The 72089-nt window shown below is 36.1% G+C and overlaps 1 protein-coding gene across 1 annotated transcript; it reads left to right on the top strand.

Moving 5' to 3' along the window:
• Positions 1–20436: 20436 nt before the first annotated feature.
• LOC113078156 (NACHT, LRR and PYD domains-containing protein 12-like) lies at positions 20437–50292 on the top strand. Its single transcript, XM_026250472.1, has 13 exons — positions 20437–20467; positions 21646–21840; positions 21946–23782; positions 23917–24087; positions 35598–35771; positions 35902–36075; positions 44356–44529; positions 45265–45435; positions 45573–45637; positions 45999–46107; positions 47361–47534; positions 48443–48616; positions 50124–50292. Exons 1-13 carry the CDS (start codon positions 20437–20439, stop codon positions 50290–50292), a joined length of 3618 nt encoding a protein of 1205 aa, XP_026106257.1.
• The last annotated feature ends 21797 nt before the right edge of the window (positions 50293–72089 follow it).

Raw genomic sequence — 72089 nt, 5'->3', positions numbered from 1 at the left:
TATTTTCAGACCATTGTGTCAACCACACCACAAGTTCTGTTGGCTGTCTAGAATGTGTATATAAGGCATGAAGCCATACATGCACACATTCACTCATGCACTTATGCTTTTTAGAACATCCATTTTAACATTCAGATAGCAAGTTCTTAATAAGATGTATATCTACTATGAAAGTATTTCAGACACCTCAGTGACAGACAAGGGTGTGTTGAGTGCTGAACCTGAATGTAGTCATTATTTTTTGCTGGTCATGCTACTGTTGTGTTAATTACAGAATGTACATTTGGTAAAGATACAAATATGATTCCCAAATGAAAAACTTGAATGCTTGAACACCTGCACAAGGCTGATTTTAAAATACAAACTATTCATATAATTTTTGTAATAATATATTTGATGGCTACATATTTTCTTCCATCAGAAATTCACATTGGCTGCATGTGTGCAGTGACTATTATATGTTGTACATATTTGGGCTGCACAATGGTTGGTGGTGCTATTAGAATGTTTTTAATTACTGAGCAGTCAGCGATGTACAGAAAACGATGGAGGTGCGGCTATATTCGTAAAACTGTATCACTTATGATAATATAAGGTTTTATATTTAAAACGCCCTGCGAACAAATCATTTTGTAAATTACAGACAAGAAATGTAATTTTCTCTGAAGAAATATTACATAAGCAATGAAGAATCCGTCGATATTCGTCCTAAATTATAACTTTTTGGACTTAAAAAGTCAACCTAATTTGGTTTTCCGGATAATTATCATGAATTGTACGCTGATGTTTGCATGATTTGATGTATCTGTCATCGTCAAGAGAAAAAAGAAACTATTCAGGATTCAAGGGTCCGATGTTACGTTTATTGTAGATCATCTCGATATTAATCAAATTAATGTTGTCTCAACGATTTTACGATCATAAATCTTAATTCTGGGGCCTTTTGGCGTTCGAATGATGTGTCGTTTGTCAATACTGATTTAAGATTGATGGTAAAAGCATGCGGTTAATGTGAAAAAACAAATTTCGGAACCATCGATGGTCTCGAGCAAGTTAATGGATTAAACAGCGCTGACTCCAGATGGAGTAACATTAATCTGAATTATGAGACCGGAGATCTTATCATCAGAAACATCCGAAGAGATCAGTCTGGCAGTTATGAAGTGGAGATTAAAAACCGTGACAACAGTTTGATCCTACACAGGAAATTCCACATTACCCTTAGCGGTGAGTAGATCAGAAGTTTTAGAATGTTCTAGAATGTGCAAATTAACATGTAAATCGTTTACAATAGATTGAACAGATTATCTTAACAGATATCTTACATTTAAAAATAGGTAGCCTACAATGTACATCAGTCTTGTGTGATGTGACTGCCTTACAGTGGTTTGAAAAGCTACAGTATGCTATGTATAGTGTTTTCCAAATTAACAGTTTCGGCCCTCTACATTAGTCATGGCAGGAAGCTATTTTGTTGTCATACTTTTATTTTGTTTTGGTCAAATGATGTAACTCTATAAAAACGTACAGATATTTATGATTCCAAAATTATCCAAAAATGATGTTTCTAAAAAAAATATTATATATGTTTTAACTGCACAATCATGTTTTTTTAAGATGCAAAGGAGCTATGTGCAAAAATTCAAACTTATCTGCAAAAATGGCAGGAGGATTGATAAAAAATTAACACCTTTTAATTTATTTTCCACGAGGTATGGAGAAATTATGATGTGACAATGTCACATGATCATCTATACAAAGATCAATGATGATCAATGACACTCATTTATTACATTTGATACAAAAAAAAAAAAAAAAAGAACAAACAAGATGAAATAGTAGAAGTAAAATAAAAATGAAATAGTAAAAAAATTAGCCACAGTCACTAGATTTAAATTTCACTGGAGTGTAGCAATGTCTGTAATATGACATCACGCTCAGTGGCACAATTCAATAAATAATACATCCAAAATATAAAAACGGGAAATCCACTAAATTTTGTTGCAATGCTTAATGGGTATTGGGGTGGAAGAGAGCACTGCTCATTCACTCCCTCCCTCCTACAACTCCTGCCAGCATGAGACTCAAACCTGCCAAAAATAGGTAGTTTGGTAGTTAAAGCTTAGCTAACCAGCAGATTACACTAGGAGAGTTGAAATTTTGACATTGTCAAATAGCCTCTTTTTGATTGAAATTCTTAAAGTATATCTTAAAAATACAATTTGTTAGAAAAATAGACTACTTGGTAATAACTGAAAACAAATAGATCAAATATTCAAATAATAATAATAATAATAATAATAATTATTATTATTATTATTTGCTTGAATAATAATCAATGGTGTGCACTTGACTCAGAATGTGGCTTATCAAAATGCAGTTTAACTGCTTCGTTGGTTGTCCTGTTCAGACAGATGTGATGACACAAACATTGGCTTTTAGTGTGGTAAATCTACTGTACATTGAGTTCAGATCACAATTACCATTAAATGTCTGCACAATAACTATCTCTTTATCATTACAGTATCAGATCTTGACTCAGGTTATTTAGTACTGATGTGTCTAGTGTTTGTTATAGATTAGACACACATTCACACTAATGACTGTCTCTCTTTATCATTACAGAAAAGGATCTGACTAACCAAAAAATACTGATTGGTTGTATTGTTGTAATGGTGCTGCCGCTGGTGGGAGCTATTGCAGGATGTGCGATTTACAGGAAGAAGTATATACAACTAAGGCAAAATAGTAAGTATTAAATATAGATGACACAACAAGAAACGTGTGATCTTTATTGTACAAAATATGTCATACATGGACGAAGTAAAATCACAAGTGTGTGTTTGTTTGTGTATGATGTGTATTATGTGCTTTTTACAAAGAAAAAAACATTAGAAATATGAAATGATTTTTTACTGCTTTACTTAAGACTGAAAAACAGTGCGCCATTGTTAACATACACAGAGATGGAGAACTCATGCAGTGGCTAACTTAAAAAATAAACTTAGATGTGTAGATAATCATTACTATTAGTAAATTGTGAAAAATGCAGCATTAAACATCTGCAGGACCATATATCATAAACATCTGCACACTGTGCAGTTTAAGATTACAAGGAAAATGATTTGATAATGTGACTGGCTGGTCTAGTAATATTACACCTAATCCATTTAGTAAACTCTGTTCTGATTGGCTGGCTTCTGAAAGACAGGTGTTTTTATCACTTTGCCCGTCACAAGGAACCAGGATGAGACAGTTATTGCTTTGGAGTTTGACATAATGGCTGGGTAAAGCTCTTGGCATCAAATCTATTTTTTCTTTGTGACACATAGTAGCAACTAGATCAACAAGAAGAACTGTATATTCTGCTTTATGTCTGAGATATAGTACGTATTTCATTAAGTTATTGCATTTAATTTTATGTATAAAGTTTCATTTTTAAGAGAGGATTTTTGTGTTGTTTGAAAAAATATGGTGGACTGTGTAATACAAAAAACTAACTTATTTATTTTTTTAATGAAAGTGATCAGTTTTTAAATTATTAAGTGCCACTAACCATCTGTAAAACATAATTGATGGATTCAGGGTAAATTAGAGGGTAATTTAAGCAATTAATTAAACACAACCTTAATGTTCAAAGAAAGATAAATTGTTACAGCAGGACCCTGACTCTGTGTTCATAATATTCAGCATTTAATGTTTCTGTCACTGTTGCTTTATTAGTTGATGAATAAAACACTATTAATACAGTAATTTGAAAGCAAGTCTGCATCAATGTTTTATTAAACTTTTTTCACTTTCAACTTCTGTGATTCTGTATTTTCTCACAGGTGCTACTGCTGCTGAACAGAATGAATTGAAATCGGGTGAAGCAGGAGTCTTATAACAGTTTATATTTAGCTCAATAATACAAACAAGAAGAGTGTTTGAAATCCACTCATGTGTGCTTCTGAAATGTGAAACTAGTAAGTAAAGGCTTTTATTTGATTGGTCAGAAATAGACAAATGTGCTTTTATTCATTTTGAAGTTGATGTAAGAGTTCACACCATTTACACTGATGTTGATAATATTGTGTTCTTGTATTAAGAGACCGTTTGACTGATGTTCTCCAGTAAATAATCTTAATGTATATATGCCTTTTTTTTTTCTTTTCTTTTTTGATACTCATGGTCTCACTGTTACGGTACACTTTCTTTTCTTTTCTTTTTTTCTTTTGGCTCTGGGTAGGATATGAATGTGATAGCTTCAATATGGTTTGGGTTTAGAGTGACTGTTTCCATGAGGATTGTCATGCTACATTTAGCTCAATTTAAACTTTGTGTCACTCTGATGCTGATGCTGTTACTGAATATTACATTCATTCAGCTGTCGCAAATTTTATTTTTATTTTTTATTTTGCATGTGGATGAGTGGATGAGTATTGAGAAAATAAACTTGTTTTGCCATTAATTGTGGTCTGATTGTTAATAGATTTTCCAGCCAACAAAAATATGTTCTAAGATCACAAAGTGCATGAATATTTCTGTATGATCTCTAAACATGTTTCCTTTTTACTGAGAGAAGGTCACATGATTCACATTCAGCACTGAACACAGCAATGAATATTCCAACAACTTAAAGGTAAAATCAATCTACAATCTGAACAAATCTGCACATGACCCACATAGCAACATTGTTTCGGCCCAGATCCGGCCCACATATGGCACCTGTGGAAAGATGATCTGGCCCACATGCAGCGTGGACTGATGGCACTTGGGTGGACCGCTCCTGTTTCCCAGATTTGAGCCACAAGCAGGCCATAGCAATGCCACATGTCAGCCAAGAGTAAAGAAATTAACCAGAAATTGACCTTATCTGAGCCACAAAATCTGTGAATATTAAACATGAAGTAATTTCAGCCTTAATAAGCCTGTTAACAAGCAGAAACATTGAAGGAAAAAAGAGAACAGAAAAAGAGAAGAGCAGAAACACAAGAACTACAACTGACTTCAGCAGAGGTGGAGAGTCCAGGGGTCAGAAAGTAAAAGTCCTGCCACATTTTTGCTCCACCCATGAACTCAGCAGCTGATTTCACCAGAGGAGGAAACAAGTCATTCCTTCCAAGTCACAAACTAGTCTCAACTCAAATCCCAAGTCCTCAAAGAGTTAAAGTCAATGAGATAATTAAGAGACTAATTAAATGATGATTGTGCATTGGTGATGAACACCTGCTGTTATTGTGCGTTACAGAGGATCAGATGCTGATGTTTTATTGGTTAAAATTATGCCACCATCATGGAGATCAGTGTTTGCTTCAGTTGGGCTCTTGACCTTTGGTTTCTTATGTTAGATATTTCTCTGTAAAAGTACATATGCTGTTATAAAACAGTGCGATCAGTGCTGTGCAGAAAACCGTTACTAGCTGGTTTTACATGATGAAGTAATTATTAGGCATCAGCCTGTTTATTTCCAAAACAATTTTATGTATTTATTATTAACAAATGTTCAGTTTTTAAATAACCTACCTTGTGGAACCGTTGGTTTAATCACTATAATGAATACATTTCCTAATGTATGTAATAAATATACATTTTTCGAAATCTTTTCCTAATAAGACGCACAGACATCATGACCCAGCATATGTATCTCAACAATGGTGACAATCAACAAAACGCTTCAAGCTGAAGTGCATGCTGGGTAACACCATAGTAAAAACTCTGATTATGCACTGTAGCATGAATAATTATTGTAACCACTGTTGAGGATCATATGATAAGTGCTCATGTCTAAAATCCCGAGCCTGTACAATTTTTTCCCCCAATATTTAAGCATTACAATAATATTTGTTTAATAGGACTTTTTTTGTAGTTCAGTAATTGCTGAACATAATTTAACAAACCAAAGAGAGACACCTTCATGAAGTTAATTAAAATGTTTTAGATGAAAAAAGGGCAATTAAATTTTCTACTTCAAGCTTTTAATTCAGCAATGTGTTAATGTTTACTACGTAACACAACCGCAAGTGTTTAAAAGCAAATTACTTTGAATTATTAAAAGGGTCAAGAGCCCAACTAAAGCAAACACTGATCTCCATGATGGTGGCATAATTTTAACCAATAAAACATCAGCATCTGATCCTCTGTAACGCACAATAACAGCAGGTGTTCATCACCAATGCACAATCATCATTTAATTAGTCTCTTAATTATCTCATTGACTTTAACTCTTTGAGGACTTGGGATTTGAGTTGAGACTAGTTTGTGACTTGGAAGGAATGACTTGTTTCCTCCTCTGGTGAAATCAGCTGCTGAGTTCATGGGTGGAGCAAAAATGTGGCAGGACTTTTACTTTCTGACCCCTGGACTCTCCACCTCTGGACTTCAGCCACAACCTTAGATGAAATCAATTGAAGATAAAAGAAGACACTAAATCACTCAAGATCTCACCAGAGGAGAATTAAACAACTCAACAAACAGCTTTACCAGCTTCACTTAATACTAACCAGACTGACTTTATTTCTGTTAGACATCCACAAAAGATTTTATTGAGAATAAACAGAGGTTTAACTCTAATGTGTTTCACCATAACAGTGATTAGTGTTTTCATTAGCTGGGCACTTAACTCTTATTATATATTTTGTCTTTTTTTGGCTGCTGTGACAGTGTGTTTGTTAAACACATTTGCAGTTTCAAAGAAAGCTAGAGTGACATGATATCAAGTGATGGCTGTTATCTGTTGATGGTTTTATAATCATCATGAAGTACACTGGTTCACTGATGTTTTTTTTCTTTTAATCTAACAGTTATGTTTTTCCAATGATACATTCATATTACAAACCTTGTGTTTCTGCCGTATGAGATCCAGCAGTATTATAACAATCCATTAAAATCTTTTAACAAACATGAGCTTAAAAAAAAATCAAACTTCGCTGCCACACACATATATAAACAATCAGCACATGAATCTCGATAATGGTGACAATCAGAAATATTTAGAGATAAATATTTAGAGAAACTGATAAATTCAGAACTGAAAAGCTACTAAGTCACAACTAAACAACAGCAAATAATATAAGAAAATATTAAGAATTAAATGAAATAATAGGACAATTCAGCTGTATAATTTATTCATGTTGCAATGCATGCTGGGAGTTTTGTACTATGCTAGTACCCAGCATACATTGCAGCAAGGCACATTTGATTGTCACCATTGTTGAGATTCATGTTCTTACTGTTGATGTATGTGTGTGTCATCATAAATTGAGTTTTTCATGTTCGTTAAAACCTTCTAACTGATTGTTGTAAAATTGCTGGTTCTCATGCTGCAGAAACACATGATTTGTGATGTGAATATATTAACGAAACAACTGTTAGATTAAAAAAAGCAAATCAGCCTGTTTCATGATGATAATAAAAACATCAACAGATAACCACCATCACTTGACCTAAATAAGTTTTAGCTTTCTTTGATGCCGCAAATGTGTTTAACAAACACACCATCACAGCAGCCAAAAAAGACAAACGAAAGAATAAGAGTTAAGAGTGCAACTAATGGAAACACTAATCACTGTTATGGTGACACATATTAGAGTTAAACCTCTGTTAATTCTCAATAAAAACTTTTGTAGATGTATAACAGAAATAAAGTTAGTCTGGTTAGTAATAAGTGAAGTTGTTAAAGCTGTTTGTTGAGTTGTTTAATCCTCCTCTGGTGAGATATCCAGATATTTAATGTATTCTTTTATCTTCAATTGATTTCATCTAAGGTTGTGGCTGAAGTCAGTTGTAATTATTGTGTTTCTGCTCATCTCTTTTTCTGTTTTCTTCTTTCCTTCAGTAATTCTGCTTGTTAACAGGCTTATTAAGGCTGAAATGACTTCATATTTAATATATACACAGATTTTGTGGCTCAGATAAGGTCCAGTTCTGGTTAATTTCTTTACTCTTGGCTGACATGTGGCATTGCTATGGCCTGCTTGTGGCTCAAATCTGGCAAACAGGAGCGGTCCACCCAAGTGCCATCAGTCCACGCTGCATGTGGGCCAGATCCTTTTTCCATGGGTGCCAGATGTGGGCCGGATCTGGGCCGAAACAATGTTGCTATGTGGGGAGGCTTATAGAGAAATTCTTCAGTCAGTGAAAACAAAGCTACAGCTGTGCAACATTCATTTGTGAGTGAACTGTTTTACATGAATCACATCCCTTACCAAAAAGTAGTATACTTCAAGTTTATTTTATTAAGTATACTTAAGTAAAGTTCAAGTATATTTTTAAGTATACTTTATGTAGCAAGTAAACAAATATCAGTGTTCTAGTAGTATACTTGTAAGAGTACCATTTCAATACTCCTTGGGACTAAATTGGCCCACTTTATAGTATATAAAAGTATACTTTTAAGTATACTTTAAGCATAACAGTAGCAAACTTTGAGTACACAGCTAGTTTTCCTATATGTTTGTAGTTTGTACTGCAATTATACTAAAAGTGAACTTTGAAGTAGGGGAGAGCAGGGGCGAAAGTAAAATTTTTCAGAAAAACTTCATTTTAAAAGATAATGTTGTATACAGAGATATATTTCTGCTGTGGTCAGTAACTCAGAAGTGTGGTCTAACAATACCAGGTGGTATTTTGTAGAAATGTAGAAAGGCTTGAATATAATTTCACTTTGAACATAAGTTGAACATTGTTACTTTCGACCCCATCGGTTGGGACGAAATAAAACACAGGTGGGTCAAAAGTAACACAACAATATAAGCTAGATTTTTTTCTGTTAGTCTTATTTTTCTTAAGTATACCTGATTGTGACCTTGTTAATAAATAACTGCAAACATATTTTGTCCTTTATCTTTGCAAAAAAATTATTAAATTACATTTTCATATTTTCATTTTAAATTTAAGTTTAAGTTCATCAGATGTCTTAAAACCTGACTGTATTTTTTTATTGTAAATTTAAATTTATTTTTATATAATAATAAAAAAATTCTACAGAATGCACAATATAAAATTTTTATCACATTAGCATAATAAAAAAAAAAAACTCTAAACATAATGTAACAGTAGGCCTATTTATGTTTCCATCCAGTTGTTTTTATGCATGAATTGAAAATGTGCATTAAAACATCTGGAAACACTGCAAATTCACAGGTGGAGGTGTAAAGGCTAAGATACGGCTAAAACCTAAATATAAATGTGACGTAGCAGCTGCCCAGAGAGAGATGTTCCTCTATGTCCAGAAACACCCTCTCAAACACATCTGGATAAAAACAGACCTCTGTCTGTCTTTCTGACCCTCACTAAGACATATTCTTTTGGTATAATATGACATTAACATTTGTAAGAAATGATGCAAGACACAGAAATTCACAATATAGCTTGCACTGGAACAAAATAAATACTTTTTGTGACTGTAGCGGGACAAAAGTAACAACTGTTACTTTCGTCCCGACAGGAACTCCTGACATTTAAACTCGATTTAATTTTATATAAAAAAACTTTGATAATGCAAACTTTAGGATGTGTTAAAGCACTAAATAACCTGTAGATTGATCATCACTGTGACACATGAAACAAGGAAAACAACACGACTAATAAAAAAAATACCGCTTCAACAATTTACTTTTTGTACTCGAAAACAGTTTTACGGACCTAACTTCCGGAAACGATGAGGAAATCACATGATATTTCTCAGCTCCATCAAGGATTGCATGCTGAACATGCTGTCATAGCTGGGAATGAAAATGCAGAAAGAGGCTTGGAGAAAATCGCTTTGTTACTTTCGTCCTGTGTTACTTTCGCTCCGGTTCTCCCCTATACTCTCAGTAAACTACTAGTTTAGTAGTTTTATACTGCAAGTATAGTCAGAAGTTTTCTTTAAGTGAACTTTACATCATACTTTAAGTATACTATGTCCCTATTTAGGTTTTAATGTGAATATATTTTGTTGTATGAATATCTGAACAAAGAAAACATCCAAAGAAAGAACACATATCTGCTTGTAAACAAAAAACATTTTATTCTAGCTTCATGCATTTTTTTTTTTTAAACACTTTAATGTGGGTAATGGATCAACACCCCAAAGCTTGACTGTAATTAATATCTCTTCATCGGTCCGTTTATTCCATAAGGTTACAGTTTTGATGCTGTTTCATGTCAGGTGATCACATTACACGTGCTAGTATCTAGCGTTTCTTTTTTTCATCTTCACTTGTGTTTTTTTGGAAATTCTGTACAGAAGATATGTACTAGCGCCCTCTACCTTATAATAATGAAAACACAGATTCTAGGAGTATAGCTCAAATATATTTAGACTTTTTGTAAGTATAAGTAAAGTATATTTAAATGTAATTTTAAGTGTATCTCTAAGGAGAACATAAGCCCATTTCTGAGAAGTACATAAAGCCTAAACTAAAAGCACATTTTCCTATTTTAGTTTAATAGCACACTTGAATAAACTTAATTTCTGTAAGGGATGATACGGTCTATGAAAAGCAACATTTGTGAGATCATAAATCCTTTTTCATGTAAGCATAATTTCCACTGATATAGGTACTACAGTTATTATAAAAAAATAAATCTATTAAAACTAATGTGATCTTAATACTTTTTTCGATTTTCTCCCCCAGTAATAGCTATGCAAACGTCTAAAAGTTGTAGACCTACCGGTTTTATTTTACATCAGATTGTGTGGCGCTATGCCATTTGATGTGTCATTTTACAATGAATAAACATTTGTCACTTAAGTAGGCTAATGTGCCTTAACATCCTGCAAAAACTCATTTTATCATTACTCTGACATAAATAAATACAGCAGTGGCACCATGGTACCATTCTATTGACATGGCACTTAAATGTTCACTTGAATCTTGCACTTGATTGACATGGTAAAAAACACAGTAGAATAATAGAACTTTGTTTTACTATTTGTAAATGTTATTCATTATGATTAAGATTATTCATTGAATGATAAAGACCAGCAAACTGTCTCAGGCTGGAATAAACTGTTTTGTCGGCTGGATAGTGAAAATCTCAACAGCATCCACTTCCACCAAAAAAAATCTAAAATCTTTTAAAGTAGGTTTCAGTTGAATTGTGCCTTCTATCACAAAGCTAAATCTACTCTGAACACAACAGGATCCGATTGTCTAGTTTTTTTTTTTTTTTTTACCTCGGTCAGACCTCAGATTGTATCCTGGTCTTTTAAAGCAGATAACACACCTGAATTGATTGTTTTCATTGTTTTTCTTAACAGTTTGGGGCAATTAATTCATATCAAACTGCTTTATTGTATAGAGATGTGTTATCAGTTTTGGTTTTTATGAACTTTAACCTTCTCACAGCCCATGGACATCAGAAGACATTAATGAGGAGAAACTGTGTCGATCTTTGATGCTTGCTGAAAAGTTAGACATTTATTGCTAAAAACACAATCCTGAATCAGCCACTTTCCACAAAGTACAGTTATTACAAATTTGCTACAGTTACAAATTACACAATAAAGTCTGAGATTCAGACGTTGATATAAGGACATTTAAATGCTATTATTAAAATCATAAGAGTAATACATGTAATGCAATTACTTTGATCAGTCACGGAGAGTTTGATCATTGTTCTGTAGTGAAACATGTAAATCACCTCCATCACTTCAGATTCCTGTAAAGCAACACAAACACAAAAGGTCAAAGGAGAAATACAATCCTGATGTTACAGATGCAAAACCTACAGAAGCTCTAAAATAACCAATGACTGATACCTGAAGTTATTTGAGAATGCATATTATAATATTTGTAACTGACATATGGAAAATGAATAAATTAAAAAAACATGTCTAAAATCACTAGTCACATGTAGCACATTTATGGGAAGGTGCAATGTCATCATGTAACTTTTTGTTTTTGTAGTGAAATGAGATACAAATGATTTAGAATTTGAAAGGCAATTTTTGTGTTTCTACAATCTCTGTTCCTTTTCTCACATTTAAATTGGCAAGTGTCTTCAGCTTTTAGTCTCACAGGAAACCCAAGTGTTCAGCAGGAAGTTTAATAGTTTATTTTCACAGAAACGCTGTAAAAATGTAAACATTTTTAAAAGATGTAAAAATCAGTTTGAACCAGACGAGATCAGAATGTCTCGTTTTTAGACTACAGAGCTTCTAAAACAGATGATGATATACAGTATACTATTTATACACTAGCATGCAATGTTATTTTACACAAATCAATAAATATTAGTGTACTGTAATATTAGTGTTTTTGTAAGCTTAATTAAGGTATTACTGAACTGTTGCAATAACCTATTCTGACATTAGGTCCCTATTCGTTGACTCCCTGACGAAGGCTTGTATGCCGAAACGCATCAGAGTTTTTAAAGGTTTATGATGACCAAGCTATAAAATAAAGTTTTTTTTTAATTTTTCTTAAAGAGAGTGCCTTGGAGTTTCCTATTTGTTCTATAACCTATTCTGACAGTTACCTGAATGTTTAATCTCTCAGTTTTAAGAACGGGCCTTGGAGTCTATCCAAGAAGAAGAGTTATTATATATTACATAGTTTGATGATGATTGACTGAGAACTGAAATAAGCAGAATGCCTCCATTTCCCTGAAGATGCAGTTCTGGAGAATAATTGTGCTGTTGATCTGAATATCAGTGTCATTACCTGTGTCACTTTCAGATGATGAAGGATTTTCTGAAGTGACGGCAGAAGCGGGAGGATGAGCTGAAAATGTATTAGATATAGAATATTAGATATAATATATAGAACCACAGTAAGATGGCTGCAGTTTCTCAAGTCAATTCCTGTAACCTTCACCCAAAATATCTCACTAAATGATATCACTCGTTAACTTTTCTCTGAAGGAAGAGAGGGCAAGAATAAGGTTACCCTGTGAGTTGTTTAAAGCATTTAAAATCACCTGAAAACATTAAACAATTTCTGCCACAAGTTGTTCCTGTAGTTTTACTGTTAAATCCATGGGGAATGGTGGTGATTTGTGTTTACTGAACAATGTTTTTGCTGGTTTTCACATCAACCTTTCTTTGACTGAATGTGCATTGCAATGACATCACGTGACGTAAAAAAAAAAGGTAAAAAAAGGTAAAAAAAAAAAAAAGGTAAAAAAAAAAATACATCACGAGACGTGTTCGAACCCAAAATCTGCAGCAATTCCGAAAATTTGCAAGCTTTTGCGAAAATTGTGGCGTTTGCATGATTTTGCGATAAATTCAGTGATCGCAGAATCGCAAAATCCCTGAGGGACTGTATTATAACAATGTATTTGTAGGCAATTAAGACTAGCAAACTGAATTGAGATGTTCTGTCAAATAATTTTCATCAATATTTATTCAATAACTTACTACGCCCTTAAATCATCTTTTAGGGTGGATGAAGCCAATATGCAAAAAGAGCTCATTTATTTTACTAAGTTTTATTTGCTTTACACAAATCATCTGAGGCTTGTTAAAGCGCATCATCATCGCCTCCTCGTGTTCTGACATCAGAATGTCTGATTCTTCAGTAAAGGACTGATGTTGACCTCGCAACACTGTAGCCACGCCCACCAGAGTACAGACGACCAATCAGAACACCGTTCCTGTGGTCTGAGGGAAAAACGCTCTAATAATTTAACAGAACTGTTCAAACTCTTTCAGAAGTTTTCAAAAGTTGGGCCTGTGTTTTACAAACTAAAACTCTAGTTTTAACAGAACAGGATCAGAGTCTTGTTCAAGTCTTTTAAAGCAGATGAGGATCCTGGAGCGCCTCCTCGTGACTAAACATGATACTTCTCACATCTACACTGTTACTGTGATGCCATTTTGAAATATGTAGCCTTTATGCCAAGCACGCTGGTTTAACTAAAACATATTGTATAATTATTAGTCTCAATAAGTAGAAGAACTGAACTCTCATGCTCTCTACTTGACTACTACATGGGCGGCAGTGGCTCAGTGGTTCATGTAGGTTGTCTACAAACCGGAAGGTTGGTGGTTCAATCCCTGGCTCCACCTGACAAAGTGTCGAGGTGTCCTTGAGCAAGACACCTAACCCCAGCTGCTCCCGACGAGCTGGATGGCGCCTTGAATGGCTGACACCGCAGTCGGTGTGTGAATGGGTGATTGTGAGGCAAATTGTAAAGCGCTTTGGATGGCCATGTGGTCTGTTGAAAGTGCTATATAAATGCAGTCCATTTACCATTTGACTCTTTCTTAAATTTTGATGGTCAAATTTATTGCAAGTAAAATCATTTTAAAAAGCAGAATACCCGTAGTTCCTTGCACTTGAATAATTGCATTATGCGTGTTTGGCCAAAGCATGGAAAATTAGGAAGATGTGTAGTTGTGATTAGGAATGAACTGAGCTCTAATAAAGGTTTTAATATGTTCTGTGTAAAGCAGTTAGTGTTCACGTTACTGCCATCTGATGATCATAAAGATGAATTGCTCCCATTAAAGCTATTTCATTTATGTATATTATCCATTAAAGTAAGAGTAAGAGTCTCTGGTAATGACAGGAATGGGCAGAGGAGCTGGAAACATGAGAATAAAAGAAAAATAAGTTAATTAACAACAGAGCCATGTCAGTGATGCGTTGAGTGTGTCTGTCTCATTTCATAATCAGAGAAGAAAATGCTGTATGTTAAATGCTGATCATTGTGTTACTAATTATCTTTTTCATACATTTATTTATTAGCTAGGTATTTTTATCTTTCGCTAAGATTTTCACTATCATTTTAATACTTATTTTATATTTTTATTATATTATAACACTATTAATATTATGTCAAGTATTAAAGCATGAATATGACTCAGTAAAGGCCTACAAGTTATATTTTTAATTCTCTACTCACCGTAGACAGTGAGACTGAATTTGTTGAGCGGCGTCTCTGATCTGCTGCTGTGTACTTTATAAAGTCCAGAGTCTGTGCTTCTGGTGTTTGTGATGATCAGAGATCCAGTCTGATCCAGCTTCAGTCTGTCTCTGAATCTCCCATCAGCACTAGCTTCATAAAACCTGCTTTTATTGTTCTGTTTGTTGATTTGAGCTAGGAGAAATTGTCCAAATCTCCACGTTATCTCATCATCTCTTTGCGTTTCAGTATCATCAGTGTTTAAAGTGACAGAATCTCCCTCCATCACTGACACTGACTTCACTCCATCAACACCAATCACACCTGAAGAACATAGAGGAACAGAGAAATAAAGTGATAGAAATACTACGTAATCATATGTTCAGAAAAACTGATTCATAAAGGTATTTATAACCTACTTTCAATGCTCAAATAGAAAGGTAATATATTTAGTATTAAAGAAATATATCATATATGTTGGGCTAATGTTTTTATTGTACAGCACGAAAACACACACATGATGGAAATTCACTGTCTCAGTCTCTCTCAATTCACCCCATGCTTTATTTAATTCTGTATTATTAATTAGGCTATTATTATTTTTATTTCTTTGTAGGCAGTTAAGACTAGCAAACTGAATTGAGATGATTTGTCAAATATATTTAATCATTAAGTGCTCAATAAATGACTGTACTCTTAAATAATATTTTAGGGTGGATGAAGCCAATATACAAAAATAGCAAATTAATTGAGCATATATATATATTTGTTTTATTACAGATCTTTATTTTTTATTTTTACATATTATCATCTGAGGCTTGTTAAAGCGCATCATCATCTCCTTCTAGTGTTCTGACGTCAGAATGTCTGATTCTTCAGTAAAGGACTGATGTTGACCTCACAACACTGTAGCCACGCCCACCAGAGTACAGACAACCAATCAGAACACCGTTCCTGTGGTCTAAAGGGAAAACGCCCTAATAATTTAACACAACTGTTTCTTTTTCAAAAGGTTTCAATAGTTATACCTGGATTTAACAGACTAAATAATTCTAATTTGAACAAAACAGGATCAGGGTCTTGTTTTTTTTAATTTAGAGCTCTGGTTCTAGTCTGGTCTTTTGAAGCAGATGAGGATCCTGGAGAGCCTCCTCATGACTAAACATGAAACTTCTCACATCTGCGATGTTATTGTGCGATGTTATTAGTGTGTGTGGGTGTTTGTGAGATTTCATTCACAGAGGGGCTGTCTTATTGTGGGCGGTTTGATGCTCAGTGCTCGGCCTGCCCACTTTCTGGGAAACCTTGACTCAGTAGATTTTTTAATTTTTATTTAACCTAATTAGCCTTTCGCCGGCCCCTCCCCCAGAACGGCCATTGTCCAATCACACATCATAGCAACTGTTACTATGTGAGCAGCTCCAACAAACATTGACTCCAAGCAAGATGGTGAAGCGGTGCGCCCATGGCGTTTGTAAATCGGACACAAGATACCCCGAGAGATTGTCTCGAGGAGTTGTGTTCTTTCCATTCCCAAAGCCGAAAACACAACGTGAGTGGTGCCTACAATGGATAAAACAGAGTGGACGGCCCCACTCCCAGTTAAATGCGTCGAACATTACAGATAATAAACTAACAAAAAAAATGGATATCTGAATGCCTTATATTTTATTTTATGTATTTCATTTGATTATTTTATCTGTTATGCACCTTTTAAGCGAAAGCAATTCTCTATTTGTGAACAAGCACAGTATCCCTCGACGCCTGATACCAGCTGATTATACCTTGATTTTGTAACTTTACTATTGTACTTTGATATAACTTTTGTTAACTTTAATAAAACTTGTATTTTATTAATGACAAGTTATGGTCTGCAAGAGTAGTAATTTAAGAGCCGTAAGCAAGAACTGACCACAGGGAAGTCTACTGAGCAAGTTGTAAGTATTTTTGAAATGCTTATAGTTTTGTCCAGGGTCGACTTTCCTTACCTACCTGAGAATAATAAAGAAATAGGTAAAAAGTGTATAGACAAAGGAGACACCATAAAACAATATGTATCCATGCCTCATGTTTCAGGTGATTTTGATGGAGTGAACGAGCTTCGTAACTTTTTGTTGATTGGTATTTCCCCAGGTGTTCAGCCAGGGGTGGTTTAGTCGCTACTAGTGACAATTTAATCTAAGCCTATATATTGTTATGCCACATGTATATTATTCATTAAAAGTACATAACATACTGTATACCTAACAAACCATGTAGATCATGTGAAAAAAAAATGTGACAGAGTTAACCAGTGTACCTGAACATGGCTGACAGACTTCACTGATGTTGAGATGTGTGGTCTGGTTGCTGATGGGATTGTTGATCACACAGCTGTAGCTGTTTTTATCCTGATATTCCACCTCCAGAGGAAGAGAGAGTCTGATGCTGAGATCAGACACACTGATGCTGGACAATAAACTGTTTCCTTTGTTCACTTTATAACTGTTCACTTTATTTTGATTGTCCCTTTAACACATTCTGTTGACTGTAAGTAGCATTTTTCTTATCTACTAACTCTCATTAGACTATTAGAGTATTAGTAGACTTTAAGGATTAGGGTTAGAATAAGTTGACATGTAGGCTACTTGCAAAGTTACTTTAGTCAGTAAAATATCTATTTGGAGACCATCACAATAAAGAGTTAGCAGATATTAATCAAACAGTCTACTAATACTCTAAAGAGAGTTAGTTGACATGTACAGTAACTGCAATGTTACTTATTGTCAAACGAATGCTCAAAAGGGAAAATCAAAATAAAGTGTTTCCAAAGACCCTAGAATTATATGGCTGAAGGGAAAGCAAGTATCAGTAAGTGACATTAAAACAAAGTTATATGAGCTGTTTATCGTAATGTACTGTAAAAGCCACAAAGTAGCGGGTCTTGAAGGGATAGTTCACCCAAAAATGAAAATTTGATGTTTATCTGCTCCCCCAGGACATTCAAGATGTAGGTGACTTTGTTTCTTAAGTAGAACACAAATTATAATTTTTTACTTCAGTTGTTACAGTATCTCAGTTGTGCAATGGATGGAAATGGTAACAGAATCTAAAAGTAAAAGAGTAAAAGATAAAAAATAAAAAAGACATGCACAATCAAATCCAAATTAAACCCTGCATCTTGTGATGATACATTGATGTGTAAAGACACAAAACAATCAGTCTGTGCAAAAAAACAGAAAAGGATTATATAGATAGATAGATAGATAGATAGATAGATAGATATATCTTACCTCTGATCAACACAATGTTCAACCTGTTAGAACTCTTGTGAATGAGCTTCACAGCAGCAAGCATGTGAGGCATTTTTTTCTTCTTCTTGCTTTATTGTGGCTCGCAGACTTATAAGTGCATTACCGCCACCTATCTCTCAAGTAGACCATTGGATACTCTATCTACAATCCGGTTTGTCACAAGTTTCGGAAAGTTTTTTTCGAGTATGGGTCTGTGTGACGTTAGATGGAGCGGAATTTCCTTATATGGGTCCTAAGGGCACTTCTGCCGGAAGAGCGCGCGCTCCCGTAGAGCAGAGCAGACACATTCACTGATCAGAGCGAGAGCGTCGCAAAATGTCACAAAAGAAGTGTGTTTTGGTTGCCAGGGCAAGACAACCCTACACAGATTACCAAAAACAAAAAAAAAACATTAAGGGACCAGTGGATGGAGTTTATTTTTACAGAGCATCGACGGAGTTGTGCAAGTGTTTTTGTTTGTTCCCTGCATTTCGAAGATGCTTGTTTTACAAACAAGGCCCAGTTTGACGCCGGATTTGCATATTGTTTATTTCTTAAGGATAATGCAGTCCCAACGAAAAAGGGTCACGATCATGTGTTGGAACCGCAGGCGGTGAGTAAAACTGCTTCAAATATCTCTGTGTTGTTAACTTAGCTATCGGCGCGTAAGCACATCAAGTAAACCTTGTACACCTTTAAAGAAAAAAAAAGACGACATAAAGTGGAACTTAGTCATTTTCCAAAACCGATAAGCAAATATATACAGTTTAATTACATACCACATAGAGACGCTGTTGTAGTCGTTGCTGCTGCTGCTCTCGTTCAGTTTCAGCCTCTGGATGTGATTCTGGATCATAAATAAACGGCTGAATCTGACTGTTAGCCATGGTTTGTTTTGGATGATGGTTTTTTCCTCACGGTAATGTCATGTTATTTTCCTCACGGTAATGTCATGTTATTTTTCTCACGGTAATGTCACAACTTCCAAACGCTCTCAACGCAAAAGCCTACTCGCGCTCGTGATTCTTTAGCTCCGCCCACACGTCACGCCTCCAGACGCTCGTGTTTTTCCGAAAAAAAAAAAAACGGCACAGACTATTTTTCTCTTATAAATATAATAAAACTAAAGACTTTTTGGAGATATGAAGGATGCAGTACTACTCTATAGGTACTCAAGATTAACAGGAGATTGAGTGAAAATGAGCATTTCACCCCCCCTTTAATAATATTATTCAACATTATTAAACAAGCCAAGCCATATCTCAACCCCAACCCCATAATCAAATTGAGTGATACAACAATGAAGGTAAATTAGATTATTTGTTCATACAGTGACTTGAATATTGAACTGTTACGTGAGTGCTTGACTAGCTGGAAGAATCTCCAGTAATAGTGTTTTTCTTTCTGTTCTTTTTGTCATTAGTGTAAGATCAGGCTCACATGTGCTCAGCTCTGTGTCTATGAAGAGTGACCGTTCAAAGGGTAATGCACCGAACTTCAGTGGAAAAACACCATGTAACAAGAGGTATTTCATCTCTTCCTCCAACCATCTTACTGTGATCCATTGTTTATTTATTACTAAATAAAGCCAAATCTGTCACCATGCATGACACAGAGAATTAAATCGAGATGTATGATTTAATTCTACAAGATTTACTGAAATAATTGTCATTGTACTCCAATATCATCAAAACAACTAACAAGAGGTATTTCATCTTTTGCATTATTGTGATGTTATTTTCTCACTGTTTTGTATGTAATAGAACTTGATTACATACAAAAATGAATCACAGAACATAATGTATTGCAAACTGTTTCATCTTTAATGAACATATTCATTTAGTTACACAGGTAGCCTAGGGCTCATACATTCAAAATGGAAATACAGAACAGCTAGTTTGCAACACAAGACCTCTTTAAGTATGACTGAAGTAACTAGTGTGTGTTTTTTCTCATTAGTGAAAGATCTGACTCACATGTATCCAGCTTTGTGTCTATGAAGAGTGAACATTCAAAGCGAGATAGATCAAACTTCAGTGAGAAAACACCATCACCTTCCAAAAGGTGTTTCATGTTTTCTGTTTTTTTTTTTTTTAATCATAAAACTGTATTTCCCATCAACCACTTTTCTGCGCTTATAAAGTACCGTAGGTAGCAGTGAGCAGCTGGTTTAGCAATGGTTTGATCATATGATATTGACAGCTGTGAACCTGTTATTTGTTATGTGATTTTTTATTTTATTTTATTTTTTAGTTTAGTAACAAAGGACATACATCCACAGTAAATATTGGTTTAGAAATTGCATGGTGGAAAGCTCTGAAAGCAAAGAAGCGACTAAAGAGTGATGTGCAACTGGCAACTTTTCTTCTCAACAGGTAAAAACACAATATACCACAGTTTATTTTTTTCAAATGTATTACAATAAATTACAAAATAAATGGATCTACTTTGCCAAAATTTGTAATTTGTAAAAATAATAAGTAAAAGTAGTGTTCCTGTAGATCAACTGGTAGAGCACTGCGCTAGCAAGCAAGCAAGGTTGGGGGTTCGATTCCCCGGGAACACATGATATGTAAAAATTGATAGCCTGAATGCACTGTAAATCGCTTTGGATAAAAGCGTCTGCTAAATGCATAAATTTAATTTTAATTTAATTTAAAAAAAAAAAAAAAAAAAAAAGTAACATAGTTTTGATATGTTATGTGCTTTTTCAAGCAAATTGATTATGTGCAGTGATCCGTATAACAATGAAAATATGAAAAACAATAAAAAATTTAAGTTAAATTCAGCACCATTAAAAAAGATTTAATGGAGTCATTTGAGTCATCAGGTTCATGAGGAATACATATGCAACTGTATTAAAGTCTGTTATTACAGCCAAGAGGATAGTGCCTCCACATAACTCTGCTCTTTCTAGTAACTGAGCCAATAGTATGGATTTAAAAAAAAAAAAAAAGTCCACCTTTATTTTGCTACCAGGGTTCAGTTTGAGAAATCGGACACAAACTACAAGAATTACCGCAACCGCAAGAATTTCAGAGAAAATCTCTTCTGGATCTTCAAGGCAAGTAGAAGTTCATAAATGCTAAAATTAATTAATTAATTAACATACGAATAGGTTATTGTACAAATTCCATTTATTTTTTTATTTAAATACTTTTTAAAACTTTACTTAATATAAACAGATTTTTTTCTCTTGTTAACTGATGTTCTAACAATCCCTCATATTTTAAATCAACACAAGACCTCAACTCAAAAATAAAATAGTAGACATGTTTCAGCTGTGTGACAAATTAATTTCAGTGAATACAAAAGCACATTAACCAAGATACCAAAAATCATGTTAGTTATTGGATTTGATTCATACAAGATTATTTGGTTTGTTTGTTTGCATTCACCAGCACTTTACCTTGCTGATAGTTTATTCTGTCAGTGCTGGGAAACTTCATGAGTGCATTGCTTGCCTGTAATTTGTACTACACATACATTGTTTATATTTTAATATGTTTTTAATGTATAGGTAGGACTTATTTTTTCTTAATTTGTTTTCAGGATCTTGAGAAAAAAATAATTGTATTTCTGAAGAATGAGCTGGAAAAGTTTAAGAAAATATTAAATAGAGAGAACACACAGTACTTTGTGCAGGACTTTACAGAGAAAATGTGTGATATCAAAGAAGCAGCTCTTGATATCACACTTTACTTCCTGAGAGATATGAATCAATGTGAGGCTGCAGATACTCTACAAGGTAAGAGGTTCATAGACATAACAATTTGTCATTCTCACTTATAAAATATAAAATGGTGCATATCTTGATGCATACCTTAGTTTTTTGTTCTTGTTTGTGTGTTAGATGAGCTGGTCCTCATTCATCAGCGACCACTAAAATCAAACCTGAAGAAGAAATATCAATCTGTATCTGATGGAATTGCAAAGCATGGTGACTCCAAGCTTCTGAATAACATCTACACAGATCTCTGTATGACTCTGAGTGTTAGTAAACAAGTCAGTAGTCAAAATGAAGTAGGACAAGTTCAGGCTGCTGATAGACGACATGAATCACAAGAGATTCCAGTTGAATGCAAAAATTTGTTTGAAGCACCTGAACAAGACAAGGAGATCAGAACTGTACTGACAAAAGGAGTTGCTGGCATCGGAAAATCCATCTCTGTGCAAAAGTTTATTGTGGATTGGGCTGACGGTAAAGAAAATCAGGACATTACTTTCATATTTCCTCTTGCATTTCGAGAAATTAACTTAATGGAGAAAGAAACACAAAGCTTGGCAAGACTTATAAGTCAGTTTTTCCCAGAGATAAAAGGACTAAACCTTGCGAAAAATGATAAATTAAAATTGCTGATCATCCTTGATGGTTTGGACGAATGTCGTCTTCCTCTGAACTTTGAGGGTAATGAAACATGTCGTGATGTAACATCACAAGTCTCTCTGGATGTTCTCCTCACAAACCTGATCAAGGGAAATCTGCTTCCTTCTGCTCTCATCTGGATCACCACCAGACCAGCAGCTGCCATAAAAATTCCTCCCGAATGTGTTGACCGCGTGACAGAAGTACAAGGATTCAATGATGCACAAAAGGAGGAGTACTTCAGAAAAAGATTCAAAGATGGGGATCTGGCCAGTGAAATTATTGATAATGTTAAACAATCAAAGAGTCTTTTTATCATGTGCTACATCCCAGTCTTCTGCTGGATTACAGCCACTGTTCTCCAGAACATTTTAGAGGAGAAAATAAATAATGTTGTGAGAAATCAGGCTGATGGAGTCTTCAAAACACTGCAGGAATCAAATACTGAAGACACTCCCAAGACTCTGACACAAATGTACACACACTTTCTCCGCTTTCAGATCCTGCAGAGCAGACGAAAGTATGATGGAGAATACACACCAGATGTTTCCTGGGATACAGATGCCATGCTTTCACTGGGGAAACTGGCATTTCATCAGTTGCAAAGAAATAATCTGCTCTTTTATGACACAGATCTGGAAGAATGTGGTATTGATGCATCTAAAGCATCAGTGTATTCAAGCATGTGTACCCAGATCTTTAAGGAGGAAAGAGGAATCATTCTTGGTACCGCTTTCTGCTTTGTTCACATGAGCATTCAAGAGTTTATTGCAGCACTTTATGCACATCTGTTTGTAGACTTCAACAAGAAAAGTGTGTTTAATCAACATGAATCTACAGAGCAAGAAAACAAAAATGAAACCATGACTGATTTGCTCAAGACTGCAGTGGACAAGGCACTCGAGAGTGAAACTGGACACCTGGATCTTTTCCTTCGCTTTCTTCTTGGTCTGTCACTTCAGGCCAATCGTCCACTCTTACGAGGTCTGTTGACACAGCAAGACGGCAATGATCATAACTACAACAAAATAGTTGAGTACATCAAGGAGAAATTAGAAGCGAATCTTTCTCCAGAGAGATCCATCAATCTGTTCTACTGTCTGAATGAACTGAACGACCAAACTCTGGTGAAAGAGATTCAGACTCAACTTAGAGAAGGAAGTCTTTCATCTGCTGATCTTTCACCTGCCCAGTGGTCTGCTGTGGCCTTCGTTTTGTTGACATCAGAGGAAGCGATGGAGGAGTTTGAGCTTCAGAAGTTCATGAAATCAGACGAGTGTCTCTTTAGGCTACTGGAAGTTGTGAAAATCTCCAAAAGAGCTCTGTAAGTAATATAAGTCATGTTTTTCCATCTGAAAAAAAAATCTCTATAGTTCTTAATCATTCATTTAAATTGGGTGTTACAATATTTTTAAACAGTACTCAGAATACATTGTATTTTTTTCTTCTTTCTTCTAGGCTAAATGATTGTAACTTAACAGATGAGAGCTGTTCAAATTTGGCTAAAGCTTTCGGATCAGATAACAATCTGATAGAGCTGAATATGAGCAATAATAATCTACAGGATTCAGGAGTAAAGCAGCTCTGCATTGGACTTGGGAATATTACGTGTAAACTGGAGATACTGAAGTAAGTTGTGACAACAGACAAATGCCATTATTGTTCTAGATTAGGGCTGTCATGATATAAGATTTTCCATATCACGTTTATTGTGGCCATAAGAATTCACGATATCGATATATTGTGATATCTATAGAAACCTTGGGGGTAAAAGATATCAGTCAAAACATTTTTATTTTGTTAGAGTTCTTCTTTTTCACCCAATGAACATAAGGATACTGAAAAATGCAGGACACAAGACTCTGGCTTATTCTGTCTTCTTTGAAGCTCCTATGAATTAACGAGAGAGAAAATACTGTCAAGTTCAACAGTATGATGAATAAATATAAATGGTAATATTTTACAATAAGATGTCATTTGTTAACATTAATGTATTATCTTACATGAATGAACAATGTACAATGCATTTATTACAAAGTTTAATAATCTATGTTCATGTTAATAATAATAGTCTTTCACTGTTTATGTTAGTTCACAGTGCATTAATGTTTACAAAAACAACTTTTGATTTTAATTATGCATAAGTAAATGCTGAAATTAAAATGAAGTATGATTAATAAATGCTGTGGAATTATTGTTCATTATTATTTATCATTTATATGTTAACTAGTGTATTTAACTAATGGTAACTAATGAACCTTGTTGAAGAATGAGCGCAGATGAAGCATTAAGTGCATGGCACTGTGACCAACTTAACATTTTACAGAGTTTAATGTAGAAATGTGGTCGCTCAGTTTTTCAAGATCAGTCTTAATCGTGTAACTTTTAATAGAGTTGAACATAAAACTCTAAATAAAGTGTTAATACGCACAGGCCGTATTGATTGCACATACAAAAACAAGACGAGTAAAGAAAACATGGTACTTATTAAAATAATCACCCTTTACTTAAATATATGACCACAGATAACCTCTGTTAACAGGTTAATATAACGTTTCCCATTCTATGACTAGCAAAATAATGGCAACGACAAATAATAGCATGACTCTCCTCAGAGTAGCTGCAAGAGCTGCGTCATCTTCTTCTGTGACAGGTGTCAGCGGTAAGACAAAATACTGCCACCTGGCAGCTCAACCAGGTACTGGCCATGGAGTATTTACATGTGGTATTATCCTAAAAGAACTGTTCATTTTAAATATTGTGGTTAATGCTAATACCGGTTTATTGTCACACACTAAATTAACACAATATTGATAATTGTTGCTTTGAATATCACGGTTTTCACCAGTAATGGTATATCGCAACACCCCTAATATATATTATTGTTATTACTATTATAGATTTTTTTTTTTACCTGTATGTTTAAACCTTACAGTATGTAGCTGGGAACAGCAGACCTAAAAACATTTCCCCCGTTGAGTGAAAGGTGACTTGATATGAAACAAATCAAATAAAAATAAAATATTGCTTTATAACTTCAATGCTGTTCAAGAGAATTTCAAGTGTGACTTTCAGATGACAAATTACAGTCAGGCGAACAATCTAAATACTCCAAAATCTTAATTGATCTTCATAGATCTGATTCATTGTCTTTTCTCTTTCTGTCTTCAGTCTGTGTGGAGGCAATATAACAGAAACAGAATATTTTGTAAGGAGCCTGAGTATTTTGTGATCTGGTGAAGTCAAGGTGACTCTCTTTCTATGTCTTTACAGAATGTTTCATTTTCTGCTTTTCTCTTTTCCCCAATATAGGTTAATATGCTGTAATATGACAGATGAAGGTTGTTCTGCTCTGACTTCAGCTCTCAAACCCATCACACCTGAGAGAAATGGACCTGAGTTTGAATAAACTAGGAGATTCTGGAGTGAAAAACCTCAGTGATCTACTGAAGAACCCACAATGCAAACTGGAAATACTAGCGTTAGTATCATATTACTGTTACATAAACAGTTACAGTACAGTGTGATTAAAGTTTACTGTTTAGTTAAACAGGCCCAGTTTTCAGTATTTAAACTGTAGCACTGCATCTGTACTGCAACTGTATTTCTCTATTCACTAGTTCACGCTTACATATAATTAGCTGAGGTATGGTATGCGTATTTGGCGTGCTGTCCGGGGAAGGGCTCCGAGCTCGGGAATGGCCCGAACCTAGAGTACCACCCCCCTTCCCCGTCTATTTATAAAGTGAACTTGAAGTGAGGAGATGGGGTGGAGGAGGGATGCTGATAAACTGTCAATGGATAGAGGTAAGTCAGTGATATTTATACTATGGGATTGATTACTTGATTATGGTCCACCTGTGTTGATTAGGCTAAGTATCTAACGCGCTCCTCCCGAATCTTATTAATGAATTACATTTCACTAGTTCACGCTTACATATAATTAGCTGAGGTATGGTATGCGTATTTGGCGTGCTGTCCGGGGAAGAGCTCCGAGCTCGGGAATGGCCCGAACCTAGAGTACCACCAAAAAGGCAAATGTACAAGAGGACAGCTGCCAGTTTAAAGAATGCCCCCCCAAAAAAGCAGAGTACTGGCGGGGGCTGATTTGGTTGCTGAGAAGTCATCTCGTTGGCAGGCTGGAAGGGCCTACGTACTCTGGAGGGAGCGACTTGGGCGTTGGGAGAGTAGGCCCTACCGGCTGCAGCTAGTGAACTACGTGGTTGTTGGCGCCCGGTCGGTAGGGCTCGAGCCGATGCTCAACTGGAGCTTTTTGGCGTTGGAACGGTGAGCCCTACCGGCCGATGAGGAGGAGCAGCGTGGTTGTGGTGCCCGACCGGGAGGACCCGAGTTGCCTCGACCGGAATAGGTCACTGTGTCGGCGTACTGGCCCTACTGGCTGATAGCCCCTGCTATTCAGTGGGTGAAGGGCCTAATGCTGACCGAGAGGGCCCATGAAGCCTCCGACAGGAGATTGAGACTCAGGATGACGGACGTCTGGGTCCTCTTGGTTTGGCAGATAAAAAGCTTTGGGCTGGCCGACAAGGAGGACTCTGGAGACATCCGAAGGGAGATCCCGACTCACGGCATCGGATGGATGAGACTCACTTGCGGCCGGCAAGCATAGGCCCGTCCGGGAGAACTCTCGCCAGACGTCTGAAGGGAGCACACGCACCAGACGGGTAAGCCTCGGCGGATGGGGAGAGTTGGAAAGGAAAACCCGACTGGGAGGACTCTTGCGGCATCCGATGGGGCCTCAAACTCAGAACATCGAACAGGTAAGCCTCGCCAGGCGGGGTTAAAAGATGTGAGAGTAGCTGAGAGTTTTTTTTTTTTTTTTTGCAGGATTTGGCGAGAGGACGAGACTCGTAGCGTCGGATGGTTAAGCCTCGCCTACCGTCAAATGGAAAGGTAAGTTGCGTGGCCGAGAGACTGTTACCGACGTCCGAAGGGAGCACACATCAAACGGGTAAGCCTCGCCGACCGTAGAGTGGAAACGTAAAGCAAGTCTGTCCAGGAGGCTCTCGCCAGCATCCGAAGGGAGCACACACATCGAACGGGTAAGCCTCGCTGACCATAGAAAAGGAAAAGGTAAGGTTGTCTAACCGGGAGGCTCTCGCCGGCGTCCGAAGGGAGCACACGCATCGAACGGGTAAGCCTCTCCGGAGGCTCTTGCCAGCGTCCAGGGGGACTTCCTGTTCCCCAAAAACTGGATGAGCCTCGCAGGCCGTAGGATGGAAAAGGTAAGTTTGTGTGGTCGTTAGGCTGTCGTCAGCGTTTTATGGTTTGCTACTCCTGGCAAGAGATGGGTAAGCCTTGGCGACCGTAGGAAGGAGGGAGGGTTTATTTGTGTGTTTGGTACTTGCGGCATCGAACAGCTTGCTTGTAGGTTTGTAACCTAAACCACGTGGTAAGGTCGTGGTTGGCTGGCCAGGAGGCTCTCGCCAGCGTCCGATGGGAGCACTCGCATCGAACGGGTGAGCCTCGCTGGCCAAGGATGGAAAAGGTCAGGTTGTCTAGCCGGGAGGCTCGGACCGACGTCCGATAGGAGCTTAGCTCCAGGAATCGAACGGGTAAACCTCTCTGGCTGAAGGACGGAAAAGGTTGTCCAGCCAGGAGGCTCTTACCTTCGTCCAACAGGAGCTTAGCTCCCGGATCGAACGGTTAAGCCTCGCTGGCCAAAGGACGGAAAAGGTAAGGTTGTCTAGCCGGGAAGCTCTCACCTACATTCAATGGGAGCCCTGACTCCATGCATTGGATGGGTAAACCTCTCCGTACGTAAGACAGAATGGCAAAGCAGGTAGCCGGGGGCTTTCACCTACGTCCGAAGGGAGTGTGAGCTCCTGGCAACGAACGGGTAAGCCTTGCTGGCCGCAGAATGGAAAAGGTGAGGTTGTCTGGCCGGGAGGCTCTCGTCAGCATCCGATGGGAGCTCAAGCTCTTGGCATTGAAGAGAGAAGCCTTGCCGGCCATGGGATTGAAAAAGGTAAGGTTATCTGGCCGGGAGGCTATGGCCGGCATCCGGTGTCTTTTTATTTATTATTTATTTATTTATTTATTTTTATTATTATTAATATATATTTTTTTTTTTATTATTATTATTTTTTTTTTTTTTTTTATTAAATTTGCGACACCAGATGGGTAGTCTCTCCAGCCATCGGAGGGAAAATTGAGATTGTTTTATCTGCGAAGCACCCGTTAGTGTTCGGCAAAAGCGTAACTTGCGGTATTGGATGGGATCTTGCCATCGGAGGGAAAATTTGTTATGGCTCTGATGTACTCGTTGGTGTTCGATAGGTAAGTGTCGCTGGCTGAATGTTTTTTTTTGGGGGGGGGGGTTAATCGGCCTTTTTAATCGGGTAAGCTTCGCTGGTGGTCGGATGGAAAGTCCAAGATTGCTTAAGCGGGAAAGCATCTGACAGGATTTTAATACTTGCAATGTCATACGAGTAAGCTTTGCTGATAGTTGAACGGAGAAGGCAAAGGTTGGCTCAACCGGGAGCACTCTTGCAGCGCCTGACAGGGAGTTCGATACTAAGGATGATTTGTTTGTCTACGAGGGTAGACGCTGTGAGGCTTACTTGAATAATTGTTTAGCAAATCCAATGAGCTGCTTCCGATAATGAGTCAGAAAAATCTTGGTGCAGTCATAGTATCCGAAATTAAGCGTGCAAAAATAAATTGGATTTCCTGTGCCAGTGTACCCCAAATAGGTGCCATGTATCGGCGATGTGGTCGTTGTCGAAGCGTCATATTGTCAGCACGTGAGATCGATGGTACATATCGATGATGTAATCGTGCATGGGTGGAGTAAGAGAAAGATTCTTTATACTTGTCTGAGCTTACTATTTGCCATTTTGACCATGCAGGTGCACGAAAAGAGCCTATGGAATCACCAATAATCGAAAAATATACTTTCGGACATACTGATAAACTGGCATTAAGTATAAAATACTATATTTAAATACTGCTAGTTCATGTAGTCTCGCTTGTCCTGTGAATTTTTTTTGTTTTTTTTTTTAAATATACGATAGTAGATTCCATTTAAAGTCCAACGATTTAACCCTAATATGGACGTAAACTAATGCCTTGAGTTCGGTTGAAATGATGCCTTGGTCGTACGCGCTCCGGACCACATGCCTCATGATGGGACCGACGCGCCACCCCTGAAACCAGAATGAGATGCGTTCTAACGTAACTGTGGCATTAACTCCGTTAGTGAGAGCTCCTTTAAGAAAATGGCATGTATCGGATTACCTGTTAAGTACGATGGAATACCTTATATCTGCAAACGATGTATGTCTATTTGTGGATGGAGACTTTTTTGCCACCTACAGGCTCACATCATCCTTTGAGAGCACGGGCGAGCGGGAAATGCAGTGCTGAGATGGGATAACGGAGCGGTTTGATAGCCGAATTATGGTAGGCCGCCTAATGATTATTATAAAAAACGTTGGTTGGAGAATGGGCCTAACCTCGGATGCATGGCATGCCTTTAGGCGGAGGTGGTGCGGTGGTGAGGAGGTACAGGAAAGGCTCCTGCGGGAGCAGACACTGCTGCGGCAGTGGGGAGATACGGGAAAGGCTCCTGCGGGAGCAGACACTGCTGCGGCAGTGAGGAGGTACAGGAAAGGCTACTTGCTTCGGCTGCTGTAGATGTTGGCTGTGGGAAGAGTAAAAAGGGTTAGTAACATTTGATGGGGCAAGCTAAAAATGAATGGGTAGCCTACGGTGTTACCAGCTTAGCAATTGGTTGCCTAATTTGACAATTCCTCAAGCCTTGTCCACCTTATTATGTTCCTGTTGGAAAAGCATCTTTCCTCTCATTTGGCCTCCGGGCTCTTTAGACGTTCTCCCGAGCGGATACGTTTGGAACGCTGTTTTCATGTTGTATTATGGACTGTGGAAACAGAGGGTTTTGGAAACGATGAAGCATGTTTAGTCTTGTAAGACGTTGTACCGAAAGACATGATTATAGCAGTAACGTTAACCCCTTACCAGTCACCCCCCATTTTAGGCATGGAGACAGAAATTACATACCCAAAATAAAGATGTTTCTGTTCATGATTCTTTCTGACTAGATCCATGATCAACATTTGTCCACGAGCTAACACTTTGACGTTTACCGTTCAGGAATAGGAATAGTTTTTCTGACATGATGGAAAATTATCACTGAAATGATGTTTTATCGAAATATTGGTCAAATATAAAAGCCAAAGTCTTTAGACTTCAATTGATGCGCGGTTTATCCAGATCAAGTAAGAGAGTGATGTTTAACATGCTGTGAAAGTGAAACGATAATAGACTGGGGCCGTTGGCGATGCTTGCAGCAAATGGGTTGACAGCAGTTATGTGCTATTCGCTTCCAAGTGGTTTCTAAAGATATTTACTTGCCAGTTTTTTCGTATTACGGTCCTTAAAAGGCGACAGTAATTTTACTCACACTTGCTATCCTGCATCAAAACACGAGGGCAGATGCATTTTAGATTAATTTTGAGTGATCACGCCAGTGAATGGTGAAATAGGTCCCTAAATGATTTGGTCCTACCAGAAGCCTTGCATGGAAATTAAAATTTAAAATTAAATTAAGCATTTAGCAGACGCTTTTATCCAGAGACTTACAAGGTTTGTTTTTTTTTTTTTTTTTTTTTTTTTTTTATATCATGGAACTTATGTCTGTATCATTTCGGTGCGGTTTAAATGTGCGCGGTAAGGCGAATGTAATAATAATAATAATAATAATAATAATAATAATAATAATACATTTTATTTGTAATGCGCTTTTCTTAAACCCAAAGCGCTACAGTAATAAATAAAATAAAACAAAACACCAAAAGCAATACAACAATTCATTAAAGAAAGACAGTCTTGAATAAATGTGACTTAATCAACTTTTTAAAATCACCCAACGTTGGTGCATTTCTGACGTGCAGAGGAAGTACATTCCATAGCTTAGGGGCTTTATATGAAAAGGCTCTTTCCCCCATGGTCTTTAGCTTACATGATGGCTGGTGAAGTGAAATAGAGTTAGTAGAGCGAAGAGAGCGTGATGGAATATAAGGACTGATGAGTTCACAAAGATACTCAGGTGCAGTCCCATGAAGTGCCATGTATGTTAAAATAAGAATTTTAAAATCAATTCTCACATTTACGGGAAGCCAGAGTAATTGTGAAAGAACCGGTGTAATGTGTTCACGAGGAGAAGTACAAGTGAGCACACGTGCGGCAGAATTTTGTATATACTGAAGCTTGCTCAACGATTTAGCTGGAAGGCCTGTGAACAAGGCATTACGATAATCTAACCTAATGCCTTGGCTTCGTGGTTAAAAGTGGCATCATCATCCGACGGAACGTTGTATCTGTAGTCCAAATCTATGCGTGATCCACACTCCAGATCAGCGGGTGGCGGTAATGCACCTTTACGCTGGTTTGCCAAAACCGCCATAAAACACTAGTAGAAGAAGACGGAACTACGTCATGACGTCGTTTAACAAACTTTAGCCGCGAACCTGCTTTTAGATGCAACACTTTGGATGCCAACTGCCTGTAAAAATCCAATGAAGAAAAAGAAGAACCTGTTTTTAGCGTCTTCGCCTGGAAATGTATTGGTTAACGTCGCGCGGTCTGCGCCGCTAGAGGAAGCGGCCTCAAACTGCCACTCGGCCGGAACGCCGTGGTGAAAGACTGAGCCGCGGTGAGAACTGTTCAGCCCAGGCTGGTTGGATTCTTTCTGCTGCAATCCAGCGCTCGACGAGAGCTCAGTCTCGGACGGCACGATCGTGTATCGAGCGAGGCGAGCTCGGAGCTTGCACGGTCTATTGGCCGCGATGTGTGGCTTGGTGAGGAGAGCAGCTGTCACCATGACGCTTAATGCTGCTCAACGGCCGTGTTTGGCTGGGTAGAAATGATCTCGGGTCCAGCAAAAGCAGCAGGTCTTATAAATCCCCTGTGTAGCACTCTTCGTTGGTACGAAAATTGGGTCTGTGATAAGGTGACTGACGAAGCGAACCAGCATGCTGATAAACCGTCAATGGATAGAGGTAAGTCAGCGATATTTATACTATGGGATTGATTACTTGATTATGGTCCACCTGTGTTGATTAGGCTAAGTATCTGATGCGCTCCTCCCGAATCTTATTAATAAATTACATTTAGTAAAACTTAATAGGGCTAACTAGGAAATAATTGGGTTTAAGTTAAAGTATTTAAACTGTACTGGTTGTGAACATGTTGCAGAAATATTATTTTCATTTGCTGCTTGCAACAGTGGATGAGAGACAAAAAATAAATATGTGTCACTAGTTGTTTTATGATTGAGAAGAAAACAACAATTCTGGCAATTAGAACCTAAAAACAGTCAAAAACAGTTAAACTATGGCAACTAATGACTATATGAAGGACTATATGCCTATTGTTGCTCTTTTATAAGATGCTATCAAGTATATGAAGCACTGACCTTTCTGTTTTTGTCTTCAGACTGTGTAAATGCAGTATTAAAGAGAAGCAGTGTGTCTCCCTGACTTCAGCTCTGAAATCAAACCCATCACACCTGAGAGAGCTGGACCTCAGTGTGAATCAACTAAAATTCTGTAATCATTTACTCACCCTCGTGTCATTGCAAAGTCATAAGACTTTTGTTCTTATTCGGAACTGAAATTAAGATTTTTTTTTTTTTTAATGAAGTCTGAATTATAAAATTTTCTATCAGTTTATTATTATTATTATTATTATTATTATTATTTAGGTGTGCAGAGTTTGAGCTGAGTAATGAAATCTGAGCAATTTCTTGCCCTCCATTGACAGTCTGGACAGCTACCATTTTGATACTTCAAAACGTTCATAGAAATATCATAAAACTAATCCATTTGAATTGATTGGTTTAGTACAAATTTTCTGAAGAGACTTGATTGCTTCATATGATGAACAGATGTAATGTATATTACCATGAGCACAATAAGTGCACTGTACCTAACAAATTAATCTTTTTTGATGAATGTACATAGTAGTCAAAGACTCCTAATATAAAGTGAGGCTGAAGTATCTTAAATATATAAAGTTTTATTTTATGTTTCACATACAATAACTAGTTAAGATGAAAATTTAGCATTTATTATCTTAGCAGATACAAGAGCGGCTTTCAGACTATAACAATACAAGCAAACGCAATAATGTCATTGCTGTTCATTAAAGAAGGTTTTGAGATAAACTGAAGAATATTTCCTCTCTCTTTCTTTCTCTGCAGGCTGAATATTAACAGTATTACAGAAGAAGGTTGTGCTGCTCTGACTTCAGCATTTAATTCAAATCCTTCAAACCTGATAGAGCTGGATCTGAGTGGAAATAAAATAGAAAACTTAGGATTTGAGAAGATCTGTTATCTGCTGGAACACACACAATGCAGATTAGAGAAACTGAAGTGTGTATCTTCATTTATTTATATTTATACATGATAACATATATTTAAAAATGTCCATTTGACCTGACAAATGATTAAAGCTATGGAGGATGTAATTATGTTTGTACATTGCTATCTTTATTTTATGAAATATAAAAAAAATCTAATTAAGCAGATGCTTTTTGAATATTTTTTTTATTTTTATTAACATGCAATTCTTAACAAATTTTCACAATTTCCATGGCAATGCTTTTTATAATTACTAATATATATATATATATATATATATATATGTTTTTTTTCTTAAAGGGGTCATATGATGCTTTTTTAAAGATCATTATTTTATGTATTTGGTGTAACAAAATATGTTGACATGCTTTAATGTTAAAAAACATTATTTTTAAAATACTGTACATTATTGTAGGTCCTCTATGTCCCGTCTCTCTCAAACCCGTCGTTTTCTACAATGTCCCACCTTCCGACAAGCGCAGTCTGCTCTGATTGGCCAACAGACCCAGTGCATTGTTGTTACATATTCATGTATTTGTGATTCGTTTGTTTTAAGTTTTTTATCTGTTTGTCCTCTAGAGGGCGAGTTTGTTCTGTCTTTGTTTTATTATGGACTGTTTGCCGGCACCTGTGGATGCTGTATGTTTGGCATAAGAAGTCCAAGCAGCCAAATCTGTGAGGCGGGCGAGGTGTTCGGCAGCGGCTCTGTGTGCCTTATTGTTGTGTCTTACCCCCCCCCCCCCCCCCCTTAATTGCCCTATCGTTAGGTCTATCATTTTGTTAATAAATTCCCTATTGTACGAGCTGTGTTGTCTATGTCCTCTCGTGTGTTATGGCTGTGGTCGTAACAGTTGTGATTGGCCAAACACCACAAGCACTCATCGGAAATGTAACGCCCCTTTCCATAATTGTGAGCTTCCTCTTTCTAAATAAATGTAAAGACATTTAATAATGTCCTTAGTTTTACCATAAGTTCAAGCCCGAAAGGGGAACAGAGTCACGTGACAGACAGTGATGAAGCTGGTATGTGTTTGTAGTACACAAGCCACAGACGGTTAAGACAGCTGACTCCACTCTGTGACCGTCTCTCTCTCACACACACGCAACGCTCAAAACTATGCATTTGAACATTCAATAGCAAATACTTAAACTAATAACAAAACATACGTATAGTAGCTGATTCAGAAGGAACAGATTGTCCTAGCAAACCTCCTCTCCTAGGTTCACGAAACAGTCGTCAATAAAATGCATTGCTATTCTGTTGTAATCCTAAAGATTCCTAAATGCATCTACTTTCGGAAGGCCAAATAAAGTGCTTTTGCTTTTGCCAAGATACACACAGCATCTCCCTGACATTCAACATTAACTGCGGTTAGTGAAACCACGCCTTCTTTCTTTTCGTGAACATTTGGGCGGCATTACACAAATATTTCCACATAGTGATGTAGACAAGTTGGGGCGTGTTTAAATTAGCCGTTTTAGGGGGCATGGCAGATTCTTAACTTTGATAAAGAATATCTCTTTGGATTTGAGGCTTTAGTCTTTGCAACTTTACAGATCTTCTTTCTTTATGCACCAAGAGCTTCTAACACTCCAAAGAGAAAGGAAAAATTTAAATCGCATCATATGACCCCTTTAACGTTTTTTTTCTTATGATTTAAATAACGATGTCACTTAATATGCATTTTTTTATTATTTTGATCATGAAGTATTTAACAAATTATTTAATATACAGACTTTCAGATTGTAGTATCACTGAAGAAGGTTATAAAGCTCTGGCTTCAGCTCTGAGATCAAACCCTTCACACCTGATAGAGCTGGATCTCAGAGGAAATGATCCTGGACAATCAGGAGTGAAGCAGCTTAGTGATATATTACAGGATAAACAATGTTCATTAAAGACCATCAGGTAATAAAAGCTTTCAGATATTTCAAAATAAACACTGATGTTTTTTTCAATGTTTGTAACAGTTTTTCTCAGAATTTTGTAATACAATTTAACAAAATAATTGTAAGAATTGTAATTCTGCTTCCTGTAGGTTTTTGAAAAGTTCTGCTGCACAGGAAGCATGTGAGTACCTTACTGAAGTTCTAGGTACAAGTCCATTATTACTGACAGAACTGGATCTGAGTGAAGATAAATTAGGAGATCTGGATTGTGAGAAGCTCTCTGCTCTTTTGATGGACTCTCATAGCAAACTGGAAAAAATGAAGTGAGTGAACATGACTTTATACATTATAGCTAGTGTTTATTTATCATCAAATAAATTAGGACCTGATGATATGTGTGTTGAATATGTGCTGAATAATAAATATTGTTTATTTTGTGTTTAGGCTGAATAATTGTGAGCTGACAGAGAAAAGCTGTTCGGTTTTAGCTACTGTTCTCTCCTCCAAAACCATCCTGAAAGAGATGAACCTGAACAACAGCCGTCTGCTGGACTCAGGAGTCAAAGAGATCTGTGAGGGACTGAAGAATCCTGTGTGTGAGCTGAAGATACTCAAGTGAGTACATTTCACCAGCAGCTACACTCAACACCAAAGCAAACACAGGAATTATACACATATATATATTGTGGCGGGAGGAGCAAATTACAGACACAGTGGGTGTGGGGTCAGGCCTCAGAGAGGTTTTTATTACTGCAGTCCGTTAATTTTGCCTCTTTGTTGCCATCTCTGTTTGAAAACCTGGGATTGCAGCTCCCAGAATTATCTCGCTTGCATGGGTTATGCTCCAGCGTGGACACGAAGATCAAATAGCGGCATTTTTAAGTGATATGCTATTTACTCTAAGTTCAATTAGCTATAGATTCTATTTATACTGTTAAAATTTTACTAATTGCAAATAGTGGCAATTATCTGCACCTCAGTATTGTAGTACATTGTAAAACAGTATACAATATTAACTTTTGGAGTGTAAATTGTAATTTTAAATCGAGTTATTAAATTAATGTCATCTTATTGGGTCAAAAAATCCCTCCCTCCACCTATACTAACCCTACCTGAAAATTCATTTTCAACTTTTTGATTATATTCTTCATTTTCATTGAAAATAAATTCTTTACTGTTGTGATTTGAAATTTAAAAAAGGGCAAAAAAAAAAGTTTGCCAAAAGGCAGATTTGAACCCCAGTCGATCACGTCAAAATGAATACATCACACAGTTTACCATAGGCAGACAGAGTACACAGCTTTATTACTTGAGTAAAAGTACAGATACCCCTTGCTAAATTTTACTCAAGTACAAGTAAAAGTACTACAGTCAGTTTTGTACTTAAGTAAAAGTACTGAAGTACTATTTTTTAAAAGTACTCGAGTATCATGAGTACAAGAGTACATTTTCTAAATATTGCATTACTACTGCCAAAGTGCTTACATTTATGAACAGAAACGTCCTACATGGAGTTATGAATAATGTTAATGTTAATACCTTGGATAATGTAAAAGGAATTGAAAGTAAAATCAAGTTTTTACAAATTTTCATCTTTTTAACATGTTGCTTTATTTAACATTTCTCACTTGCCCACAAGGCAATAGCACAATGGCAACGCTCTGACAAACCTCTGCTAGAGTTTTAATGGATTTTTTTGCACCCACATTTGAACCTGACTGTGTTGAATACACCACATACTCAAGAACATCAAAGCAAATGCTCAGCTTACATTAATGTGTAATATCAGAAAATAAAATTCAGCTAACAATTGTGTGTACATGTGAGTTTCTATGTTTTTTTCATCAATCAAATCAATAAACCTAAACCAGCAAAGAAGGCAATATAGCAATGTTCTGACACACCTCTGAACCTGACCGTGTTATACACGCACCATAGAAGAAAAAATAATAATGATTAAAAAAAATCAGCTAATCAGCTGTGTTTAGGTCAGTGTACAAAGAAGGAAAAAAATTCTTCCTCTCACATTGACATACAGGCAAAGGCAGGAGAAAATAATTTCAGCTGAATAACACCATTCTCACATACACAATCTATGTGTGACAACTCTCTCTCTGTATGTGTGTGTGTGTGAGTGTGTACATACTGTCATGAAGTCTTTGGTGGAAGGCTGAATGTGATTGCTGATAGGCTGTCCCAATCAGTGGCGCCTGCACAATCCAATCACTTTTGAGAGGGAAACAACATATTGAGGGTTTCTGATATATTTTTCTTTTTTCCTTTTTTTTTCCATCCACACGGAGACACATTTCTGTGAATACGCACACATTTTTTATCGGATAGTCGTTTCGTCCACACGGATCCGCAGTTTTGCATTTTCGTTTGGACGGCGAATCGGTGTTTAACTAAAAGCAATACTACATGTTCAGTTTGTTTGGTTTGGTTATAGAGTTAAGGACAACATGTTCACTCCTGTGTATAAAGTTGAGTGTGTGCTGAGAGCTGAGAACGTTATACATATAATTTAATTGATGTATATTTCTTTTCTATCTTTGAATGCTAGGGGGTTAAAAACAGTGTTAAGCGTAAAGCTATTTTTTTATTTTGCAATGAACAAAAGGCGAGCTGTGTTTTCTTACAAGAGACTCATTCTAATTCAATTGATGAAAAATACTGGAAAGTTCAGGGGGGTGATTTAACCTTGTTTGCACATGGATCTTCACATTCGGCCGGAGTGATGGTATTATTTAACAGATTTTAAGGCTCTGTAATTGTTTATAAAGGGGACGCAGAAGGCCACTGGTTAATGATAACAGTAGAAATACACGACAAATGTTACATATTACTCTGTATTTATGGTTACAATAACAAAGTGACTAATAGATAAAGGTTTAAAAAACTTGGTAAATTGGTAAATTAATGGAAAAAAAGTATAATGCAGAAAATGTGATAATAGGAGGTGACTTTAATATAATCCCTGATTTATGGCTAGATAGAAGACCTCAAAGAGTTCCACATTCTGTGTATAATGACACTATATTGATTTTTTGTAAAACTGTCAATGTTGTGGATTACTGGAGGGTATCTAACCCAAACAGCACTCAGTATACATGGTTTAACTCCTCAGGAAATGGTCCATGTTCGAGATTAGATTATTGGCTTATTTCTTGTGAACTATGTAAAATTGTCACAGAATGTGAAATAACAGCTGACCCACTTACAGATCACTGTATGGTTACTCTGTCCTTATCAAGTTTTAAGAAACCTGACATTTCTCCTAATAATTGGAAGTTTAATAATGACTTGTTAAAGAATGATAGATTTTATGATAAGGTGTTGACTCTTATTGAGGAGATTGAAAAGCTAGACATGTCTAACATAAATAATTGGGAATGGTTTAAATTTAGGGTTAAACAAATAGCAGTTGATATAGGCAAACATTTATCAGTGAGGAGGAAACAGAAACAAAGGGAACTGATTGGAGAAATAAACTCATTGGCATTTAATACACAAGAATCACCAGAAGATTCTGCAAAATTAAAGTCACTGCAATCTCAACTAGATGAACTGTATTCAGAAAAAGCAAATGGCGCTTATATTCGATCAAGGGCGTGGTGGATTGAAAAAGGAGAAAAAAAATTCATCATATTTTTTCGGCCTGGAAAAACAAAGACAAACAAAGAAAAAAAATTGTAAGCTTAAGATCAATGAAACTATAACAGGTGATCAAAAAGAAATTCAAAATGAAATTTTGCTTTTCTATTCTAACTTTTATAAATCTAATTACAAAAAAGCTGATTGTGATTCTTTATTTGTGATTATAAGAGATAAAATACATAAACTGAATGAAGAAGATAAATTCTTAATTGATGATGAGTTGACTTTAGAGGAAATGGATGTAGCTTTAAAACAAATGAATAATAATAAATCACAAGGTATAGATGGATTAACTATAATGCATTTTTAGAATGCATTCAGGAAGGAAGCTTATCACCTACTATGAAAACAGGTTTGATAACCTTGCTACCTAAACCCAATAAATAGTTGCTATTATTAGATAATTGGAGACCAATAACTTTATTATGTACAGATTATAAATTACTTGCCCTTGTGTATGCTAATCGTCTCAAACACGTTCTTGGGAAACTGGTAGAGGAGTATCAATCAGCATTCATTAAAGGGGGGGTGAAATGCTCGTTTTCACTCAATATCCTGTTAATCTTGAGTACCTATAGAGTAGTACTGCATCCTTCATAACTCCAAAAAGTCTTTAGTTTTATTATATTTATAAGAGAAAGATAGTCTGTACCGATTTTTTCCCGGAAAAACACGAGCGCCTGGAGGCGTGACGTGTGGGCGGAGCTAAAGAATCACAAGCGCGAGTAAGCTTTTGCGTTGAGAGCGTTTGGAAGCTGTGACATTACCGTGAGGAAAAAAACATCCAAAACAAACCATGGCTAACAGTCAGATTCAGCCTATATTTATGATCCAGAATCAGATCCAGAGGCTGAAATTTAACAAGAGCAGCATCAGCAACGACGTCTCTATGTGGTATGTACTGAAACTGTATATATTTGCTTAGCGGTTTTGGAAAATGACTAAGTTCCACTTTATGTCGTCTTTGTTTTTTTTGTTTTTTTAAGCTGTACATGTGGAAAGTGCAGTTTGATGCCAACATCGCATGTTGTTTACTTGATGTGCTTAACGTTACGCGCCGATAGCTAAGTTAACAACACAGAGATATTTGAAGCAGTTTTACTCACCGCCTGCGGTTCCAACACACGATCGTGACCCTTTTTCGTTGGGACTGCATTATCCTTAAGAAATAAACGATATGCAAATCCGGCGTCAAACTGGGCCTTGTTTGTAAAACAAGCATCTTCGAAATGCAGGGAACAAACAAAAACACTTGCACAACTCCGTTGATGCTCTGTAAAAATAAACTCCATCCACTGGTCCCTTAATGCTGTTTTTTTTTTTTTTGGTAATCTGTGCAGGGTTGTCTTGCCCTGGCAACCAAAAACACACTTCTTTTGTGACATTTCGGTCTCTCGCTCTGATCAGTGAATGTCTCTGCTCTCAGTGCTCTGCTATATGGGAGCGCGCGCTCTTCCGGCAGAAGAGCGCGCACTTAGGACCCATATAAGGAAATTCCGCTCCATCTAACGTCACACAGAGCCATACTCGAAAAAAACTTTCCGAAACTTGTGACAAACCGGAAGAGGTATTTTTGGAACAGAAATACTCCTTCAAACGTACAACTTAATTTTTGAAACTTTGTCCATGTTTAGCATGGGAATCCAACTCTTTAACAGTGTAAAAAACTCAGTATGCATGAAATAGCATTTCACCCCCCCTTTAAAGGAAGATATATTCAAAACCATATTAAAGCAATCCTGGATATGATCGACTATCAAACATTTATACATTTAGAGAGCCTAATTTTATTTATAGATTTTTTTAAAGCATTCGATACGGTGGAGCATGAATTTATATTTAGAACACTTAGAATGTTTGGGTTTGGGGAAGGGTTTTGCAAGGTTATTAAAATGTTTTATAACAATATTTATAGTTATATATCCCTTAATCCAGGTATGACACCCAGAGTTGAAATTCTGCATGGAATTAGACAAGGATGTCATATCTCTCCAAAATTGTTTATATTATGCACTCAATTGTTAGCTTATTTAGTTGTCAACCATCCTCAGTTAAAAGGAATAACCATTTCTGATTACGAATATCGAATTAGTCAATTTGCTGATGACACAGTAATATTTTTTAAATATAAATCTATAGTTAAAAAAGCCCTGAACATTATTTCAGTATTTTCAAGAGCATCAGGCTTATGCCTAAAATTAAAAAAAGTGAACTTTTTCCTTTGTTTTCATGCAATGAAGATAATATAGAATCCATTCCTGTTAAATCTGAAGTGAAATACTTAGGTTTAATAATGTCTAAGGACATACAAATGCGAGAATTAGTAAACATTGATGAGAGAATTGACAGTATGAAAAAATCCCTTAATCATTGGCTTATGAGAGATCTGTCTATTATGGGCAGAATCCTCTTGACTAAAGCAGAAGGCATATCTAAACTAATTTACCCATGTTACTCCCTTTATGTTTCTCCTCAACTGATAAAAAAGGTTAACTCTATTGTGTTTAATTTTATAGGGAAAAACAAAACTCATTATATTAAAAAATCTCAGATGATTAAAGAATATAAAAATGGAGGTCTGAAAGCCACTGAATTTGAATCAACAGTTGGAGTTCTTAAAATGAATTGGATTAAAATGTATTTAGCACAGCCTAACTCAATGTGGTTTCAGATACCAAAGTGTGTATTCAAGGAAATTGGAAGGTTAGAATTTTTGTTTAAATATGATTTTGAGGTTTCCAAATTGCCAATTAAGCTTTCAAAATTCCACAAACAGGTTTTGTATTATTAGAAAATGTTATTCACACAAATTTTTACATGGTTCTACCTTGTGGAATAACAGAACCATTACAATAAATAGAAAGACAGTATTCAAACAAGAGTGGTATGAGAATTTTTTTAAAATATGTTATAGACCTTTTAGATGGAACTGGGCAAATTATTCAACATAATTCATTCATGGAGAAGTTTGAAATAAAATGTTCCTTTAGAGAATTTAATATTTTGTGTAAAGCCATCCCTCTTGCTTTAAAACAATGAATACAACACACTCTAACGTATTCAAATTTATCTGTTAAATTGGCTGAGTTAAAGATTGGAGACATATATATTGTGGACAAAAACTGTAAGAACAAAGTAATAGGGAATGTATTAAAATGTAAATAATTTTCAGACTTCAATACACCTTCAAAATTAAAACAATTTGAAAATGAAATATTTTAAAACAAATTCAGTAATTATCTTAAATGGCCAGTTCCACCTAAAATGAAGGACATTCAGTTGATTATTAATAATGTGTATCCAGCAGCTGAAATGTTACGGAAAAGATTCCGTTTTGAGGTAGATCCTTGTGTTTTTTGTTTAGAAGAGCATGAAAACATTAAACATTTATTTTTCTCTTGTCCAGTTACATTAAAGTTCTGGCAAGATCTTTACAGCTGGCTAAATATTGATATCAACACTGGTATTCCATCAATAAATTTGTTTCAGGTTTTGGTTTTTGTTGATGTAGATGGTCTTTCGAAAAATATGTCATTGATGTCAAACATAATTATTACAATGGGTAAATATCATATACACAAAAGTAAGTGGAATAACAGTAAACCCTCTTTAAACTGCTTTAAAAAATTAATGTAAAAAATACTTAGAATCTTTGAAGAGGTAATAATCACAGTACTACAATGAAGCGCGTGACTGAACCAAACACATGTTATATCAGGTAAATAATATATCCACGATATATATACACCGGCTGAAATGTTTTGAAATCACTTGTACCCTACCTGATCAAAAAAATTCAGTCTCTGCCTGTGTCAGTTTGAGTCTTGGTAAAGTTTTAAATCCCTGCAGACAAGATGCTCCTCTGTCGGTCACGGATTATGAAGAGTGAAACATAAATCTATAGGGGTGGTTGCATTTATTGACGCATTTTAAAATATTAATTTGAAGCTTCTTATTTCAGATTCTTATTCACGGCTTTATCATAATAGGCTGCATATTAACTTATTGGGAGAAAACCGCAAGTTCTATATGAAATCAGACGTTTGAGCTCCCCCATATAGTCAGAATGGCATAATCATAACAGCCCGTGAATATTTAACTGTGAGATTGGCAGTCGAATCAGGCTCCTCGAATCGAAGCATCGAATCGTCGACTATTCGGGGTCACCCCTAATGGAAGTAATTTTTTTTTTTTTTAAATAGCTATAACATTTGTTCACAGTTATATTTTTCCTAGTTTAAGGATGAAATTTAGAAACAAAGCACACAATGTAAAAATCAGTTTCCTACTTTCTTAAGTATCTTTCTTATACTGTACATAACCCAAGTAGGGTTGAAAAAAAATGCATAAAATGCAAAAATTAACATAAATTCACAGCAAATTCATGATTCAATTTACATCTGCTGATGTTACATCAGATTTTCTTTTCGGCATGTTGCATAAAATGCGTGTAGTATTTTAACCAATCACACATGTTTGTGTTGAGCATATACGTGTAGTGCCAAATCCAAAGGTGTTTAGATTAGTGAAATGTCTGACTTTTACTACTAAAATAACCAATTGATTTTTAATGTGTATACAGTAAAGCAATGAACTAATTCATAAATGGTTCTTAGCCCGAGTAAGACGTGCCATTTCATTTCATTTTGTCTTTTTTTTTTTTTCTATTGTTTCCTTGGTCATTATCTTCAGGGTTTGTTTCTTTTGCTGTTGTAGGCTGTAAGGAAAGTAATCTGATGAAGTGATATGAAACTGTAATGCAGTCAAGACCTGCCTGGAACTACTTTAGCTTTGCAGTTATTCCCAAATAATCAACACATCTGAACACATCAGAATCATGCATTCATTTTTCTAATCAACTCATATATTAATTATGATTGGGCACTGGATGAATGGATGAATTTGAACCAAATGTTACTTTTAATTCATGTTTTTATTTTCTCTAGACTCTCAGACTCCAGTGTCACTGAAGAAGGTTATAAAGCTCTGGCTTCAGCTCTGAGATCAAACCCTTCACACCTGATAGAGCTGGATCTCACAGGAAATGATCCTGGACAATCAGGAGTGAAGGAGCTCAGTGATTTACTACAGGATCCAAACTGTCAACTGAAGACACTGAGGTGAGTGTCCTTAAGTGCAATAAATTTAAGATTTTATCAGAAATGCAATTACACCATCAAACCATCTTTTATCTCTGTGTTCAACAATGACATGAACCTTATTCTACATTAATTTACCACATCTTACCTTTGAATACTATTACTTTATATTAAATAAGAACTATTATTTGTGAAAATATTGGAATAATTTGATAAATTCATCATTTCTTTTTGCAATGATTTGAGTTTAATGGTTATTTTGGATTATATTTCTAAAATGTTATTACATAAAAAAGAGGCAGTTTTCCACAAAAATGTATTTTATGTTACATTTGTGGTGTAAAAAGCCTACCAAGTGTATCAAGATGATCGTCATTGTCTCCTGATCTTCATCTCGCTGTAGAAGGCAGCTCTGCAATGCACAGTTGTGATATTTCAGTGTACTTTTCCCATCTCCAGGTTGTTACAAAATCCTGCTGCAGATGAAGCCTGTCAGTTTGTGAAAGGAATTGTGCGTAAAAACCCGTTACTCCTCAGAGAGCTGAATCTGAGTGAACATGAACTAGGAGACACACAAGTGAATCAGATCACTGCTCTACTGCAGGATACACACTGTAAACTTAAAACACTGATGTGAGTATTGAGTCTATTTATTGCTTCACATTTAAAGTATCTTGTAGAGATGACTTAAACTGCACAGTGACCGAAAGATGAAAATAAAGTAATTTGTAAATTATCTTCTGTTCTTCATTTTAGGCTGTGTGATTGTGGTCTAACAGAGGAAAGCTGTTCAGCTCTCGCTACAGTCCTGAGATCAAACTCCAGTCTGAAAGATCTTGACATGAGCAACAATAATCTGCAGGATTCAGGAATGAAGAAACTCAAGAACGGATTAGAAAATACAAACTGCACACTGAAGAAACTCAGGTGAGTTGAATTATCATTGATTGCATGTAACATTTTTTTATAATAAAATGTATATTTTAACAGTAAGAAATATGTTTCAATTCTATAAATCACATATTACTTTTTGATTATTATAAACTTTTTTTTTTTCAAAATAGACTTTCAGACTGCAGTATCACAGAAGAAGGTTATAAAGCTCTGGCTTCAGCTCTGAGATCAAACCCTTCATTAGGGAATTAGGGAAGTCGTGGCCTAATGGTTAAAGAGTCGGACTCCCAATCGAAGGGTTGTTAGTTCGAGTCCCGGGCCGGCAGGAATTGTGGGTGGGGGGAGTGCATGTACAGTTCTCTATCCACCTTCAATACCACGACTTAGGTGCCCTTGAGCAAGGCACTGAACCCCCAACTGCTCCCCGGGCGCCGCAGCATAAATGGCTGCCCACTGCTCCGGGTGTGTGTTCACAGTGTGTGTGTGTGTGTGTTCACTGCTCTGTGTGTGTGCACTTCGGATGGGTTAAATGCAGAGCACAAATTCTGAGTATTGGTCACCATACTTGGCTGAATGTCACGTCACTTTCACTTTCACTTCACACCTGATAGAGCTGGATCTCACAGGAAATGATCCTGGACAATCAGGAGTGAAGGAGCTCAATGATTTACTACAGCATCCAAACTGTCAACTGAAGACACTGAGGTGAGATCTGATGAAATGATACAGAATAAATTACATGCAGGCTAAACATTTCATTCATAATATTTCAGTAATACAATAAGCTTTGATTCGGTGCATCTGAGGTACTGTTTTGTTAGTAATATGTTGGTATAGGCTCCAGTACTGTTTAAATAGACATTTTGAGCCACTAAATGTGCTGATACTCTGTAGTTTGTTACTAACTTTTCTGAACACACTGTAGCTTAATTTCCATCAAGCCCAGATTCCTAACACTGTATCACTCTACAGCTGTTCTATGATTATTCAGTTCTTTACAGACATGTGGTGTCTTGAACGATATTTTACCCTTCTGCTCCTCATAACATTTGCACTGTTTCTGTTTTTTGACATCACCTTTTTTTTACATTTGGATGTAAAAAAAAAAAAAAAAAAAAAAGAGCTTTTCATTAGGAACAATAAAGATTTCTGTTTCATCAACATTTTTTAAGGCAGTGTACATTTATTTCAGAATGAAAATGAATCCTGCTTTACCTTTTCCAGGTTTTTGAGAAGTCCTGATGCAGAAGAAGCCTGTCAGTATGTGATTGGAATTGTGGGTAAAAACCCGTTACTCCTGAGATAATTGAATCTGAGTGAATATGAACTTGGAGACACACGAGTGAATCAGATCTCTGCTCTACTGCAGGATAAACACTGTAAACTCAACACACTGATGTGAGTATTATACATAATTTAATATGTACTTGATAAGCCTATTTTCTTATTTGTTTGAGCCAAAGGGTTAACAATGTGAAGAATTAAAATTAAACAGGCTATTAAAAACAATAAAAAAAATGACAATTAGCTGTAAACAGAAGGCCAAGTCTCTTTGATCATGAATCATTATTAATTATTTCAGTTACTGCAGAGGGAGAGAATGTTAAGAATTAGCATTAAGGTATACAATATTTTAAAAATGCTGTAGAAGCATTGTTCATCATTATTTCATATTGATTAATGTAGTTAACTAAGAAAACCTTGCTGTATGTAGCTGGGAACACATTTGCCCCGATGAGCTGAAGGTGACATTGATATAGAAGAACCAGTCTTAAAATTGATGAGAAGCAAATGCATCTGGAATAGAAGTAATGCTTTATAACATAAATGCTGTTCAAGAGAATTTCAAGTGTGACTTTCAGATGACAAATTGCAGTCGGGCAAATGAACCAAATCCTCCAGAACCCTAGATGATTTTCATAGATCTGATTCAATGTCTTTTCTTTTTCTGTCTTCAGTCTGCGTAGATGCAGTATTACAGAGAAACAGTGTTTCATCCTGACTTCAGCTCTGAAATCAAACCCATCACACCTGAGAGAACTGAACCTCAGTGAGAATAAACTAGGAGACTCTGGAGTTGAAAACCTCAGTGATCTACTGATGAATCCTCAATTCAATCTGAAAATACTACAGTCAGTATCATTACACTGCGCAGCAATTACAGTTTGATTTAAATGTACTATTTAATAAGACAATAGGGCACAAGTTACAAAATGTATAGCGCTGAATTTTCTGCATTTCCCCTTTTAAAGAAAGATTCAAAAGTACTATGAGCTAATGGACTGATAGTTCATTATTTCTGTCAGCAGAAAGATTTATATGCTGAAATCTGAGAAAACTTTGCTGCAAAATGAGACAGAAGTGAGCGGACAAAAACTTGCAAAACAATAGATTATTCTGAAAGATTTAAATGGTTTCTATACAACTGATGCTGCTTTTCACTAAAAGGGGTCATGAAATGCATGTGTCTGGAGGTTTGCTTATGAAGTTAGCAATGGTTGTTTTTTTGTTTTTTTTTTCAAAAAGTTTGTACAATTTTATATCTTCATTTTAACTTTGTCAAAAACAAGATTTCAGAAACCCAAGTAGACGTCTACTACTTTGATTTATAATATCAACAGTAACAGACTACACCTGCATGCAGTGAATTTACTTGACTACACTTTCTTCACTTAATATACTTATATTCCATTTAAAAATGAAAGAACAATAAATTACACTAAAATGACTTATTGAGATTGTTAATTTTCTTACATTAAGAATGTGAAACTAGTCAATTGAAATGTTTCAATTAGTTCTATATTTATAATTCACAAAATCAGATCTACATTTATACAATAGTTTGAGTGATGATTGTGTAAACTTGGGTTGAATCCAGTATCCTCAAATCCTGGTTAGAAACTGGTTTATAGTTCTGAAATATATTTTTCATGCTTCTGCTGGTGTATTAGTGTGCAATATGACATTTAGTTATGATGCATTTAACTCACATAAACTTAACATAGGTCTGATTCATTGTCTTTTCTCTTTCTGTCTTCAGTCTGTGTGGATGCAGAATTACAGAGAAACAGTGTCTCATTCTGACTTCAGCTCTGAAAACAAACCCATCACACCTGAGAGAACTGGACCTCAGTGGGAATAAAATAAAAAACTCAGGAGTGAATCACTTATGTGACATACTGAAGGATTCACAATGTAAACTGGAGAGACTGAGGTAAAGATCATGCTCAGAAAAGTTTGGAATAATTTCAACATTGCAATTTAACTGTAACAGTTTTACTCAATATCTCACAAAGAGTCTGAGTTCACATTAAATTTGTGGAAAATAATTTCTGTTGTGTTTTATTAACTGATGAAACCAGGGTGCGTTATAAACACCTGTCAGGTACCAAACAAATGGCAGGTGATAATTTCATTACTGATCAGCATTAATTGTGCAGTGTGGCACAAAGAACCTCAGTTACAGTAATATCAATAACAGTCATGAAAAAAATGTGTAACTACAAGACACTTTCTAAAAAATGGTGAGGCCACAGAGTAAACAGCAGCGGGGGTAACAGTATCAGCCACCTGCTGAAGTACATGCGCCTCACAACAGACGAGTGTAAGAAACGGAGCGCAAAAAAGGCAATTAGTTTAATGTAAGAATTGATGCTTGTGAACTAATGATATTGTAACATTAACAGAAAATAACATTAACAAGTTGCTGAAGAGTGAACGTGTTCCTGCAGAATCTTCTTTCTTCTCGGACACTTCGACTGTGCTTTTATTTTTATCAATTATGTATAAATTGTTAATTTTTAAATTCCTAATTATATGAGCCATAAAATCCTGATTTATTAATTTAATATGACACAAAACATAAAACACATGAAAACATTTTGTTCTATAATATTTTGTCTAAAGGTTAAAAAATCCAGTTAAAAAATAGATTAAATAATCTGACTATTATTTAATGTTTTTTTATTATTTATTTTTTTATAACAAAAAAGAAGTTTGAACATAACAATACTTTTACAATACAATACAATAAAATAGTACACAAAAACTGAGTGATCATAAATCTTTTATTTTTATTATTTTATTTTTTCTATTTTTAATTTAGTATTTTTTTCCCTCAGATGTCTTTTCTGGTTAAAAAGAAAAAAAAAAACTGAAAATTAATAAATGCAGGGAAATTACTTTTTAATGAACAAAAAGGCCAACAAGGCAAAAACAAAACAGAAACAGATAACATGCATACACCTAGGAATTCGACTAAGACATGAAATACACATACACGATTAACGATTAACAATTAATCCAGCCAGACAGAGTGGTGTGAGAGTGGAGAATATATAGTCCTTGACATTGGGCACCAGGTGTGTGTGTAAGTGGGTGAACAGGTGTGTGCAGTGAAGGTGAATGAGTCCGGGAGATGGGGAAATGGTGAGAGGTAGAAACAACGGCTCCAGAGTCATGACAGCTGCCTGAAATAAAACAAACTCTGGTGGGACAAATTAGACTATGGTGGGCAACCATAGTTTAAATGATTAATTGGAAACACTGTGAATTTCTCTGCCACTGGAAATGCATTAGGTGAAACTCATCATCACATGGTTTCACGTTGAGAAGACTATGATTTTGCCTACAAGATTATGCTTAGAAATGGCGAAAGTGTCTGTGCATTCTGGGTGAAAGTAACAATAATTTCCTTCCTCTGTCTTTATTTCTCTTTATAGTCTAAATGACTGTGGCATTACAGATGTTGCTTGTTTGGCTCAGTGTTTGTCTGAAACAAAAAGTACAAAAGTACTTTTAAAAGAGCTTGATCTGAGTAACAATAAAATAGGAGACTCAAAACAGCAGCTCATTGATGTGCTTCAAGACTCAAACTGTAAACTGAGGTGAGAAAACATTCATTTGTCACAGTCACACTAACACCAACAGACAATCATCATGTAATTTCTTTTAAATGTATTGTATTTAAAACAAACAAATATTTTATGGTCTAATTTGTACTAATTGAAATTAGTTACTAATTTTACTAGTGGGGTGTAAGGTGGTGATGATTATAGGGGCCCACGACTGACGGGGGGTGGGGGCCCGTCGATCTCAACTGTCTGGCTGAACGAGACGAGGTCAGCCTAAAAAAGACAGTTGACAGGCCACTGCTGCATGTCGTCAGGAAAGCTTATCATTTTTACGTGTTTTTAAGCCTTACCACTTGCCAATTTAAACATACAACAGAGTTTAAAGCATTCAAACACAAGACGCGGAAAAGCTCAACTGAGCAGCTGGTTACTCGTGTGCTGTGTTCACAAGCAGAGAGCCGTGTCTCAGCAACACTGAACCGAGCTCTACTCTGCAGAGTTTTCCTCGAAGCTCCTCTTGCACCTGAACAAACAAATACAAATCACAGTTTTGTAGACAAACAGAAAAAGATGTGAAAGACCCCTGTTCAGCACCCGCGGTGTTCTGGTGTTCAGGGCTCACTCAGAGAGAGCCGTCTCAAAACTACTGAACACCGAATTTGCCTCTTTTTAATCTTGTACCGACAAATACATACAAAATATGTCAAAATACCCGTCTTGGACAGTATGTTTGAAAAAACTGACGTTTATATCTTAAGTGAAAGTAAACAGTTGAGAAAGAAATCAGATGTGTAATGGATGCATTCATTGTCTCTTAGGGTGCTTTCACACTTGGTTCACTTGCCTGGTCCGAACCCGAGTTCGGTTGCTCCCCCCTCCCCCTGCCCCCTCTGGACTGTGTTCATATTATAATATTTGAGTCCGAACCGTGGTTCGCTTGCGTCATCAAGCCAGCAGCTGTTTACCCCGTTGCTTGATAATGACAGCGCAGGAGAAGGCGGCAAATGCATAACATTACTATGTGCACTTTTATGTATTACGTTTTTGAACTGTTCGTTTTGTTGATAAAGCTTCGGTACATAACGGAACTTGCGTCTGTCTTACGAATGTGCTGAAAATGCTCTAAAGAACGTTGAAGGCAAACATAAATGAGATGTACAGCTCTCTGCTTGCAACGCGTCAGTCACGCTCATCAGAAAAGTGAGTGAAACGCACACAAACACACATTTTGATCAAATAATTTGTCATTAAAAGCGGTTCACTTCCGCGATTTGGTACGATTGCGTTCACATAAGCAGCGAACCGTACCAGAGTTCACATGAAGTGTACCCCAGACCACCGTTTTTAAGCGGACTCGGGTGCGGTTCGCGGGCGTGCATCAGAGTATGGAAGACAGTGTTTACATCATCCAAACGAACTGAACTCTGACATCAATCGAACCTGCCTCATTTAGTTTGGTTGAATCGTACTAGAGTTCGTTTCCCCCTTTGGTGCGGTTCATTTGGCCAGGTGTGAAAGCAGCAATCGCACTCGGGTGCGCACCAAAGGCGGACCAAACAAGCGTACCGAGACCTGCTGGAAGAGGTGGTCTCGGTACGCTTTCAATCGAACTCTGGAGTGGTTCGTTTGTGGTGAGAACGTGATCCGACCTCGAACAGACCCAACTGCAAAAAGTACTGATAATTTTTTGACTAAACCAGCTGCCGTAGTCAGCTGCGCTGTGCATTATGGGATTAGGAAGTGTTTGTTGACAGTTTGCACTTTAGCACGCAGTTCGTGGACAAACTTGGAGTAGTGAGGAGGTGCGGAGCTTCATAGAAATTTGGTCTGATGACCATGAGCATGTCAGAGTTCAGAAGAAATAATGCCTGCCTGCGCTTGAAGTTACGAGCGATGCCCGTTTGCCTTTTGCAGTGCATTAGAACATTGTTTTCAAGCCGCAACCGCGCTTCATTATATAAATGTATTGTTTGCAATATATGTATTGTTGGCAGGGACAAAACCAGCCTGCTCTGTCGTCTCTCCATATTTGTGTTGTCTCCGTGTTGTTTGCTGGCTTTCCCTCTTATGTTAGAATTTTCCCCGCATGTAAATTCTGTCCAATCGAAAAGCAGTTTAGGAAATACGTCATGGCCAATGAGTGATGTGGATGTTGTCATGTGTCTGCATTTTGGTTCGTTTCAACTGGTACAGACCAAAGCAAGCAGTGTGGTGTGAAAAGGAACCAAAAAATCAGAAAAATGCTACAATGTATAATTGTTTGTCCTTGTTTCGGACCAAATGAACTGAACTAGAGATGTGAAAGCACCCTTAAAGTGACCAAGAGGGTTAGTAATAAAAACATACGTGTACATGAGTAATGGTGCATGCTTTATTGTATTTATTTTTTTCTTATTATTTTACCTGAATGCTATTTTGCATTTTTTACAGGTGAAACAGAGGAGGGAGAAGAGGTTAATAAGCTTGCAAAAGAAGTGGATTAGAAAAAATACAGGTCTATAGTATAAAATTGTAATTATCAAATGACAAACTGAAAGTCTAAGATGAAAACTAAGTTAACATGTGCTACATGTAAACAGATTCAAATCATTGATCTATAATAGACTCATTTTAAAGATCACTGGTCCTGTGACATTTTATATTTCTTTATACCATTGTTATATTTTACATGTATCTATGTTTTATATTACATTTCTCTAACATTTTATATACAGACTGTTTGTTTAAATGTGCTTTTTGTAAGTTCTGTGTCTGTCTCATGAGAAACATGTCTCTGTACATAAGACAGAGCTTTGACTGATGTGAGTTGTGGATGAATCTGGTCTCTCACACCAGCACAGATTAATCTTTACTAGTTAGAATTTATGTATCATATTATGTGCTTTCAGTCATATTGTTTCGTGTTTTTTTAATGTTTTTTTTTTTTTCTTCTCTTGTATTGTATAGTAATGTGTTGGCCTATTATAACTATACAAATAAAAACCTTGATAATTTTGTTTTGTTTGAAGAGTTTATTAGTTCAATAGCCATCTATCAGTATTATTGGAGATACACAGGGCTCGAACTGAGGGGGGTGCGGGGCAATCCACCTGCCACTCAAGTGGCCACGCCCTTAATTGTGCAAAACGTTAAGGCTTAATGTAATTTAAATGGATGAGTTATAAAAAATAAAAATAATAATAAAAAAAGCCCCCCTTACAGTTGTCATGAAGGGGCAAAATTTGCTAGACCAAAATATTTTTTTTAACAGGCTGTAAATGTTTTCACTGTTGTAAAGTTGTGCATTTTAACATAGGGAGTCTATGGGATTGACTTCCTCTTTACATTAGTCTAACTTAATTTCACTGAATTCCAACTTAAATATTTAAATTTTTACTACAGTTAGATCAACTTAAAAAAAATACTTAAATTGGTAACACCTAAAAAAAAAAATGTTTCCTCAATTTAAATAATTATATTTTCTCAACTTAATTTCACTAGGTCAATCACACAAGACTCAAATTGCTTTAGAGATATTTATTACCATTAATTCATTTATACGCTAACAGCTTTTCCATATTACAAACTTTGAGAAATCATTACAAACTGTTCATATTTGTTGTGCCACTTTACATCCATAACCTTTGTCTTTGCACTGCATATTTTTATAAAAATAAATATAAAAAGTGGTTATACCCTTAAATGAGCCACCTAAAAACAATTAAAGGGATTGTTCACTCAAGGGATTGTTCACTCACAATTTTTTCAAGTTGTTCCAAACCTGTATGAGTTTCTTTCTTCTGCTGTACACATAAGATGATGTGTTGAAAAATGTTGGTAACCAGTTAACCGTACCCATCAACTTCCAGCAGGAAAAAAAAAAAAGATTGAAAGTCATTGGGTACAGTCAACTGTCTGGTTGCCAACATCTTTTGTGTTCAGCAGAAGAAAGAAACTCATACAGGTTTGGAACAACAAACCATTTTTGGGTGAACTATCCCTTTAATATTCTTAAAATAGAACCACATAAGTGCATTTATAAGTGCTTTAGAACAGCTTACAGGTAATGCCCTAAACTGAGCCATGTTTATAAATATATATATATATATATATATATATATATATATATATATATATATATATATATATATATATATATATATATATATATAACCTTAAACAGCTCATGGAAAATGTTTTTGACAGCTTACAGTTATAGGTAATTACCCTTTCACCAATGTAAAAGGAACCAATCAAATACATATTCGAACAACTACACACTAGACATATGACTGAACAAATAGATAGTCTTACAATAAGAACACATGAACCATTCAACTAAAACAGAGACATTCTTTCAAACACATGCACATTCAAATATTACTGCAAGTTAACTGTAGTCTCCCGAAAAGACTTTGAAATTCTGGTGTCATCTTGTGCTGATCGAGCTGCAAGAGAACTTTCTGGAATACCTCGAATGTAAAAAGTGGTTTTGGATAAGCCAGATTGATTGATGATGTATATCATCCCGAGAAGCAAGGCACAAGCTGATGTGGATGAAGGCAGCTCATTCAGAACTTTAACACCCTTGATGACGACACCTATGTCAGCCTGTGGTTCGTGATGTTCTCCTTCCTCCTTCCGAATAACATACACCGCCATGGTGAGCTGCTCCAGCTTACCCTCACAATCATCTGCTGGTTCTCCTAAAGTAGTGTACATTATTATTATTATTTTTAAATTTTTCATTCATAACTACAAAACACATTTTGTACTTCAATCAAAATACAATATGTGTACTTTCAACTTACAAGATACTCCTTAAGGATTTCCCCCCAGGAAAACGATGAGGGCCTTCAGGACACACTCTCTTTATACGTGAATGTTTTCAGTCTGTGATAAAGCAATCGATAACAATTAGCTTTACACCCTAATATATTTAATCATTCTTGATTAAAGGGACACAGTTGTTCACCCAAACATTCTAATTTGCTGTTAATGTACAGCCCATCCAAGATGTATGTAGGTTACTTTTTCTTCAGTATAGCAGTTTTTTTTGCTGAAACCATAGTCCTCTGTGATTTATATAATGCAAGTCAATGGCTAGTCACTTTGAGAGAAAAATAATAATTCTTGCATAGACCGAATCGTTTCACTTCATGAAACTTCAATAAATTTGTCAGGAACCACAGTTATTAATTTTGTTTTGCCTGTATGTTTTACTATTTTTTTTTACTTGAATTAAATAAATCACAAATTACCAGTTTCAGCTAAAAAAATAAAATAAAAATTACTGTTCTACTGAAGAAAAAAAGTCACCTACATCTTTGATGGTAAATTAACAGACTTTTTTATTTTATGAGTGAACTATCACTTTTAAATTGTCCATTTTGATTGGGTGGTAATGACGATTTCAAATTTCCATGCTATGAAATAGGGCTGTAGTACTCGAGTCCGGTCTTGGACTCGAGTCCGGACTCGAGACATTTTTCTGTCGTCTCGGACTTGTCTCGGACTCGTTGAATTTGCACTCGGACTTGTCTCGGACTTGGCCATTGGACTCGCCAAGTCTTCTAGTTGGTCTCGACCGAGTCCAGCAAAAAAATAAAATAAAAAAGGTCTCCTTCAAAACAAAACCACATTTGCATGATGTCGCGACTGAAAACGTGTGGAAAACACTAGGCGCGCCGCTCTCCTTATTTCCAAAGCACTCTGTAATCTGCGCTCGCGCTCCAGTGGCGTCTGCTGTTGCTGGGCAACCATGACCCGCTCTCCATGATGACGCAGAAGTTTCAGCAAAGAATAAATGGATTTCCAGCACTAAACATCCCTTGCAGTAGCTCTGCTAATAGATTAATTTAAAAAATGGCTATCCTTGAACAACTATGATCATCTGTTTCTCCCATCTTAGCTTTCAGTATTGTTCCGGGAAAGGATGTGCATGACCAGTGGTGCATTTACTGCGACCTGAAAAGTTTAGATGTTTCTAATTTAATTTTCTACCTGTTAGATTGTGTTTTACCTACACCTAGATAGCCTTTTTTTTTATCAATAAACGCGTATTAATGTATAGCCTTATGCAACAATTAGTACATATGTACATTTTAAAAACTTTATATATGACATTACATATTTACATTTTCATGTAACAGCCAGTATTTGTATCTGTAACAATCACAATTTTTTTCCTATCTGCATTCGGATACAACATCGTACAGTTACTTGATAAGACTGTTATGACTTTTTATATATTTTTTCGTAGTTATCACTGAACAAGTATGTCGTGTTAAACTGAAATAATTATTAATTTCATGACATGTCATGACAAACGTTTAGTGATCATTTGAACACGACTGAATCCATTCAATGCACACATTCTCATTACGCAGAACACTTTGAGCGAGTCTTAATGTTAATGAACTTCACTAAACAGATGTGTGTGTTCCGCGCAAACCAGCAAAAGGTAAATATGCAAACATGTAGGACAAGTAGACAATGTATCCGTATCGAAGCTGATTATTAGCCTACTCTTGAGAGAGAACTGATTTGGTTTTTGAGAGACTGAGATGCGCAGCGCGGCTGTTTGATTGGCGAGCGCGCTGTGCTTATTCCATTCATTCGTATCATGGAAGCCTAAGCTTTCAATATTTGCCTTTTAAATATATACAAATAATATAACGTGTAGCTATGATGTATTATTATAGGTAAAATTACTCTTGCAACGCTCTGATTTCTGAGAGATAAACAGAGAGGTGACAACAATGCGGTGTTTGATTTGCGCTCTTTTCACTCATAAAGTTTACATTCATTCACTTCTGGCGCTGATGCCCTGGCTCACCTGTTATCTAGCAAACACCAGACTCTGTCAGCTTTAGCCGAGTATTCAGGCAGAATTATTCCTTGAGCGTTATTCGTTTTTTAAGCCATTATCCGTGCCATTCCGAATAAGGTATTCGGCTTCAGGCACAACCCTAATTATTACATTACATATTTTATTTTTACATGCAACATAAATAAGGTCATATAGTAACAGCTCCACGCAATATTGTAATTCTAAAATTCACGTGGTACTTGCAATCACTTTGTATTCATTATGGTTAATGCATGCTGGAGTAGTCGATTGTTTCCGACAGTGCTCGACTAGTCTATGCAAGCACTAGTATAGTATGACAAAAATTTCGCTGTATTTATGTGCGCATGTCCAGTAGAGCCAAACGTATCCCTTCTAGCCTTGCTGCGCGCATTTGTCATATCCCGAGCTTTGCGTGTGTCTGTGCACTGTGCCAAGGCATCTGTCATATACATTTTTGACCACAGATATAATGTCAACAAAAAATAAAGTACATAAAAATTATTTGACCTTACAGTTCCAAACTTTGTTCTTTTATCCAAGTTTAGCTCCCAGGGTCGGACTGGGGGTAAAACCAGTACTCATTAGCAAGGCCCCAAAGGAAGAGAGGGCCCTTGAAAAGTATGAATCTGAAATATATATTTTTTACCTGGATATTTTCATGGGTGGGGGCCATGGGGGCCCATCAGGACTGCCTATGCATAGGGCCCAGGATCTTGTTTAACGCCCCTGTTAGCTTTAACCCTAATTATACACACTTGAACCTAATCAAGCTCTTACTAGACACACTAATCTTCCAGGTGTTTTAAGGCCAGTTGGAGCTAAACTTTTCAGGACATTGGCCATCCAGGATGTAGTTTGGAGACCCCTGTCCTACAGAGTTGTTACTTTGCACATGCTTTTTGATCATTACAAATAATAATGTAAAATTATTTTCTTAGAATAGGAGATATGCTTTCTCTCGCATCACAAACATTATCAGTAGTTAAGTATGTGGTCTTGAAGAGGACCCTTTTTTCTTTCATTTGGACTCGGTCTTGGACTTGGACTCGAAACTTTTGGACTTGGACTTGACTTGGACTCGAACCTCTTTGGACTCGGTCTTGACTCGGTCTCGACTAGTCCTGGACTTGGACTTGACTTGGACTCGACAAAGCCGGACTTGACTACAGCTCTACTATGAAACAAGTATTTAACAATTTAATGTTACTGTAAAACATGCTGTGACTAAAATAAGATTGTGTAGTTGATATTAATGTAAAAAACACAGACGTACCTGATCCAATATGTGAAAAATTGCAGCAGTCTTCTCAGGGGTTGCTCCTCCTTTGGAACGGATTACTCCGATTAGTTGACTCATGTATACATCTAACTGAGCAAAGAACATGTCTTCCAGTGGAACATCCGTAAGCCTATGGAACTCTGCATTGATCTGAAAAAAAAAAAAAAAAAAAAAAGTCAACAACAGTCAAACTGCAAATGCTAAATTGTATTATATCAACTCAAATAATGTATTTAGCCAGTAAAACTAGAACTTTAACTTATTTCAATACCTTGTAATGTCTGAAAAGCGCAGGCCACCTCACCCTGAAATCCCTGACACTGAGCTCCTGGTTCACTACCTCCTGCCATCTGTAAGCAAACGTGAGAGACATTTTCTCCTTGACAACACTTTCATTTTTCCTTTTTTCAGATCAGGGAATCAGTCAATGGGCTAACTCCCGGGATATTATCCAGGATTTTAATATTGCCTAAAATATCCAGGTTTTGGCTATTTGCTATTTTTTGGATTTGTTCGCATTACATTAAACATTACATTACATTAAAATCATACTCAATACTTTACTGCAGGAAATCAAATTTGAGCATTTTATCCCACTCTCCGAGCACTTCCTGCCCAACGCATTTCCAATATATCGCGCACAGACGGTTAACATTAACTTAAGGAGGCATCAATTTAAAAAATAATTTTATACACACACTCCCAAGATCCAAACTGATCACATTTGTATAAAACAAACAAGTAAATGCAACATATAGAACATGTTCAGTAACGCTATATCGCAAACGTACGTTCAAAAATTAGGTTAATTACAATTTCGTTCGTATTCAAGTTCACAAACAACATCAATAAACTCATAAACAACTAAAACACACGTCCAAAAGTTGAATTGTCAAGTATATTAATTAAAATAAACTTCCAACCTAGCTTTTTCATCCAAGTCCGGAGAGAAAAAATGGCGGCTGTCAGTTGAGCAACAGAAGTTAATAATATTAACTTTACATCTGAGGCGTTTAAAGACTCAGTTTGTCCATTATTTATTTCTAAAGATACACGACAATGTATAAAGGGCTCCATTACCTTCTATGTTACATTATGGCCCCGTAGAAACAGTTTTTGTAAAAAATAGGCTAACAATTGCGTCATAACCACTTGACTCTCTGTCGCATTACCGTTCAGACAGGAAGAGGCAATTAACTTAATATGGCGTACTGGCATTACATTTTAAAATACTATACAAAATAATTATTCAGAATACTTACTCCTGCTCACTCACGCCAAAGAACTCCCCGCTCAAGCTCGCCGTCTCTGCAAGATTAACGATGGCAGTTTGCACGCACAGCTACTAGAAGATTTACATCTGTCAGACAGGTTGCTGACGTCGTCAAGCTTCGTTTGAGTCTGCGCGTCAGAAACGGAAGTGCTAAAAAACGCTAAAAATGGGCTTCACTTGTCTCAATTAAATTCAATTTTTGTTGAAGTAATAAGTCAGTAAGTAGGTCAACAGGTGAATATGCTGTCTGATGAGAAATCAAGCCACGAAATTCAAAAGCTTAACATATACGAGCCGAGTCAATAATTGTAATGCTGACAATTTGCAGATTTAGCTCTTTATTATAATTATGTTGCTTACCTCAGTAATTGCTTTATCAACCTCTGCCTCTAGTTGAAATTCCTGTACTCTCATTAACCCCCGTTCTGCACAAAAGCGTTGTATGTTCACTTTTGATGCGCCCCTTGAAATGCCACATTCAAATAGCAGAAAATCTGAAACTTGCTCATCTGAATCCATTATTTATCTTGCTTCTTATGATATCTGAGTATGCATCTAATTTGCAATCCATGCCACAACAGAAAACAAAGGCCTCTATGAATATACATTGGCTGTGTTATTAAATTGTAAATGTGTTTTGGCAATATGTAATATGTGTTGGTATAAAATCTTCAAATAAAAAGTTACATTCCAAGGGCTGTTTATGCACAGAATCTAAAATGTCAAGTAGGGTGAAGAAATGGAAAGGAAAGAATGAAAGGTAAAAGCGGTGAAGGGGGCACACAAGTATTAGAACAGGGCGTTGTGCAACTAGCCAGTTTCAGTGCATGGCTACCCAGGTAAGTTTGGGTTTAGTTTGAGTAAACTCTGTCATTTCAGGCTTGACAAAGTGAATTGATTTCCAGCTGTTTTGATCACCATATCCAGGAAAGACTACTGAAAAATGATACTCAAGAAAAAAAGTTCTTACTCTCAAAAATGTAGTATTCATAAAAGTAAAATTTAAAAAATCAACTGAGTAAAAAGTAGCTCTTTTATGCTATTATTACACCTGGTAAGCTACCTTGCATTTTTAAAAACGTAGCATCAGTGTTAAAGTATATTCTCTAATACTGTATATACATTTTTCTCTCTTAGATAGAATAAAACGTGAATCTAACAGTTTAATTTTTGACTGTTAACATTGGGATCCTTGGCAGGTCCTATTCCTGTCTCTTGCTACCAGTGCTCTGCTCTATACTGTCAGTGTCATGTATGAATAAAGGCATAAAAAACCCATTAAAAATTAATCTGTTTATTAGTTATTGTCTATAATATCTTTAAAATTATTTGTTTTAATAGCCTATATTTATTTACTCAATCTTGTTAGAATCAGAATCAGAATCAGAAAGAGCTTTATTGCCAAGTATGTTTGCGCATACAAGGAATTTGTTTTAGTGACATAAGCTTCCAGTACACAGAGACATCAACACACACAAAAAAAAAAAAAAAAAAAAAAAAAAAATTTGGCACATAGATAAGTGTATAAACAATTGTGCTATAAATGATAATGGAATAGGATTGAATAAGATGCAGGGATGTACTAGGATGGAGGGGTAACAAATAAATATAAGGATATTGCACTTTTGTTTGCATAAGCATAAGTGGGGAACATTTAACTGTTCATGAGGTAGATTGCCTGGGGGAAGAAACTGTTTTTGTGCCTTACTGTTCTGGTATTTGCGGCTCTGAGGCGCCGGCCAGATGGCAAAAGTTCAAAAATGGGGTGACTTGGATGTGAGGGATCCAGAGTGATTTTCTTAGCCCTTTTCCTCACTCTGGATGTATACAGTTCTTGAAGGGTGGGCAGGGGAGCACCAATAATCCTTTCGGCAGTCCGAACTGTTCTCTGTAGTCTTCTGATGTCTGATTTTGTTGCTGAGCCAAAATCAGACATCAGTTACACCTACTCGTAAGTAATGATTAAAAAAAAAAAAATTTTGCCTTTATTATATTATTATGTGTGTTGATGTGTTGCATTTTTTATGCTGTATTATATAATTACACCAGGCAACCAAATAATGACGGATGTAATCTTGGCCTAACCAAAGTCCCTATTCTTTGGCCTAACACATCCTTTTGACTCTGATACTAAGAAGCCTTTAACAATCGCTCAACAGTTAAAATGAAAAATGTAGCCAGTATTGTACTGGTGAGGAAATTTTCCCACATACAGGTGCATCTCAATAAATTTGAATGTTGTGGAAAACTTCATTTATTTCAGTAATTCAACTCAAATTGTGAAACTTGTGTATTTAATAAATTCAGTGCACACAGACTGAAGTAGTTTTAAGTCTTTGGTTCTTTTAATTATGATGATTTTGGCTCAAATTTAACAAAAACCCACCAAATCACTCTCAATCTCAACAAATTAGAATACTTCATGAGACCAATAAAATAAAAAAAATCATTTTTTGTAAATTGTTGGCCTTCTGGAAAGTATGTTCATTTACTGTACATGTACTCAATACTTGGTAGGGGCTCCTTTTGCTTTAATTACTATCTCAATTCAGTGTGGCATGGAGGTGATCAGTTTGTGGCACTGCTGAGGTGGTTTGGAAGATCAGGTTTCTTTGACAGTGGCCTTCAGCTCATCTGCATTTTTCGGTTTCTTGTTTCTCATTTTCCTCTTGACAATACCCCATAGATTCTCTCTAGGGTTCAGGTCTGGTGAGTTTGCTGGCCGGTCAAGCACACAAACACCATGGTCATTTAACCAGCTTTTGGTGCTTTTGGCAGTGTGGGCAGGTACAAAATCCTGATGGGAAATTAAATCAGCATCTTTAAAAAGCTGGTCAGCAGAAGGAAGCATGAAGTGCTCCTAAACTTCAGTGACATTGGTTTTCAAAAAAAAAAAAAAAAAAACACAATGGACCAACACCAGCAGATGACATTTCACCTTGAATCATCACAGACTGTGGAAACTTAACACTGGACTTCAAGCAATTTGGGCTATGAGCTTCTCCACCCTTTCTCTAGACTAGGACCTTGGTTTCCAAATGAAATACAAAACTTGCTCTCATCTGAAAAGAGGACTTTGGACCACTGGGCAACAGTCCAGTTCTTCTTCTCCTTAGCCCTGGTAAGATGCTTCAGGAGTGGCTTAACAAGAGGAATACGACAAATATAGCCTTATAATTCCTTCTGTGACACTTATGTGGGTGGTGGCTCTTGATGCCTTGACCTCAGTCTCAGTGCATTCCTTGTGAAGTTCACTCAAATTCTTGAAACAATTTTGCTTGACAATCCTCATAAAGCTGCGCTTCTCTCGGTTGGTTGTGCATCTTTTTCTTTCACACTTTTTCCTTCCACTCAACTTTCTGTTAACATGCTTGGATACAGCACTCTGTGAACAGCCAGCTTCTTTGGCAATGGGTGTTTGTAGCTCACCCTCCTTGTGAAGGGTGTCAATGATTGTCTTCTGGACAACTGTCAGATCAGCAGTCTTCCCAGTGATTGTGTAGCCTAGTGAACCAAACTGAGAGACCATTTTGAAGGCTCAGGAAACCTTGAAAATAACATTTAAATTTATTGAGATGCAAATGTTTGATTAAACGTGAAACCATGTTTTTTCTGCAATGTAATTTTTCAAGTTATTTGCCATAATTCCTATAAAATTGGGTGGTCCCAATTTAGGGGATATTGGGATGTATGCACTTTTTTAAATTTATTATTTATTAATTTGTTTAAACTGCGTTGACTGATGAGAGCTGTTTTTGTTAATATTGGCCTAGTCAAACACAGTTACAAGTAAGATGTAGTAATTTAAATTTTAAATTCACTAAAATTAGACACAGAAAACCAACCAAAAATCTGGCCGAACATTGAGATATCACAATAATAGAGTAATTGAAAATTCATTCATTCATTCATTCATTCATTCATTTATTCCTTCATTCAATGTAAATTTCTACATGTTACATAATTACTCCAGGAGATGGCGACAAGTGATTGACAAGTGACGGTGCCTCACTCTCAGCTGTCTCCTCCGAGCTACAGTATCTGTCGGCTTGAGACTAAACCAGGGTTGCCAACTCTCACGCATCTTGCATGGCCCTTGAGCAAGGCACTGAACCCCCAACTGCTCCCTGAGCGCTGCAGCATAAATGGCTGTCCACTGGTGTGTGCGTGTGTGTGTGTGTGTGGTTGTGTGTGAGTGTCATGCAAGATGTGTGACTAAACTGAACAAAAATGTCCTCGTATTTCATACTAAGTGTGACCTAAATTCATACCAATGATCAGTGGCTTTAAAATAAGATTATATCATTCAATTCAAAACAGCAAAATCTCACAAATGTTGATTTGCAGCCCTGGATAGGTCTGTTACTGTTAATTGTAACCCTTGTAACCCTCACTACTAAAAAAAAAAAAAATATATATATATATATATATATATATATATATATATATATATATTAGCTTAGCTTCCTCTGTGCTCACAAGACAATCCTCTGGAGTGCTTTCTTATGTACTGTACAGATGGAAAAAAAATACAGAAATGCAACATGTTAATGCTCTGCGGCTCTAAAGTGCAGGCATTAAGTTGCCTCAGCAGGCCATTGTGTATCAAAAAGTTAAATGAAAATAAATAAATAAAAATAGATATGTTTAATTTTAGATTATGTGAGTGGTGCTTGCCATGGATAAACTTGGCACTAGACACTAATAGTAACTCTAGTCGTGTTAGCATCATGTTAACAACATGCTAATTGTGTTAGCATTATATTAAAAACATCATAGACATAATAAATACCTAGACGCCTCATTGGCTGCTTTGAGCCGAAGATCCCCAAATTACGTGGAATCAGATATGTTTTCATCTGTCCTGATTTGAGAGTTATGGAGAGCCCGGAGCAATATGGTGGTGACGTCGACATGCGGTCGAGCGTCTAGGTATTTATTATGTCTATGATCAACATGTTAACACAAATAAAATGTTAAAACAATATTTGCATGATTAGCATGTTGTTAGCATGATGTTAACATGTTTTAAACAAGCTGTTGATGTGAATAGCAATATGCTAGCAACATACTAACATGGTTAAGTGTGGGGATGTTGAGGCCTAGTGGTTTGAGAGTTTGACTCCTAAGCCTAGGGTTGTGAGTTCGAGTGTGTGTGTGTGTGTGTGAGAGAGAGAGAGTGAGTGAGTGTTAGTTGCCACTTAAACTTTTGACAAAGTTCAAAAGAAACAATAGATATCTTGCAAGATTTGTTTTGTTTGGATGATTGTAGAGACCTAGAAGTATGCATATCACTGTAAAAAATCATGGGTCTCGTAATTTTCATTAAAAAAAAAAAAATGAAGGTGATAATGAAAAATTATGTGTAAATTTGATTAAATAAATTGTGATTCAGTGTTTTATAGATAGTATTGAGAACCTTTTACTAATAAAACCAAGAGATGCATTTTACTTTTTTTTTTTTTAAAGGAAACTTAAGCAGTTTTGCTGCTTGAATTGAGGAACTGATTAAATAATAATAATAAATAAAATAAAATTAAGGAAAGTGCACGGAAGCATCTATTAATGTTCAGTTATGTTTGACATTTGAAAGAGTTTCTGTTACACTGAAGTTTCCATTACAAAGAGCAATCGTTACCATTGTGCAGAAGAGTAGAGCTTATCTGAGCTATTAAGTCTTGTTCAGTGAGCAGTACTTTCCAGTATTTCTCAAGTCTTTTTCTACTTGAGCTCTTTGGTTCTTTTGATACAGTCTTTAAAATGAATCAACTTAAAATAAATAAGCACATTTCATTAATTATATTAAATTCATTGTGTCATAGATTAATTCATTTAGGAGATTTCACATGATTTATTCAGGTAGATTCCATTTAAAAAGAAATCAAGCCTGAAAAACTACTCAAAAATATTATGTGTAATACTGTTACCTTAATTTTTTAAGTAAATAACTTGTTCCTTTATTTACAGTGATGAATGAAAGGAAATGTTCATGTAATTTCCACACTTTTTTTTTTTAAATTCATTATCAATTATTGGACAAATAGCAACAATGAAAATTATGGTATTATCTATAACAAATTAGATTTTCAATTGAAAATGTAATTTAATATCATTAAAAATCATAGCCTATATCTAAAAACAGCATTCGAGACAAGACTAACAGCCTGGTGGAAAACTTATATAAAATAACTGTCAGGTCAGGCTAAAAAAAATACCTCTCTCTCTCTCTCTCTCTCTTTCTCTGAGAGAGAGAGAGATTTTTAATAAAAAATAAATTTGTGTCTATGAACTTGTGGGACTCCGCATGTTATGGACGTCTACCTCTCCCTTCCAAGTATGACCTGAACTATTTGAGCTAGAGCTGTAGTCAAGTCCGGCTTTGTCGAGTCCAAGTCAAGTCCAAGTCCAGGACTAGTCGAGACCGAGTCAAGACCGAGTCCAAAGAGGTTCGAGTCCAAGTCAAGTCCAAGTCCAAAAGTTTCGAGTCCAAGTCCAAGACCGAGTCCAAATGAAAGAAAAAAGGGTCCTCTTCAAGACCACATACTTAACTACTGATAATGTTTGTGATGCGAGAGAAAGCATATCTCCTATTCTAAGAAAATAATTTTACATTATTATTTGTAATGATCAAAAAGCATGTGCAAAGTAACAACTCTGTAGGACAGGGGTCTCCAAACTACATCCTGGATGGCCAATGTCCTGAAAAGTTTAGCTCCAACTGGCCTTAAAACACCTGGAAGATTAGTGTGTCTAGTAAGAGCTTGATTAGGTTCAAGTGTGTATAATTAGGGTTAAAGCTAACAGGGGCGTTAAACAAGATCCTGGGCCCTATGCATAGGCAGTCCTGATGGGCCCCCATGGCCCCCACCCATGAAAATATCCAGGTAAAAAATATATATTTCAGATTCATACTTTTCAAGGGCCCTCTCTTCCTTTGGGGCCTTGCTAATGAGTACTGGTTTTACCCCCAGTCCGACCCTGGGAGCTAAACTTGGATAAAAGAACAAAGTTTGGAACTGTAAGGTCAAATAATTTTTATGTACTTTATTTTTTGTTGACATTATATCTGTGGTCAAAAATGTATATGACAGATGCCTTGGCACAGTGCACAGACACACGCAAAGCTCGGGATATGACAAATGCGCGCAGCAAGGCTAGAAGGGATACGTTTGGCTCTACTGGACATGCGCACATAAATACAGCGAAATTTTTGTCATACTATACTAGTGCTTGCATAGACTAGTCGAGCACTGTCGGAAACAATCGACTACTCCAGCATGCATTAACCATAATGAATACAAAGTGATTGCAAGTACCACGTGAATTTTAGAATTACAATATTGCGTGGAGCTGTTACTATATGACCTTATTTATGTTGCATGTAAAAATAAAATATGTAATGTAATAATTAGGGTTGTGCCTGAAGCCGAATACCTTATTCGGAATGGCACGGATAATGGCTTAAAAAACGAATAACGCTCAAGGAATAATTCTGCCTGAATACTCGGCTAAAGCTGACAGAGTCTGGTGTTTGCTAGATAACAGGTGAGCCAGGGCATCAGCGCCAGAAGTGAATGAATGTAAACTTTATGAGTGAAAAGAGCGCAAATCAAACACCGCATTGTTGTCACCTCTCTGTTTATCTCTCAGAAATCAGAGCGTTGCAAGAGTAATTTTACCTATAATAATACATCATAGCTACACGTTATATTATTTGTATATATTTAAAAGGCAAATATTGAAAGCTTAGGCTTCCATGATACGAATGAATGAAATAAGCACAGCGCGCTCGCCAATCAAACAGCCGCGCTGCGCATCTCAGTCTCTCAAAAACCAAATCAGTTCTCTCTCAAGAGTAGGCTAATAATCAGCTTCGATACGGATACATTGTCTACTTGTCCTACATGTTTGCATATTTACCTTTTGCTGGTTTGCGCGGAACACACACATCTGTTTAGTGAAGTTCATTAACATTAAGACTCGCTCAAAGTGTTCTGCGTAATGAGAATGTGTGCATTGAATGGATTCAGTCGTGTTCAAATGATCACTAAACGTTTGTCATGACATGTCATGAAATTAATAATTATTTCAGTTTAACACGACATACTTGTTCAGTGATAACTACGAAAAAATATATAAAAAGTCATAACAGTCTTATCAAGTAACTGTACGATGTTGTATCCGAATGCAGATAGGAAAAAAATTGTGATTGTTACAGATACAAATACTGGCTGTTACATGAAAATGTAAATATGTAATGTCATATATAAAGTTTTTAAAATGTACATATGTACTAATTGTTGCATAAGGCTATACATTAATACGCGTTTATTGATAAAAAAAAGGCTATCTAGGTGTAGGTAAAACACAATCTAACAGGTAGAAAATTAAATTAGAAACATCTAAACTTTTCAGGTCGCAGTAAATGCACCACTGGTCATGCACATCCTTTCCCGGAACAATACTGAAAGCTAAGATGGAGAAACAGATGATCATAGTTGTTCAAGGATAGCCATTTTTTAAATGAATCTATTAGCAGAGCTACTGCAAGGGATGTTTAGTGCTGGAAATCCATTTATTCTTTGCTGAAACTTCTGCGTCATCATGGAGAGCGGGTCATGGTTGCCCAGCAACAGCAGACGCCACTGGAGCGCGAGCGCAGATTACAGAGTGCTTTGGAAATAAGGAGAGCGGCGCGCCTAGTGTTTTCCACACGTTTTCAGTCGCGACATCATGCAAATGTGGTTTTGTTTTGAAGGAGACATTTTTTATTTTATTTTTTTGCTGGACTCGGTCGAGACCAACTAGAAGACTTGGCGAGTCCAATGGCCAAGTCCGAGACAAGTCCGAGTGCAAATTCAACGAGTCCGAGACAAGTCCGAGACGACAGAAAAATGTCTCGAGTCCGGACTCGAGTCCAAGACCGGACTCGAGTACTACAGCCCTAATTTGAGCACTATTCTAGAAGGTCCAGTCTCTCTTGAACTATGTCATGATTGACAGTGTGAAACGCAGCACTGAGATATTTTGCCAGAATCAGAATTTAAGCAAAAATCAAATATTATCTTTGTGATCGCTGTCTCTGTTTTGTGATGTGGTCGAAAATAGGGACAGATTGAAAGTTTTTTTTAAATAAATGTGTAGTTGTGGCATCATCTCAAACAAAGATGCTAAACTAATATATAGCAGCTTGAGGAAATGATGTCAAGCATCTACTTCAAATATAACACAGATGATGAGCTAAATCAGACTGCAGACTTCAACATATAAGTTTTTATTTAAAAGGTTTTATGGTTTCTTTAATGACACTTTTATGGCTTTTATTTTCAACCCTCTGTTGAACATTAGAATACAACTAAATTTCACACTCCTTCAACAAGTCACAACAATGTTTGCAGTTTTTTTTTTTTTTTTAGAAATCCACAGTTTCCTGCAGAACTATTTAACAGTGTCTGTTTTGGTCAGAAACACTATAACGGTTTTACCAGTAAAGAGTGTGAACTGTTATTTTGTTCTTCAGAAATAACCACATTTGTGCTGTTCTCTCTTACTCTTGTACCTTAATTTTACCCCATTAGTTGTTGTTTTTTCAAATGGCTACACACTGTATAAAGTGTGTAACATACCTATCTGAATGCTACAAAATGATCAGCTAAATTTAGTTCTACTGTCTTCTATGAGGAATAATAATGAAAAAAATACTACACAAAGTATTTTGTGCTGCTGCTTACATCAACACGGACATGCGTCAGCATGCATATGCATTGTTTACACAAAGCAGAAGTGCACACATGTGTTGTGATATACTCTCCAAAACGGAGGTAAGCCACAGCAGTTTAGATGAGGAGAAGAACTGTTGAATAAAGTCATTATTTTAGTTTTCTTTGCATTCTTAACGTTTATGCATTGGCCTATACTACTAAGTAATGTCCTAGGCAAAAATGTAGGGCCCCAGCAGACCTCAGAGAATGGCCACACTTTAGAGGAAATCCGGGCATAAACCAGTGTAGGTGGTAGTAGCAAATAACAAAATTAGTTTGCTTCTACTCTGTACCCACTAAAATATATAGATTTAAATGAATATATATTAACTGTTTTTCTTCTTCTTCTATTGCTAACAAGCATTTACCAATACTTAAAGTACTTTTTTCTAAACTCTTAGAGTTTCTCCAATTACTAAGATCCTTTTGTCCAATCTCTAGTCAAATTTCAAAATTCTATATGCAATTAGCACAACGTCAGTCTTATGTGACCATACCTTTAACACAATTCATGTTGTTTCAACACAATATTCAGTAAATTAACACATTTATAAAATGCATACATTTTATTTTCACATAAGCTTACCCCACATCATAATAATAGCTATTTATATATATATATATATATATATATATATTTTTTTTTTTTTTTACAAATTCTTAAACACAGCACAGAAATGAAGACCTAATGTTCCAAATTTTAAATAGTGTAAAAGTATTGAAAAAAAAAAACTCTGTATAAAATATTGTAAACTGATAAACATTTTTAAGTAACAGATCACTGAATTGTTTCCAAATAGGTGATTCTAGTCTCATTTGGAGGAATAGTCAGGTGTTGATGATCTTTCAATTTCATCAACATAGATAAAAAAGTGTTGTCATGGTATCAAAATTTCAGTATTCGGTACCGATACCTGTGAAAACCCACAGTTCTCAGTACCAATTTAAAAAAAATACCTCTCTCTCTCTCTCTCTCTCTCTCTCTCTCTCTTTCTCTGAGAGAGAGAGAGAATTTATTAAAAAATAAATTTGTGTCTATGAACTTGTGGGACTCCGCATGTTATGGACGTCTACCTCTCCCTTCCAAGTATGACCTGAACTATTTGAGCACTATTCTAGAAGGTCCAGTCTCTCTTGAACTATGTCATGATTGACAGTGTGAAACGCAGCACTGAGATATTTTGCCAGAATCAGAATTTAAGCAAAAATCAAATATTATATTTGTGATCGCTGTCTCTGTTTTGTGATGTGGTCGAAAAAAGGGACAGATTGAAAGTTTTTTTTAAATAAATGTGTAGTTGTGGCATCATCTCAAACAAAGATGCTAAACTAATATATAGCAGCTTGAGGAAATGATGTCAAGCATCTACTTCAAATATAACACAGATGATGAGCTAAATCAGACTGCAGACTTCAACATATAAGTTTTTATTTAAAAGGTTTTATGGTTTCTTTAATGACACTTTTATGGCTTTTATTTTCAACCCTCTGTTGAACATTAGAATACAACTAAATTTCACACTCTTTCAACAAGTCACAACAATGTTTGCAGTTTGTTTTTTTTTTGTTTTTTTAGAAATCCACAGTTTCCTGCAGAACTATTTAACAGTGTCTGTTTTGGTCAGAAACACTATAACGGTTTTACCAGTAAAGAGTGTGAACTGTTATTTTGTTCTTCAGAAATAACACATTTGTGCTGTTCTCTCTTACTCTTGTACCTTAATTTTACCCCATTAGTTGTTGTTTTTTCAAATGGCTACACACTGTATAAAGTGTGTAACATACCTATCTGAATGCTACAAAATGATCAGCTAAATTTAGTTCTACTGTCTTCTATGAGGAATAATAATGAAAAAAATACTACACAAAGTATTTTGTGCTGCTGCTTACATCAACACGGACATGCGTCAGCATGCATATGCATTGTTTACACAAAGCAGAAGTGCACACATGTGTTGTGATATACTCTCCAAAACGGAGGTAAGCCACAGCAGTTTAGATGAGGAGAAGAACTGTTGAATAAAGTCATTATTTTAGTTTTCTTTGCATTCTTAACGTTTATGCATTGGCCTATACTACTAAGTAATGTCCTAGGCAAAAATGTAGGGCCCCAGCAGACCTCAGAGAATGGCCACACTTTAGAGGAAATCCGGGCATAAACCAGTGTAGGTGGTAGTAGCAAATAACAAAATTAGTTCTCTTCTACTCTGTACCCACTAAAATATATAGATTTAAATGAATATATATTAACTGTTTTTTTTTTTTTCATCTATTGCTAACAAGCATTTACCAATACTTAAAGTACTTTTTTCTAAACTCTTAGAGTTTTCTCCAATTACTAAGATCCTTTTGTCCAATCTCTAGTCAAATTTCAAAATTCTATATGCAATTAGCACAACGTCAGTCTTATGTGACCATACCTTTAACACAATTCATGTTGTTTCAACACAATATTCAGTAAATTAACACATTTATATAATGCATGAATTTTATTTTAACATAAGCTTACCCCACATCATAATAATAGCTATATATATATATATATATATATATATATATATATATATATATATATATAATTTCTTTTTTTTTTTTTTTTTTTTTTACAAATTCTTAAACACAGCACAGAAATGAAGACCTAATGTTCCAAATTTTAAATAGTGTAAAAGTATTGAAAAAAAAAACTCTG

The sequence above is a fragment of the Carassius auratus genome, unplaced genomic scaffold (assembly GCF_003368295.1).
Source record: "Carassius auratus strain Wakin unplaced genomic scaffold, ASM336829v1 scaf_tig00024428, whole genome shotgun sequence".
In the NCBI taxonomy this organism is placed as follows: domain Eukaryota; kingdom Metazoa; phylum Chordata; class Actinopteri; order Cypriniformes; family Cyprinidae; genus Carassius; species Carassius auratus.
The sequence above is the reverse complement of the archived record's forward strand: the minus strand, read 5'-3'. Positions and strand labels throughout refer to the sequence as shown.

Coding starts and splice junctions, on each gene's coding strand:
- LOC113078156 (XM_026250472.1), top strand. CDS start 20,437: ATGTGCAACTGGCAACTTTTCTTCTCAACAG. Junction 44,530..45,264: donor TGTCAACTGAAGACACTGAG/GTGAGTGTCCTT, acceptor TCTTCATTTTAG/GCTGTGTGATTGTGGTCTAA. Junction 47,535..48,442: donor TTCAATCTGAAAATACTACA/GTCAGTATCATT, acceptor TTCTGTCTTCAG/TCTGTGTGGATGCAGAATTA.